Raw genomic sequence first — 71,906 nt, 5'->3', positions numbered from 1 at the left:
GACAGCTTTCAAGATTGATCAATTTCTACACTGAAGGTGAAGAAACGTTAATTATTGCGCGAATTTTTTTCTACTTTTCGGCAACTGCTTATTGATGCCGATAAAATGGAAAAATGCTCCAGTTCACGTATATCTGCTATCCGGAGGCCTGCAATATGGCTCGCCTCAAAGCACACAGTGTAGCAATACAACCTGAAAATCGGTTAAGCAACTAAAAACCGCTGTAAAAGTCGGCGAATAGCGCTGCGAAGCTCTTGACAGGCCTCGTCTTGCCCCCCGCAAGATGGCCGCCGCCGGCTTCACCCGACCCCATAGGCCGGTGTAGGCGACTTCCACTCCAGCAGTTTTTCTTTGACCTCCTTGCCCCTACATCACAGACGTGCTCCCTATGCTAAATATGCGGCGTACAGTGAGAGCGCGTCGACACTGCGCAGGCGCGAAAGAATAGGATGCGTGTCTGTGCATGTGCAATAGCTGCAAGTCCATAGTGGAAGCCCTGACTGGGCCCTAATACACGCGGTCTGCTACGAAAAACCGGAACTCGTACACTCAAATTTCACGCGATTTGAGGCTTGTTCCCTAGCAGTAATCGTCATCTTGCGTGCAGTTCCTTAGTCCAACACACTGCGCTTGCTACTTTCCTGTCAGGAACGCTTTGTCCCGCTGACACGCGGTTGCCTTTTGTTGCGTTAAACTACCGGGAGCGCAGCTAGAGAAAGGAAAGTCACGCAAGGTGGATGCCTATTATTGTTGGGGAACAAGCTAAGCTCCAAAGGGTGCAATTCATTTTTCTTTTTTTCTTTTTTTTTTAGAGTGGACAAAACCTTGTACCTTTGCTATGCACAGAAACATATCTGCGGTAGAACCCGCGTCTTTGCAGCTCGAGCTTCTTGTCCCAATTCGCGCCGTGCTCTTTAACCTTGATATTAAAGCGCGTCCCGCCATCTTCGCGCGCCGAAGCCCAGCGCCAGATAGTTGCGATCGCGCGGGGAATGTGACGAAAGCGACGACCTTTGCAACTAAGCACGCGCGCAGGCTTCAAGCTCGCCCACATATCAACGATGTATGCTTGTGCGATTCCTCAACGCCTGGCTGCGTTTTTCGCAGCGGGGCGTCTTCGTCGGCGCGCGCCGCGTTGGCAGATGGCTGAGCCTCGCTATCGCATCGCGCTGCATCCCCGCGGTGACGCGACATTTTACTCCGAGCGATGGGGCGAGCGTTCCGCTCTCTCCATCTGGATTATTTGGCACGACCGCTCGCAAGGGATAATATATATGTAATAATGACAGCTTGTAAAGGCTGGTGGGCGCGGAGAGGGGTGGGGGGCAGTGTAGCTGCCGCGGACATTGTAGCTGTTTCTCTCAAGGCTGCATTTTCTCTGTCTTTGTAATTGCTGCCCCTCTCAACCGTCGTCCCAAATCGCAGTGGAAGGCACGACGGGACCTTGTGCGACACGTATACAATAAACACGTTAACCATGGCGTGCCTTCAATTAGTTGTCCCGGACTGCACGAGGCGCTCCTTTCAACCAATGAGCGCCAGCGTCTCGGGCATCCCCGGGCAGTCCGAAGCACCGAATCGAATAGACCTAATAGGCAACTTCAAGGCCTGGGCGTCACGTGACACGACGTCATTTCAGTGCAGGTTGGCGTTCCCGCTGCAGAGCATACTCCGCACAAAGAATTGTGCTCCAAACGCGAGGCCGCGCCGTTCTCGTAGTCGCGAAGCTCTCTTCGTATGCAAGTTCGACCTCACGGCTCGAAACGCACAGAAGACGGCGACCCGTGTGGAACGCGCTTCGCACGTGTTTCTTTGTGTGACGTCGCCGGCGCTAGCATTCTACAATGTGCGATGACTGCGTTGTAATTCTGGCAGAAATGTGTTGTATCGTCTTCAGACCCGAAGGCAACTCAGGGACATAATCACGGTTAATGTGAGTGCATATTATGCCGACTTGTTTTACGAAACTTAGAAAATAAATTTTCCGTTGAAACGTATACTTTACCATTGCATCCGGAAGGCTGCGTGCATCTCTCCAAGATACATGGAGAAAGTAACCGTCTTCTCGTGTTGTCGTAAAAGCCGCTATTCTTTGCCCAAATGCGGAGATGAAGGTAAAACATCCTGTGGTATAGGTTAACACTTGGCGCTGCATCCTGGATTTTCAAGTCGATTTGTGTCATATTTCACGAAAGCTGACGACAGCATTATGCTTGAACAGATTCCACGGATGGTTCCTCATGCATCGGGCCTTATATCCAGGAACAACATTTTACGTAATCTCTTTCGAGACTAAGAACGCTGCCTGCTACCGCTGGGTAACGCAAGTGATTTACTTCTCTTGTGCTCATTGCTTTATCTCTTTCTATATTCTCACCCTTTCCCCCGTGCAGAGAGCTACCGCTAGCTATCATTCGTGCCTTTCCACACACCCTTTCCTTCTCTCTTTTCAAAAAATTATTGAAAGCAATGTACGGTATGAAGTAAACAAGTGGCCGCACGAGAATACCCGTGCAAGCGAATGCGCATTTCAGTCATGATAACAGCGTCGTGGTGTGAAATATGCAAGCGGACGCCATGCCGTAAATGCGTTATGTGTTTACACTACGTGTCGGTATAAACATTGGGATGTTACAGACACATCTTGAATAACGCGAAGCGGCAATCGGATGATTTCCGACATTGGCGTTACGCTGCCGAGCACAAGGTCATGGGTTCGTTTCCCAACTGCAGAGTCACTCGTTCATGCAGAATTGGGTAGCTGGTTGATAGCTGTTTAGTCAAAGGTAATCCGGAGTTTTCCTTGACGTCTCATATTAGCTCAGTGCGTTAGTGACGATAAACCTCGACAGCCAACCAGCTATATTGCCGTCGCATTTTTGGCATGCGGGCGCCCTAGCAGCCGTGATCGGCTTGTGGTCCAGTGATAATTAAGGCTGGGACTTTACAAGGTCGTTTTAAATGCGTAAGCGTTTCTATGGTTATCCAACGAGAAAACTGTGCGTCCGTCCCTCCTTCGCGTAAGACGATTGCTTTCAAGATAGAGCCAGCAAGCTGTGGAGGAAGAAGACGACGGTCGCGCGAGCAGTGGCACGAGCGCGTCTCTGTGACCACGTGACGTGTACAGTCAAGTACAGCGGGGCGTGACACTTGCGGAGACGCCGGACGTTTGCGCGCATGCGCGAGTAAGAGCGGTGTACGAGAGAGAAAATGTGGGGGCTTTTGCTCCTTCAATATATGACTCTGCCTAGGTACTACGGAGGAGTTTCTTAGCGCGTGTTCTATGTGTTTGTCCCTAGCCGTGTCGGCACTGCAGAGTGGTGTCGAGTTTGTTTACGCTTGGATGCTAGCTGCCGGCGCGGTCAAACAGGTGATAACATAGCAGGTGTTTCCGTCGGATCAGTAGGGCAACTCGTAGCAAACGACATGAAAGAGGCCGGTACGCATATAGTGAAAATCTAGAAATCTAGCGCCTTAGCAACCGCGGTTCAACGCGAGTGGCTGAAAGGGAACCGTTGACGCTCGACGCGTTTTACGCTAACCTAACCTACGTTAACGGCACCTAAAGGGGCCGAGACAAAAATACAATAATGCTCATGGCGAAACTGTTGTGAGAATACGCCGCGCCACCCTAACGCCTTTTACGCTAACCTAACGTAACCTAAGCTAACGTGAACGTAACCTAAACCTAAGCTAACCTAACGTAACGTGGACGACACGAAAGCCAATAATCCTCACGGCGTGACATCAGGCAATCTCGTTCAACCGTGGTTGCTAAGGCGCTGTGCGTTTATTTCACTCAAAGGGGAACACTCAAAATGCTCCTGAAAAATCCAAGAGAGCAGGCCCGGCCTCTGCTACGGCCCCTATTGCTCCTCCGGCAAAATCAGTGTTTTTCTTCTTTTCTTTCTTTCTCTTAAAGGTAAAGTGTCGGAAGGCGCGATAAAGCTATAATCAGGCATGACTGACTCAGCACCAGCGCCGCACGCGCGAGAAAGTCTGTCCGACGTACCTTTAGACACAGCAATCACCAAATGGGTCGTCAGTGCGCGCTGGTTCACCTGTTTCGCCGCGCCGGCAGCCAGCGTCTGAGCGCAAACAAGCTCCGCCCCATTCCGCAATGCCGGCCCGCTTACGGACAAACGCATACAACACGCGCAAAGGAACTTCTCCACCGTATACTGCCTAGGTAGAGTCAAGTATTCAAGGAGCGAAGGCCCCCATATTTTCTCTCTCACACCCGCTCTTACTCGCGCCTGCGCAGAAACGTGGAGCACCTCGAGAAACGCCCCAATCCGCTGTACCTACTAGCAATTGTAAAAATGCAATCAGGAATGTGGAGCAGCCGTGGCTTCAGCTCGGAACGTCGTCAGCGCACCTAGCGCCACCTGCAGTGCCTGCAGTACTTTGCTTGCCTCATCAGTTCACGTTTCACCGCTTTCCGCAGCAGTTCGCGTCGCCGCAGCGCTTTCGTATTTACCGTAATGGCGCCAAGACGACTGGTGACGCAGGAATGCAGAGTATCAGCGTGAACAGATTACGCCAGAAATAAGTGAACGGCGCTACGCAGAGCGGGGAACTACAGCGACACGCTGCCGAACGCAACAAACAAAAGGAACGACGCCATGCCTATGCCACCCAATACCGACGTTCCAGGGAAAGTTTCATGCATTTCCTTCATTTTTTTTCACGTTCGACGCCTATATAGTTTTGGAAACTCGCAATCGTAACATTCTTATGGGAGCTGATGGCTCTTTGGTGCATAATCTGTATTCATATACTTTTCGCCCAGCGGTGCTCTGTATCAAATGTCAATCAAAGAACAGCCAACGACGCACATGCATCGGAGTCCCGAATTCCACGCACAAGCGTAGCTGGCCAGCTCGTGAAATCATCGGTGTCTGTCTGAAACCGCAAAGCAAGCGAAAGAGGAAGGCGCCAGGGCCTCTATACTGGCTCCGGTTTGCCTGCAAATTTCGTCTGCACATTTAATTAACGCTATGGGCAACCATAACGCATAAATGTGAGGGTAAAAAGCATTAAACGTCCTTCATACTCTTTAATCTAATGCTTTGAACACAAAGTCTGACACCCATATATGCCTTGTAGGTCGTAGGGAGGAACTTGGGAGGAACTACGCGTACGGGTTTTATTAATTTAAAACAAGAGATACATTCGACAGTCTAGCGTGACTCCCAAATGGAGCACGCAAGACGAAGCATACAGCACGCAGCTCCTAGCACACTGCTTCTCGAGCACGAGCACGCCCTAGCAGCCGCACTACAGCTGCTTATAAACACTCTGTCATCCCCAGATTCCTAGCTGAGGGAAAAACGGCAATTCACCGCCGATTCGTAGCGTCCAACATCATCCTAGCCGACCCGCCTTTTGAGGGGGAGGGCTCACACACACACGTACGCACTTTGGATTCCGAGAAACCGAGTTGAGCTGGTCCTCGTAGCTAGGTGGTCACGCTTGCCCCAGCCGGCGCCTCTTAATTCCAGAGCTGACTTTCTCCGGTAGTCGCCTTGAGTGTCAACAGACTGTGACGAATCTTGGGGCCCGAGGAAAACGTCCCACAAAGCACCCTTTTGTTAGAGAAGCTCTTCTTGCTGCAAAGAGACCATGAAGGCCACGACAAATCAAGCAACAATACACGGTCCGCCAAACGTGGCCAACAATGCTGCCGTCGCCGATTCTCATGGTGGATTAACGCTGTCGTGGTCTCCAGTTCTCCGAAAGAAGTTCATGGTTGGTTAGTGCTGTCGTTCTCGCCGGTTCTCTGAAGGGCGCCACCACCGCGGATCGATCGAAGCACCTGCAGCGGGCTGAAATAGCTTTGCAGAACAGTACCCCTGTGTTATATTCAGTTTCGTTATTCATTTCAGTTCTTTATTCCCCAGGGGGCGCTTCTGTTCTTCATTATATATATATATATATATATTGGTTGTATATGTTAAATAAACGGCTTTTTACTTCGGGACGGCTGGAGTCTGACTTCCACCTTCGATCAACGCCACACCCTGCAGGCCGATTGTAATAGCCTGAAATTGCGCTACTGAAATGTTTGCTATTAATGGATAACGAAAAAAAAAATCTTGGTGCTCTTCCACTTTGTGAAGAAGGATGACCAGCGAAGCTGTGATGTGGGCCCCTTAACCCCTACTTCACCTCCGCCGCGGGTCGGCCCGGCATTGCACTATCTTCGGGATCGGCCCACGTATGGGGAGTGCTTCATGCCTGCTTCACCTCCGCTGTAGGTCGGCCCGGCATTGCACTATCTTGAGGATCGGCCCACGTATGGGGAGTGCTTAACGCTTGCTTCACCTTCGCCGCGGGTCGGCCCGGCATGGCACTATCTTCGGGATTGGTCCACGTATGGGGAGTGCTTCACGCCTGCTTCACCTACGCCGCGGGTCGGCCCGGCATTTCACTATCTTCGGGATCGGCCCACGTATGGGGAGTGCTTCACGCCTGCTTCACCTCCGCCGCGGGTCGGCCCGGCATTGCACTATCTTCGGGACGGTACACGTATGGGGAGTTTTTTGCTTACGACACGAAAATTTCCTTGGACGGTAGAGGTATACAGCTTCGCTGTAAAATAAAATTATGAAGAACCAGCCCCGCTGGCTTTTCAAGAATACGTTAAGCATGCATTGGGAAGTAATTATTTGCGGCACTATATTGCACTCTGTTGCGGAGGGAGCTCCTCCTTGCCAACATGCCTTACCCGTACGCAGAACCCAACCGGTACTTCGAGCGCCACTTCCTCAAGCAGCGCATTCGGAACCCCGTGCATCGCCTGCCACCACATCTGATCGCAGACGCAGTGGTCTCGCGTCACAACGACAGCGTCTCAAAGCGCTAGCTGCCACGAAGGAAGAATGCAAGAAGGCTCCCTAAACGCTCCCTTGACCACCGTGCCACCATGCGGTACTGAACGGTACTACCCTGCTAGCGATACCACCACACTGTCCGACGGCGCGGTTTTCACGCGCAAGCGTAACTGGCCAGCTCGTAAAGTCGGCGGTATCTGTCTGAAGCCGCGAAGCAAGCGAACGAGGAAGGCGCCTGGAAGTTAACAGTCTCGCGCAGGGGAAACTATTAAGGAGGGCGCTGAGCGCGAGGCAATGTAATCCCAGCTAGAGGAATGTGTAGGTAACATTGAGCAAATTGGCGATGGAGAAATGAGGCGAAGCATCGCGGAGGGGGAAGGTAGGGGGAGGCGCGCGGGGTTGACCTCCTCTGGCAGTTGCTACAGGTTTTATTTGCTATGCATACGTACCGTGTTCGATTGTCTCGCGAGAACATCGTCCTCGCGTGCCGTACACTTGTATGTGAGTTAAAGCGTGTGACCGTGAGCCGACGATGGCGGCTTAATGGCTCAATCTCGCGTGCGCAAGGGGAGGAAGCGCGCCGTATGCCGTCGCGCGCCTAACACCGGTGGTGGGGAGGGAGAACGGCGTTGTAATTCGGCCGCGCGCGGTCGCGCGGGCTTTATCTTGAAAGCGGTGTGCTTTGGGGGCACAGTTTAGGTGGCCGACGGCTCATAGCTTTGCGTGCGTCGTGTTCTCACCGCTCAGTTTGCGTTGAAGCTACAGACCGTTTTATCAGCGAGGAGGAACGTAGCCTCGAACCAGCCCGCCGCGCCTCTCTCCTCCTCGCACTGGTATGTGCGTATTCCGTTTATCTTCTAGCGGAAGCTTCGAAAGGTAGCGGTTTAATTGCGAATTAGTGCGATTCTAGCGTGCTCTGTCTGGGATTTATGCGATGTCAGATGACTCAAGGTCGACGGGCTACCACTCTGCTGTATTAGGTTGAAAAAAATAACTTTCGGAAGCAAGCCTGAAGTGCATCTTCAATCCGCGGCGACTTCGTGGACACCGCCGCTGTGATAGTAGAGAAGCGTCCGCTTTGTATTGTCAGCATACAAGGACTTGTTGCCATCGCGTGTCTCTTCGGAAGGTTTTGTTCGCAGTGAGCGCTAGGCGACGGACTCGGTACTCGGCACCCATGATCAAACTGGAATATGAAAGAAAGGTGCGCATTCGAGTCGGTCAGCTATTGCGAATGTATGAAGAGAGAGAGAGAGAGTAAACTTTAATGAACACCAGCAGTTCTGTCGGCTGGGCCTAGGCCTCCCATGATGGGACGTCGAGGTCTTGCCTTTTCGCCGCTTCGTAGGCCTGCTGGGTCGCCCAGAGTTGGTCGTCGAAATACAAAATACAGATTACTGGCTGAAATAAAAGAAGAAATAAAGCCGTTCAAAGAAGACTATTCGAGCGGCGTATACGCAAGGTAACCTTTATTGTATAATAATTTATAATTACGTTTTAAAGCAAACAAAGTTACGGTGACGTTTCACTTCGTGAACGCGGGTGACGCGCAAGCGTACGGATGCTATAGTGCACACAACGCTATAGGCCCTCGGTGCGTCTAGACGCCTACACTGTCCGCATCACAGATTGTATTCAAGACAAGGCTCGCGTGGCCGCACCATACGCAGCATCCGCCGGAGTAGAACGCCCCGTTGTAAGCATTCGCTTACTATCTGAATTATCTAGCATGGTGTCAGAGCACAGAGGCAAACAGGAACACTTCACAGTCGATGACCGAGGACCCTCGCTGTCAAAACGCTGGCGTGATGAATCGCGGCAGTAGCAGCGAATGAAGTGACCTTCGTGCTGTCTATAGACAGCGCCGTCTATCGTCCGGCGCCATACTGGTATGTGGGATCGCGCTGAAGCGTGCACTGCGAACGTGCTGTTGACGACGAGCAGCAAGTTTTCGCGCTTTCTCGAGAGGTGTCAACAAGTTCTTTGGATTAAGAAACTTCTTAGCGTGTCATCACTAAGCTTTTAGCTTCGACATAACCGTAATATCGAACGGCGACGGGCCTAGAGGCGTTCCGACAGCTCTGCCCACGATCGATATAGGAGGCGAGTCAAGCCTGAACATTGTCGATACGTAACGTATGCATGTAACGTGTTATTATTGTATGTCTGGCCTTGAACTCTGTTAAAGTATCACTCAGGCGAAAACAATCAGGTGTCTCCATGTCACATGCGGTGTGCCGCACCAGCGTACATCCCAATCCAGGTAACTGCGAAGCTCCGAGGAAACGCGTTTTGCCAGCTTTCGTGCTCCTAAAATTTTAGCGGTACGATTATCTGAACACTGTTTCTGGCATCCGGACATCAAGCTATGCAAAAAAAGAACTTTAAGATAACTCGATGAAAGGGCTGTTAACACGGACAAAATGAGCTTATGATAGTGGCCGCGACTATGCCACGATCAACCAGACACACGCGACGCGTCGAACGATTATGCGCTCATAGGTCTCGAATGGTGCCTGTGCGTGCAAGGGCATCTCGCCTGAGAAAGCTGAAAAACGAACTGCTCTTTGCAACAGCAACTTTATTTTCTGCAGTAATGCAGCGCACGGTGAGCGGGGTCGACAGCTTGCCGGCGAGATTCGGAAGCACAGGGGAGCCCGTGTGAACTAGGGCCGGCCGACACACGGTAGGTATGGTTTTGGTTACAGACTGGAAAAGAACACACCTTCATTTCTTGGCCCGTACTGTTTTCGTAATACGTCCTCGGTCAACTTCCACCAGAACATTGGTTGCCAAGCATGATAATCTTAGAACACGTTTCAGGAGAGTAAGTTTAACGTGCGTGCACGAAAAAAATAGTTAATGCCCTTGCACGCACAGGCACCATTCGAGACCTATGAGCGCATAATCGTTCGACGCGTCGCGTGCGTCTGGTTGATCGTGGCATAGTCGCGGCCACTATCATAAGCTCATTTTGTCCGTGTTAACAGCCCTTTGATCGAGTTATCTTACAGTTCTTTTTTTGCGTAGCTTGATGTCCGGATGCCAGAAACAGTGTTCAGATAATCGTACCGCTAAAATTTTAGGAGCACGAAAGCTGGCAAAACGCGTTTCCTCGGAGCTTCGCAGTTACCTGGATTGGGATGTACGCTGGTGCGGCACACCGCATGTGACATGGAGACACCTGATTGTTTTCGCCTGAGTGATACTTTAACAGAGTTCAAGGCCAGACATACAATAATAACACGTTACATGCATACGTTACGTATCGACAATGTTCAGGCTTGACTCGCCTCCTATATCGATCGTGGGCAGAGCTGTCGGAACGCCTCTAGGCCCATCGCCGTTCGATATTACGGTTATGTCGAAGCTAAAAGCTTAGTGATGACACGCTAAGAAGTTTCTTAATCCAAAGAACTTGTTGACACCTCTCGAGAAAGCGCGAAAACTTGCTGCTCGTCGTCAACAGCACGTTCGCAGTGCACGCTTCAGCGCGATCCCACATACCAGTATGGCGCCGGACGATAGACGGCGCTGTCTATAGACAGCACGAAGGTCACTTCATTCGCTGCTACTGCCGCGATTCATCACGCCAGCGTTTTGACAGCGAGGGTCCTCGGTCATCGACTGTGAAGTGTTGCTGTTTGCCTCTGCGCTCTGACACCATGCTAGATAATTCAGATAGTAAGCGAATGCTTACAACGGGGCGTTCTACTCCGGCGGATGCTGCGTATGGTGCGGCCACGCGAGCCTTGTCTTGAATACAATCTGTGATGCGGACAGTGTAGGCGTCTAGACGCACCGAGGGCCTATAGCGTTGTGTGCACTATAGCATCCGTACGCTTGCGCGTCACCCGCGTTCACGAAGTGAAACGTCACCGTAACTTTGTTTGCTTTAAAACGTAATTATAAATTATTATACAATAAAGGTTACCTTGCGTATACGCCGCTCGAATAGTCTTCTTTGAGCGGCTTTATTTCTTCTTTTATTTCAGCCAGTAATCTGTATTTTGTATTTCGCCGGCTCCGCGTTGGCGGTCAGCTAGACGCTTGCACGCTTGCTGCGGTGAACGATGGCGGCGGGGTCCAGCAAAGCAGCCTGCGTGGGAACGCGAATTAAGAATTAAGCGGCAGTATGACCGTGACGTCGGCGATGAATCATCGCTATGATAACAGCCAGAAAACCGACCCCTATATAGCACTTCCGACATAGGGTGCGAGAACTCGCTTATACGTCTTAGCTGTCGTCTTTGTTCTACCAGTTACTCAGATTGGCATACATGTGCGAAGTTTTATTCCTTCTTATTTTTTTAAATGTCCCGGCAATGCTTACTCTGCTTCCCTATTATCGACTTTTCTCCAACACACTCCACAGGCGCGTCTGGAGAGGCGCTGTGACGCGTGGGTGTATTATTGCGATTGGCATTCTTAGCCTGCTCGCCTTACTACAGATTGCAAATTAAAGGTATATTCAGCAATACCTTTTCAGCCTTTGCTGTGCTTGAAGGCTAATCGCATCAGTCATCGTTAGATGGGCTCTGCCGGAAAATTTTCAAGCATAAGAACTATACTGTTTAGCCTCTGCAGTACATCATCTAAGGTCGCCATTTCCACCATTTAAATGTCATCGGCTGTCTATGTTGGGCACCAAAATCTGTTTTGTACTCATTTACGTCTATTAGTTATGCTTAATAAACTTAAAAGACATATGTTATGAGCAAAATCTCCCATTACTTTCTCGTGGGACACCATCATAACAAAAATTCGGGCAAATGTTCACTCATAACTCTAAAATATTGTGTGGAAACAAGAGATGCTTTGGACAAATGTACTACAGGGAGCGAGCAAGCGCTCAGTGTTTCTTTATAGTATTGCTCGACGTTGTTCAGTACACATATTGTGGTTGATTTGATGTATGCGTTATTTGATCATACGAATTATTTACAAACAAGCTATGCGCATTTCTCTATGCTATACGTTCTAATGCACTGCTCTGTAGCACTTAAAATTTGAGTGCCGGTGACCAAACTCGTTATATAAATATGTAGAGTGAGTTATGCACACGTATTGTTTGCGATTTGATGCATTGAAGCAGAACGGCTGGAACATTATGGCGCCACCCTCAATAGACACTATATAAATAAGATATTGCCACGTACGTGTACTTGTTTCTCTTTATCGGGCGACACCTTTTACCGCCTAACAAATGTCAATCGCACAGCGCAGGACGCGCCTGCATGTATCCGAAGTTTCTGTAATGTTATCGATGCTTCCATCCGCTGTCTGTGACCGAACCTTGTGTAATCTGATCGCATGTGTGCGCGACGCGAATAATGTAGAACTTTGTGGAAGGCACGCGGGTCCCAGCGATTACTCTGGAACATTCGATGACGGATGTATAAAAGCCGACGCGCTTGACCCGCAGATCATATTTTCGACGATCGCCGACTGTGTTCGCCGCTGTCGCCATTCTTTGAGTGTAGCCTGTTTTTGAGGGCTCAAGTTCGCCCAATAAAACGCTAGTTTCGTCTTTCCCAGTTGGGCTGCTTTCTTCACCGTCACTACCACGTGACAATATCCTTGAAGAAGAAATAGCCAGCGTATTGGGTCCTCTATTGTTCGTGACAATGACATTGTTGATGTTGTCAGGCCAAATGTCCACATACGACTATTTGCCGATGATTGTGCTTTGTTTAATGAGATCACCAGTACTAGCTACCAAAATGACCTAGCTGAATGACGCAGCCTGAATAACATCTTTCATTGGTGCAAAAAATGGGGGAGGACCCTAACGAAAACAAAGTGTTTCACTCGCTAGCGTAACTGTCCAGCTCTTAAAACCGGCGTCTGTCTGAAGCCGCGAAGCAAGCGAACGAGGAAAGCGCCTATAGGTGTAAAGAAAATCGCGCGCTGGGGAAAGTACGAAGGAACGCGAGCGCGCGGCATAGTAACGCCACCTAGAGGAAAGTGTAGATGACATTGAGCGAAGGCGGGAAGGACAAACGAAGCCAAGCGTCGCGGAGGACGAAGGTAGGCAGAGGTAGAGTTACTGTATATGCTACCACAGGTAGCATATACAGTAACTCTAGGCAGAGGCGCGCCGGGTTGACCTCTTCTGGCAGTTGCTACAAGTATTGTTTGCGATACAGACGTACCAGGATAAGATCGTCGTCCTCGCGCTCCGTGCGCTGTGTGTGCGAGTGAAAACGTGCGTCCGTGAGCCGACCATGGCGGCTCAATCTCGCGTTCGCAGGGGAGGAAGCGAGCCGTATTACGTCGCGCGCATGACACCAGAGAAGGGCAGAGAGGCAAGCCGTTGTACTTCGGCCGTGCGTGGTCGCACGGGCTTTATCTTAACAGCGACCCGCTTGGCGGGCACAGCCTAGGTGGGCCGATGGCTCGCACCTCTGCGTGGGCTGTGTCTCACCCTCCAGTTTGCGTTTAAGCACCACTTCGCTCGCTGCTGCTGCCGCGATTCCTCACGCTACCGTTTTGACGGCGAGAGTCCTCGGTCATAGGGTGTGAAGTCCTCGTGTTTGCCTGTGTGCGCTGACACCATGCTAGGTAATGCAGATAGTGAGCGAATGCTTACAACGGGGCGTTCTATTCCGGCGGCTGCTGCGTATGGCGCGGCCGCGCGAGCCTTGTCATGAATACGATCTGCGATGCGGACAGTGTAGGCGTCCAGGCGCACCGAGGGCTGTTACGATCGGCCTGCGGGGGTGGCATCCTTCGGAGAAGCGACCTTCGAACCCTTCCCGGATGCTGCGACGAGTGGCTTTGGAGAGCCAACAATGCGCGTCTTCGGAGAACTGGCGACGCCAGCAAAGTTAACCGACCATGCACCGCCTTCGGAGAACTGGAGACCACAGCAAAGTTAATCAGCCATGCGCCTCCTTCGGAGAATCGACGGCACCAGCAAGTCTAGCCACGTTCGGCGGACCGAGTATTGTTACTTGATTCGCTGTCGCTTCATGGACTACTTGCAGCAAGAGAGCTGCTGGAAAAGGGCGTTTGCTTACGACGGGTAGTTCATGTATAATATCGTATTTTTGCATTTCTTCACAGAAACGCTCGGCAGTAACACGAGGACTTAAATAACACTGCAGTTTAGATTCTACAAGCACCACTTGATTCTTTACCTGCTTCTCAAAATTAGGTGGTTCTTCACGTGTTTATATTAAGTGGCGGTAATTTGAAGTAAAGCTAATGAAGCCTTACAGCTATTTGCAGAATACCGAAATGAATGTACCAATATATATTTTCTTTTTCGTGCTACACGTTCAACTCACTTGAGAAATGTACTGGTGCTTGTTGCTTGAGGAATATACATGACGAATCTGTTTAAACCGACACAGGATGCTCGGCCCAAATTTTTTAGTGAAATATGCTTTTGGGACCCGAAGGCTGCAGCCAGAAAGAAGCCGAAACGTCAATCATTAGTAGTATGGGACATATTGAATATATCATAATTCCCCGGTGGAGGGTCAAAAATCAAGTGAAATATGTAAGGCCTATGTGTCTTCCTTATGAAGGTTTGCGAGGTTCTCTTTTATGTGCCGAAGAAGTGAATAGTTCTCCGTTTGTATAATTAAACAACTCTGGATCGAGACATGGTGAGGCAGAAGGTGCTTGAATTTTCCTTTTCTAGGCAACCTAAGCTGCGCTGTAGTACCTCGAGAATGCTTTAGGCATTCCAATCGGCGCTGTAAAAAACTGTTTGATGGTTTCGATTCGAACTTGTAGTGGACTGGTGGGTCTCGCGAACAATGCGTGCCTCGCCATACCGACAGTCGGTTGCTACGGTTGCGTGAGGGGCGTGTCATATTGTCGATAAAGGCTACTGAGGGCCACCATGAAACATTTAATCGTTTGCAATTGATTGGCTGTCGATCTTAACCACGAAACCTTTCTTTCGGGTGATTGCTACTGTGGTATTTGTGAATTAACTATGTAAATACTCTACGTGACGCGCCGTCGTGTAAGCAGCCATGAGCAATTCGTTTTATGGGAGCCTGTTTCAGAAAGCGGTGAAAGTAGCAGCAAACTTTTTCATAAGAAATGCGCGCCTAACTCTTTCTTTTACGCATTAATAAAGCGGCCACATTTCACTAGAACAACTCACCAGAGTAATAAGAATCATGATGACAGCTTCGCCGAGCAATGTCTTTCTAACACGGATAACATGTTGACGCCAATTACCAAGATTGTTCTTCCATGTAAAATGCAATATGTCTCTCATAGCTAAATATTAAGGGAATGTTGTCAAGTGTTTAGCAAAGCATCATACACAACTTCGCGTGTTGAATTTGCAGACATTCTTTTTACGCAAAATTTATGGACAGACACGGCGCATATATGCATTATAAAATTAGTAAAACTCTTCAACGCTACATAGCTTGCGATATCCAAGCCGCAAATTTTCTCGACTCACGCGCTTTTGAAGAAGAATCTGTGGTTCAGGCATATGGCAGCAGAAAGAAGCCGACATACCCTTCAATAAGTACGGCTCGAGCCACTCATGCCCAAGCATACATGAAGGGAACGAGCGCGCGCGGCAGTCGAGCAAGCCGCAGCGAGTGGCGTCCTGGCCGTGACGTCACTCACAAGAGGGCGCCACCCCAAATTCTCGCCTCTAATATTCTTAACCAAAGTTTTGCTCGGCTGGTTCGACCTTGGTTAAGCTGGCTCCCTACGCGTGGGGAATGGGAAATAAAGATAAGAAGGCAGAAGCAGAGTCAGTGTACGCGCATAAGGACATAAATATTCACTCACTTATGTATAGTCACTACTCGCAAGCGCTCGTCTAGTCACAGGGGCGCTATAACATAAAGCTATTCCAAACTTTTCTATTCCAATCCGCCTCTTTAGAGAGTTTTAGAATAGGCGCCCCAAACGTTTTGGGGCCCCAAAGAAATAGCGTCGAAGCCACTGCGCATGCGCGAGACGCAAGCTGCGTTTGGATTTTGCGTTGGGAACGCTATTTTACCGATTTAGCGGGAGCCCAAATAGCGGTCCCAAAAGCTTTGCGTCAACAAACATGGCGGCACCCATCGAAGCGAATGCTCTAACCTATAGCACCAGACTGAGTTTGATTAGCGGTAACGCGTGAAGTTCGCAAGCTAGGAGAAGTGACTGCGGTTATCCCTTTCTCTCAACTAGCGTGTGTTATGAAGATTAATTCATTAGACGCCGCTGATTCCGAATTCGAGTGTGGATTTTATGGCTCGTTACGCCTAACACGGCTAAGCTTGGCTGGTAAGGCACGTAAAGTTGGTTTTGTTGCTCAAAACTAAGCGCAACTAATTGTTTGCTGCTTGAAGAATAACCTCTAAGCTGTAATTAAACGCGAATACACGCAAGTCAAAATTACTATTCCTATCATAAAATGGTATATTTTATTTAATTATTTCTAATAGTTTTTCTTAGACGCTATAGTGGCGCTGTCAGCGCAAGACGCTATCCGCAAACGCAAAGGCCTGTTCTAAATCTCTTCACTCCTGCGTGCCCCAACGCTAACACCCGCAAAGCTCTTTGGGGCCCCAAAATATTGGGGCCCCTATTCTAAAACTCTCTTTTCATGTTCATGTGCTGCCCTCTGACACACGGCGCTGGAAACGTTTTGGAAGGGTGTCGGGGATTTCGCCGGTTGATTTGTGCAGCTGCGCCCATGTTGAGTGTGCGTCGGTTGTGCGGTTCGTGGATCGCGATTAATTATTACTGGTTTCTCCAGGGCAGCACGTCGTTCATCCATCGACTATAGTGGCTGAACAGGCCCGAGAGCGCTGTTGTAACAGCGCGGCCGATAAAGGCACGCTGAGTTCCGTCTGCCGACGCGGCTGCCTTGAGTTCGTTGTCGCTGACGTCTGCCATTGCACATCACTTTTTGTATTCCATTTTACACATTCACTAACCATTTCGCATATTCAAGAAGCCTTCGAGTGCAGCCTTCCACGTGGGATTTGCCGAAGCGGTGCATTTGTTTACATCTACTGCTTCAGATCGCTGTTAGCTCTTCGAATATTGTAGAAACTGCGCATCGCTAATGTGAAAAATTCCCAACATGTAGCAAAACATACAGGCGAGTCAGTATGAGCGGCCGAGTCCCTTAAAAAACTGCTACTGTGATCAAGACACATATATTACGGACTGTTATCACTGATTCTCGGTTTTGTTTAATTTCATCATACTTAACAGTTTGCGCGTGCTATAAAGTATTATTAGAGACAACTGTGCTTGGCATAAGTCCCCACTTATATGCCGTGCAGTTCTCTCGCGAAAAGGTGGATGCCATCGCTGACACCGTTGGCAACTGAGCGAGATTATATGCTACTGTATCGAATGCACTGTCTAATTCTTTCCTGGTTGACGCAGAGGTAAAGAATGCTTCTTTGGAATTAAGAAATGTCAGCACAAGAACACACACAGACCGACCATTTACGGGAATGCGACCGGCAGCGTTCGGGAACGATGACCAAAGTACAAGATGTTGGCACAGCGCTGTGTCGCCGCTTGCCGCTTCCTGTGTACGTGCCATGCGAAATGAAGAGTAGTTATCAAATCGCCGTAGGGCCGCAACCTAACTAAAGAGCGGTTTCCTTCGTCGTGACTGCTTATTTTTTAAGTCCAGCTCCATCAGTAGCGGGTGCACGAACTCGACGGGGTCAGACCTAACCCAAACTTCGCTAAACAGGATCAACATTGACTCAAACTTCATGTGCACGGCTTGAGAGGACTGAAGCTCGTGCATTTCAACTTCGAAGGTATGTCGACGCATTTTGAGCGCGAATAACTAGATGTACAAGTGAATGAGCTGCAGCTATCATCGCGTTGTCGGTTTGACGGCTGATCACATAGGGTTCGGTCAAGCTATTACGGTCGGCACGCTGATTTTGTCGGTGCTGTCGACACGAAAGCCCGTCGCGCTAATAACTCGCACCCATCGGTTGCGTCGTTGTCGGCCTATTATGATCAAATGGTCTCAGTGACACAGTGCTGAATCGTCGGCGTCAGCGTCTTGTCGGTCTCGTATCGACCAAATGTTACCGCGCCTTAAAACAGTACATGAAGTCAGGCACGCGCTCCCACCACCAGCAACAGTGGGCCGACGCTGCAAGAAGACTGCGTCAGCAACGTGTTTTTGAAGTGTCGCTCAAGTGTAACGCAGGGTTTTATCGATAAATTTGACAGCCGTCAATGCAAGGCGGCAACTACGTGTTTCACGGTGCAGTTCGGACCAAGCCCTGGCCCTTTTCTGTTTCAAAGTGGTGTCGCAGTCTTACGCACCTTTTCGGCACCGCACCGACGTCGAGCTACCAATAGAGTTTAAACGCGGTACATGCCACGAGCGTTTGCAACAGCCCGCGTCCAAGCGCTTTTCTTTTTTTCCGGCGGTACTTTCCTCCGATATCTGGCCGCGCGCGCGTCCCTTCCAAAACGTTTCGCGACTAATCCGCTAGGGCAGGGCGCACGCGCCGTCGCGCCGTGAAAGAGGCGGATTCTGCAATCAGCGCTCCGCGATTGGTCAAAAACGTTTTTGGACCACCCCCACTTCGCTTGTCTGTCATGCGACGTCACGAAAACCGCTAAAGCTTCCAATCTGACATGACGTGTACACACTGATTATGCATGATTTTGCTGAACAAAAAAAAAATAATTATTTCTGATTCCACGCCATTTCGCCATCAACCCTCTGCTATTGGTCAAAACGTTTCAGGCTGCACCCACTTCATTTTCCAGTCACTCGACGTCACAAAATTGGGAAAACTCATTGCGTCAAAGTGACGTGTACGCGTTAAAGATGCATTAATATGCTGAACAAAACAGTTGTTGTTTTTTTCTTCTGAATACCCGTTCCCAACGGAATAGAAGATGGCTGCCGCCGATCGCTGAGGCACTGGCTACTCACACCTGCCGGAGAGCATGGGTTTATTTGCGTATACCGAAACTTTTTGCGTGGCCGTGTAACGTCATCGAGCCCTTTCGGCACGTATACGACATCGCTCTGCCAACTCTTCTTTGCCGAGGATCCTTTTCAGCCAACGTTTATAGATATCTATAAACGTTGCTTTCAGCGGCATTTTTAACTCTCCGTTGCACGCCGCCGCGATTTTAGACAAGCCACCGCAAGCAAAGCGAGCAATCGCAGACGCCGGCCCTTCCCTCTTCATCCGGTTATCTATATTCAATGCGCTGGCTCGGCCCCATCGAAACCCTCTCCACTTGAGCGTGCTCCCCTCTTGTGAGCCAATTAGATAAGAGAAACCGCTCAATGTAGGCAACGTTATTCGTTTTGAAAGCAAATAAAGTGACCACCCTATAAACGAGGAAAGAGTTTGTTTGGGCTGTTCAGGCAACGCTGAGGGTCGCCGCCCGATGCTTGCGTCTCCGATTACGTAAATTTGACGTCAGTAGATTGGAATAAAAACATATTAGAATAGTTTTACGTTATAGGGCCGCAGTTCGCTTGAAATAAATTTAAATCCTGAGTTTTTTTTACGTGCCAAAACCACGATCTGATTATGATGCACACCGTAGCCTTGGGGACTCCGGGTGAATTTTGACCACCTAGGGCTGTTTAACGTGCACCTAATCCTAGGTGCAGGGGTATTTTTGTATTCCTCCCCCATCGGAATGCGGCCGCTGCGGCAGTGGTTTGAACTCGCGACCTCGAGCTCAGCAGCGCCACGCCATGGCCACTGCGCTGCCGCGGCGCGCGTCAGTTACGTTCAAGTAGCGTATTAGCGGTTCGCTGATCAGCGGCGGAAGGACAGTGTTCCGCAGAGGACGTAAATAGAATGATGGTTATGATGACGGGACCTTAATTAAAATTGCGATGCGTCGGCGATATAATGCGATAGCACGGGTTTGCATTGACGTCATTGTGCCCGCGCCATGTTCGCCTACTATAGCACATTGAGACGCTGCGTAAACGAGGAACGCAAGAGCACGACAGGACGCGTTCCCAGTGAGACAAAGACATGGCGGGGGGGGGGGGGGGAGGTTGCGGTGCTCTAACCGCGTTCCAGCTGCGCCTCTATTACAATGAAGGCAGGCGCCGCATCTTCCCGCGATTCTTTACAATATCCATTCTTTTTCGCGTTTGCTGATTGTCTCCGGCGCTGCTCGGAGACCGCGTGCCAAGTGGCCGATCTCAGCGATGACGGCGTCCGTGGTTTCCACTGGTCCTGCAAGCGCTTCTGAGGAGAAGACTTCTGGACAGCATGGGCAGAAGAGGATTCCATCACGAACGTGTCCAACAGTTAGTGTGCCCGGAAGGACCGCGGATAGTACTCAAGGAAGTGTTAGGCATTCTTCACACACATTTCTGCGGGAGGCAGGACTGTATACATGTGGTGACACATTTGGCGCAGAAATTTAGAGACGCTCAGGCGGAGCAATTGCCGGCCAGGTCTGCCAGGCTAACTCCGCCTGCAGTGTAGCCACATCACCGCCGCCACCACCACCACCGTGGCCGAGTCAATGAGGAAGCGCGAAAACCCCAGGTGGTTACCCGCGGCAGTGAACATCATTTCAACTATACTTCACTATCGGGGAAGGAAGCAATGGTGGCGAGAGAGAAAAAAGTGTTTAGTCAAGGCTCAACTAGGCTCGTGCACCGATAGTAATCGTGGCCGCCATGTTCGCGTATAGAACGGGGAAAGGCTGCGTCTGTGACATCACGTGAAAGCTATCTTAACTGAACATGACATTTTGCTGCGAATAACTCGTACAACTGAACTCATAGGCGGCGCCACTAATCACACGGGTGCCCGCGTCCATTTGTGGCCTCTGTATGCGCTTTTATGAGGGTCCCCCTAGAGGATACGCTGGATCCACCCCTGACCTGACCGCATAGTATAATCTACAGCTGCAAAAAAAGAAAGAAGAAAAACAGAAGAAGAAGAAGGAGAAGTCGCAGTTCGAGGCATTGATAGCGATAGCAAAGTATTAGACAACTACACGAAGCACGGTTCGTAGATTTAGCGGCCGTTTATATTGCACTAAACATTCGTTTAATAATAAAACTAACAAGCGTGGTGTCACGCGCACACAGACATACATGAGCAAGTCTCTCTCGATGACCGCGAACACTCGCGGTCAGAACTGTGGAGTGATTAAGAGCCGAAGCAGCGGCGAGGCGAATTCTCCTTCACGCTGCCTCTCGCTACAACGCGTCTATGAAACTTCAGATTATGCGACCTCCAACACGAGGCTCGTGAAAAACAACGCACAAGATGCCACCAGTCATGTCTGCTCGCCTGTTTCGCACCTGCCGCAGATTACCAGCAAGATATTCCACGCGCGGCTGCGCCATGCGTGGCCACAGCCGGGCTAGAAACGAGACGTTCATTTGAGCGATCACCAGCTGTTTGTGCGCAGGCGCGAGTAAGAGCGGGCGCGAGAGAGAAAATCTGGGGGCTTTTGCTCCTTGAATATATGAATCTGCCTAGGCACTACGGAGGAGGTTTCTTAGCGCGCGTTGTAATCGTTTGTCCCATGGTTTGTCTCCATACATGCCGGCAATACTGAGTGCATGCGGTCGAGTCGCGGGTCGCTTTTTTTCGTCGCGACGATAGATTGGATTTTTTACAAGCACTGCTCTAGGAGAGCACATGTAACCGGCAAACGGAAGCCTCAGGAGAGCAAAGCGGCGCAGTATCTCCAGGGCACCCAAGGGATGGCGGGAGGATCAAAGCTGAAAGCAGGGCGGCCCGTGGGTTGGGGCCACGGAGGCCGAAGCGTGCTAGGGGGTGTTCGAATAAAAATTTGGCTGTTCGCGACGGCCGATCTTATACACCCGTGGCACGCGCGGTTCTAGCTTTGGTGTCCCCGTTGTCGCTTTGGTGTCAAGGAGGCGCCGCCAATAATACGAAATAATGACACGTTGTTGCAATTATAAAAAAAAAAAACACGGTTGAATAAATATTGTTTCGTCCAGTCACCAACTTGTGACGCTAAGTTCAGCACTACCGCGACTTCTGCAACACCAGTCAGAACTTTGCCTCTGAAGGTACGACGGACAGACTTTCTCGCGCCTGCGGGGCTGGTGCTGAGTCAGTCATGCCTGATTAAACCTTTCTTGCTTCTTACGGTGCTCTACCTTAAAAAAAAAAAAAAAACTGATTTTTCCCGGGCAGCAGTAGGGGCCGTAGTAGAGGCCCAGCGGTCGCCAAATCGGGCGTCAGTGCCCGCTGCTTCATCTGTTGTACCGCGCCGGCAGCCAGCGTCCGCGCGTTAACAAACTCGACCCCACTCCGCAATGCATGCACGCCTAGAGACACGGCTACAAGAAACCTCCTCCCTAGCGCCTAGGCAGAGTCATCTATTCAAGGAGCAAAAGCCCCCAAATTTTCTCTCTCGCGCCTGCTCTTACTCGCGCATGCGCACGAATGACTGGCGATCCCTCAAATGAACGTCTCGTGGGCTAGAAGAGGCACACGCTCTGCCTGCCTCCCTCGCCCTTTGCGCACAGGATCACGATAGCATGCGCTCATCTCCCTCTCCCCCGACCCCTTTCGCGAGTGAGGAAACGGCGCGCATCAAGCCATCATCCTGCTCGGCTCACGCTCGCAAGCTTTCCCTCGCACCCGTAGCGTTTTGGGCCCCAGTAATTTGGGACCCCAAGAGTATTGCGGTTCTTAGCGTTGGGGCACGCAGGAGTGAAGAGATTTGCGTTTTCGGATAGCGTCTTGCGCTTGCAGCGCCACTACGGCGTCAAAAAAATGTTATTTTAAATAATTACATAAAACATACCATTTTACGATAACAAGAGTAACTTTGACTTCCGTGTTGTAGCGTTTCATAATAATTTAGAGGTTATTCTAGAAGCAGCAAGCAATCTGTTGCACTTAGTTTTGGGTAACCAACTTTACGTGCCTTCACCAGCCAAATTAAGCCGTGTTATGCCTACGAGCCATGAAATCGACAATTTAATTCGGAATCAGCGGCTTCGAATAAATCTTCTTCATTACACACGTTGACTGAGATAAAGCGATAACCGCAGTCACTTCTCCTAGCTTAAGCTCAGTTCGGTCCTAGGTTAGCGCCGTCATTTCTATTGGTGCCACCATGTTTGTTGACACAAAACTTTTGGGGCAGCTTTTGGGACTCCAGCTAAATCAGTTAAATAGCGTGGCCGACGCAAAATCCAAACGCAGTTCGCGTCTCGCGCATGCGCACTGGCTTCAACGCTATTTCTTTGGGGCCCTAAAGCGTTTGAAGCCCCTATTCTAAAAATCTCTATTATTGCACTTGGACTTTAAACGGAACCTCAAGGTGACGTCTACGCCAGCGACGACAGCGAAAATTCGTCTGGAGTGTCCATATATAAAACGTGTTCTGCACGCCATCGAATTTCATGGAGTGCATACCGTCCACCCAGCCATCGTCCATTTATTGGCGCTTCCAAAACTTGTTGCCTCTTCTGTCGCCACGCTGTCGTTGGGCGAAAGGACTTTCCAAGCACAAGGCCATTCATGGCAGCGCGCTCATGTGATCAAATATGGCCGTGCATGCCGCAGCGCTGCAAAGCAAAGTGAGCTTCTCCACGCAAAGCCTTTTACTGCGGTGAAGCCTTCTTTGACGACCGCGTTTGAGGAGGCCGCGCACACGCATAGTGTAACTTCGAAACATGGCAAACATTTTGTGACAGTATGCAGTGACGTAGCCAAAAATTTGTTTCGGAAATATATATATATATATATATATATATATATATATATATATATATATATATATATATATATATATATATATATATATGTGTGTGTGTGTGTGTGTGTGGAGGTTGTACACCACGCGAACTCCGAAGACTCGTCGGACAGGAATGCTTTAACAACGAGGATGCACATTTCTGCGTTGCCGAAACAACATTTGCTTAACTTCTGACAAAAGTTTTTCATTGCTAATGCATGAAGCCATTTCGCATCAAATTATGCTATCATCCTTGTGCTGTTTTTAAAAATGCTGATATTAAAAAAAAGAATTCGTTTACATATTGATGCATATATATAATGTATGTTAATGGCCTAGCTTTTACACGACTTGGAAGCGCTAAAGACGGGGCCAAACAAAACCAAGACAGCGCACTATTGTGTGTCTTGTTTGCAGGCCTGACTTGTTGCAGCCCAAGTAACAGCGGAGATAACCGCTGTTTTGCAGCCAGATCTTCTAGTGAGTGGTACGGCCACGACTAAGTACGGAATAGGTCGAGCACTATTTTGCGAGTCGCCTATCACTCAATCGCACTTTCGGCGTTGCGGGCGGGCTATATTATTCAAGATTTAAAAATACAAGAACGAAGTTTTGCGCTAGAACTTCGATAGTATGATATGAAGCAAGTTTCACTCACTTTCAGTGACCTGCTGTCCGACTTGTTTGAAGAGATGTTTGGAAGTTGCGTGATAATGATATTGTATTCATCACGCGACACATGTTGTTATTTGATCACACTCGGGAATTCATTATGCAGACAGTCCGAAGAAGCGCTGCTTCCTATTTAGAAGCCTTTGTGAAAATTACGGCATCCGTTGTTCGCAGTAAAATAAAGGCCAGTAGCTCCGACAGGCTTGAAAGCGTCCTGTATCCTGACGCTTGTATATTTTAGAAACTGCCGAGACGTTTATTTAGCATGGGCTCTGCGCAGCAATTAAGCAGCACGTGTTACGACAGGGTAGAAGAGCCTCAGGTAGCCTATAGGCTATTGACCACGGCCTTCTAGTGTTGAGCGATCGGGCAATGACGAGACGCTCTCCCTATGTCCAAAATTTTCTGTCAACTTCGTTCTTGATGCCTTTTACGCGCCCCTCCCCCCTCCATTCCTCGTCGTATCCATCACCTCTCGCCCATTCTTAGACTTCTTTTCCGTTAGTCACCGTCGCACTTTTCAACATTCACCTGCTTGCTAAATGGCGCGGCAGCCCCTAACATTCTTATATTTCTGTTTCTGCGAGGACTTCGAGGCCATTCACCTATCTGTCCTCCCACCTGTTTGTTCTGGCGGCTTCTTAGCTACCCTGGCTCAGTACTCCCGTCTTTGATATATTTTGCCGTGCCCAAATCAGTGATCTGTAGGTCTTTCTTTATTGTCCCGTTCTTTGCGCTGTTTTCATTCTTAACAGCGTGTACAAGCTAGCCTAACAGCAATCTCTTCTCAAGTTTAGTAACATAATGAAAGTCAGAGACAAGGGAAAGAAAAAAGAAAGAAAAAAAGGGGGGGGGGGTTGCTTATTATGCGTTTCTTAGACAAGCAAGTAGCAATATTTTTGGAATGCTTTTCTTCCGCGCAATGTGGTCGACGATTCACTCAAGTACCAGACACAGGATGTCCTTCTCCAAATTAAATATGAGGTCCTCAGCAACATACCATACTACGGAGAACACGTTTTAATGGCACTAGACATAGAAGGAGCTTTTGACAATGTCAGCCATGTGGCAATCCTGGAAGGCCTTAACAGCGTAGACTGCGGGAAGAAAGTACACGGATACGTCAAAGCCTTCCTCTCCAGTAGAACAGCAACAATATGTTTGGGAGAGATCCGATCGCAAAAATTCTCCACACCAAACAAGGGGACACCCCAAGGTTCCGCAATTTCTCCGATACTCTTTAACATCGCAATGATTTGCCTAGGGCATAAACTAAGCAAAATCGCAGGCATACAACACGCCATGTATACAGATGACATCACCATCTTGGCCACTAATACCCGAGCCCTAAGTGCCCAGCATGCCCGGCCAGAGGTACGACCGAACATCTTCTGTGGAGCTGCTCTGCCTTTGACACGGTCCGAGAAAGGACACTACACTCCCCGGGCGGGAACCGACCTGGCACCCTGCAGGAGTGGCTCGACCCGCCATCGCACATCGGGCTCAAGGACTCAGTCCAACTTCGGAGTGCTTTTTTGGACTTTTTCAGGGACAAGGAAGGGCCTGGCCGCCTCTTTGCAGAGCCGACCTCGGGACCACTCCACCTTGAGGAAGAAGAGAGCACCGCTCCCCCTAACCCTCCTCCATAGAGCACCCCTGTTCTGCCGCAAGGCTTCGCCTATGAAAAACCGAAATAGACGTATTAAAAAAAAAAGGCTTGCTGTGCCAAAAAGAAAGCTATCTGCAAGAAGCAGCCACTTGCGTGGAAGAATATGTCGGGGAAAGAGGCCTTGAGTGCTCAACGGAGAAATCCGAGCTTCTGAGAATTACACGGGGGAAGAAAAGCAAAGAAAGCCTTAACATGCGGCTAAAGGGGCAGCCGATACCGGAAAGCCAACAAATCAGGATCCTTGGAATGTGGGTGCAATCCAACCAGCGCTGCACCCACACGCTGAAAACACCCAAGCAGTCAACAACCCAAATAGCACGCATGATCACGCGGGTGTCACAAAAAGAGATATGGGATGAAAGCTGGTTGGGAACCTGGTGGTCAACAGGGTCGCATACTCACTCCCGTACTTCAACTGCACCAAAAAGGAAATACAAGAAGCAGACACCATTTTACGCAAAGCGTACAAAACAGCACTTCACCTGCCGAACAATACCTCGACAGAGAAACTAATGGCACTTGGTTTAAGCAACACCTTCGAAGAACTAAAAGAAGCCCAACGTATCGCACAGCTCATGAGACTCCAGCAGACCAAAACGGGAAGGGAACTGCTAATAAGGCTAGGCTTTGCGGAATCAATCAAAGAAACCCAAAGAACGGAGGGGATCCCTGATGAATATCGAAAAACATACACTGTTAGCACCCTACCCAAAAACATAGACCCAAACCTCCACACGGCGCGAAGGGACGCAAGGGCGAAATACGTCGAAAAGAACCTGGCCACAAAAAACAGAACAGTATACACAGATGCTGCAGTATACGCCAAGCAAAGAGGCACAAACATAGTAAAGACAGCTGCGATAGTTATAAGCCCGGACTACAAAGAGATCAGCAGCGCGTCAATGAACGACTGCTCGGTAACGGAAGCTGAGGAAATAGCCGTAGCTCTAGCGGCAGTGGAGGGCTACCGATCCGAAAGGTCTTCAACAATACTCACCGACTCGCAAGCTACGTGTCGGAATTACATGAACGGCAGAATAGGACGCAGAGCGCTTCACACCCTCCGCTCATGCAGGGCTAACAACAAAGTCAGGCATACAATTTTCTGGGTACCGGGACACGCTGGAATAGAAGGGAACCTAAGGGCGGACAAGGCAGCTCGAGAACACACAAACCGAGCGGCCACAAGCACCGACCCTGCGGAACCCATACCAGTCAAGACAAGCTACTCAGACATTCTGAATTACTACAAGGGGGTCCGAATCAAATACCCTCCACCCCACAACAGCCTAAATCAGCATGAAGCAACCTCTTGGAGGAGGCTGCGAACAGGAACATGCCCAAATCTAAACACACTAAGCAAGATGTTTCCCACCCAGTATAGAGACATTTGCCCCTGGTGCGGCGCCAAGCCCACCTTATATCACATTACATGGGGATGCGTTCACACTCAACAATTCCTTCAAATAAAAGACCCGAGTGCGGAGCAGTGGGAGAGGGTGCTCTCCAGCAGCGACCCGAAAGTCCAGGATGGACTAGTAAGGCACGCTCACCGAGTAGCCACCCTCAGTGGTGCCCTGGAATAGGGGCGTCAGCCCTGCGCAGATGGGGAAGACCGTGAAGACGGCCAACCACATCTGTCACCGCTAATTTCTAACCAATTAGAGCAAATAAAGTTTTTCCTCCTCCTCCTCTTCGACGATACGAAGGCCTGGCGGTGAGCAACACAATGCCTCCCAAGTTTTATACACGCGCTCGTCCCATCTTTACCTGTGTGTGAAATTTTTAGCGCTTATCCTCCTCAGCAGTTATGGTTAACACGATCCGGAATGAGGTAGAGGCGCGCCATGAGTGGGGCCGCAATGTTCTGTGCGTGGGAGAGGGGATCGCCTACATGAATTCCCCCTCCCCCACCTTTTGGATCGCCACTATCCCTTGCCTTGCTTTCACATTCAAGCTTTCCCTTTTATCTATGTCGCTCCTTCGGAGCTCACTTCCTGAAACTTTCTGTTCCGTGGGAAAGGGGGGCAACGGGTGGGGGGGATTCGTCAGAAAATTTCCAGGGGGGGGGGGGGGGGGGGCGTTCGACCCCCCCCCATGGCTACGCCAATGACAGTATGGATTCTGAATATTGTAGGTAAATCGCCCTGTATGGATCCCCAGTTGTGGCAAGTATCTTGTGAGTTTCCCTTTTCGGCTTTGTTTATTCTTACTCCTCTTATTCTCTTCCATTGATGCCATGTCCGCAAATGCAATGGTGTACAATCTAAAATGTCCATTCTCTCGCGGTGAGCCCTGTCAGGCCTCTTGAACTTTCTTTACGGCAATTTTCTGTGATGTAGTTACGGGGAAATGAACTGTTCAATTGTGATGTTACAAGTGCCTCGCTATATGGTCCGGTGCGTTGTCGGCGGAAAGCTACGTCATATACCAGCGTATGTAACTATTAATACACGCTTAAGTTCGAGAAAAGAATTTTTAATTCGTTTTATGCACTAACAACCAAGCTATCGTTTCTTTTTTCGGAGAAAAAGTACAATCGTGAACAATAGGACAGGGAACATGGAAGTTGTCACTAAACAGCGATTACTCGCGCCGTGTGGATTCAAAACTAACCTTTTAATATGTAACAGTAGGCATCCTTCTTATTGAATATTTAGCCTCACTGAACACACTTACGCGGGCCATGCCTATTTGACCAGTACGGCCTCTTGAAAGCAATTTGGGTATTCGCTTTCACGATTGCTCTAGGAGGTACAGTTAAAGTTCCGAAAGGATGATCTTATCTACTACTAAAAAAAATTAAATTCTATGGTTTACGTGACATAACCACGATGTGATTATGTAGCGCACGCCCATATTGGGGGACTTCGGAATAATTCTGACCACCTGGGTATCTTTAACATGCACCTAAATCTAAGTACAGAAGCGTTCTTTTCTTTTTTTTTGCGTTTTGTCCCCGTCGAATTGCGACCGCCGCGGCCAGGATTGAGCCCGCGACCTTGAGCTAACTTCTCGTAAGTGTCCCTGCAAATGTCGGGCGGATCTTGCTATACTCCACGTTGGGCGGCAGAGTCGGTCGTCAACTGAGGAAGATCAAGTCAGTCTCGATGCACACAGCAGGCCTTGCTATCAAAGTTGAAAAATGATAACAGAAAGAGGAAAAAAAAAAAAAAAAGGCGTGGCGACCTGAGAGCAATTTCCGGAAGCTACACGATCGACATACGCACGCAGCGAACAGCAGTTAAGCTACATGCTCATTGGTCAGTTTAGTAACAATTATCTCACCTTGTGGCCGGTTTACGATCGACTGCCGCAGGCACTGCAGCTCGTACGGCGTGTCGAGAGTTAATTACAGTGCACTCCGAATTTGCTTGCCTTAAAGAAGGCAAGTACCTTCCTTCCTCGTCGACGATATATATTATAATTACAGTGTACTAGATCATTACAACTTACGAAAAGGAACGATCGACACCGTTTCGCCAACTAGGAACTGATTTACCAGTCCGTGTACTCCTCTGCGGGTGCCTCAATTCACGGGCAGTGAGGGGAAATATTGCTCAGCCGTTGAGGAACTTTCTTCTAATTCTCAAGCGTTAGTTAAAAACGGTCCTAATCGTTTCAACCGCGGAATGGGTGGTGAATGAACGTATACCACGGCGCACGCGCAGCCAAGGGCTGTCGCGGAGTCCATTATTCTTTCATACTCGGCAAAGGCTCTGACGCCGTTCTGCATACTTATATTCTGTGGCTTGCGTCACAATAACTCACTTCGATATCTCTTATTCCGTAGATGGCCTGCTTTAGCAGCGGTCACACATAATAAATGCATTAGAAGCGAACGATTATGCGCGCCCTCGCACTGGTGGAGAGCATAGCTGCGTCGACATATGGCAGAGGCGTGCGGAGAGGAGCGAAAAGGCGATCGGCCGAACCGTTTCGCCTCAATGCATCATTCATCATACCACAGCGCCTCGGCGCTCTCAACATTGTGTTCGAAAAGCCGCGTCGTTTTTCGCTATGGACTATCATGGAAAAATAGTTGCACGCATCTGTTGTCAAGTGGCGCCACCTCGAAGCGATTAATCGAACTGCAGAACGGCCTTGCTCGTGCTTCCTTCTACCGCATTCGAGCTCTAGTACGGCCGTAGCAAGAGCCAGTGGCGTAGCCACGGGTGGCACGCCGGGCACGTGCAGCCAGAGCCCCACCCCCCGCACACACATTTCTGCGTAATCCTCTTCCTCCCTCCCCGTTTCCGGTCGAGTGCGTGTCCCCCCTCCCACCCTCCTCAAAAAATGAAAAAAAAAGTGGCTACGTCACTGCCAAGAGCGGTATGCAAGGAAGCGCTATATACATTAGTAAAAATGAATCACGTGCTGCCACCGAAACTCCTTCAGCCGCGTTGTTTTTTTATCCTGAAGCTGCATGACCCTAGCTTTGCAATAGACCCCTCCGTTACTATTACGATAGCCGCCACTTCTATGAAATTTGACCTAACAAAAATTGTAAACGATCCTATCACAAAGATATTTTTTTTCTGAATGTGCTATTGTCGACAAATAATAGGTTTCATAAGTATCCTACATTACTGAAAACTCCAAATATGGAAATTAAATAGTGCTTACATTATTTGAGCGAACATTGTCATTGTTACTAAGGCATCAATCGACTGGTTACCAAGACAAATATTTCAGACAGCTGCACCATGCTCTCATGGGAATCCCAAGATGACGACCTTGAATGGGCAATTCTGCTTTATTGGTTATAATGTCCCTTTCAATTGTCTTCTGCCAGCAACAAGATCATGTGAACTTAGGTGCTGAATGTATGTGGCAATATAGGAGACACTATTTGTGGTCTGGGCATATCATGTCATGAGCAAAAAAATTTTAGAAGTGTCGTCCAAGACCAGAACATATGTAGTCATTTGAGCGGTGGGAGGTATAGCTGACCGGCGATACCCTGGTGGGACAAGCTCTCGTCCAGCAAGTACGTTGAGCAGCCATGGCCAGTGGAGTCCTGGAATGAGGACACCACCCACTCGACCTCAAGAGCAACCACCTCTATGGTCCGAATAAATGTTTTCTCTCTCTCTCTCGGTGTGGAGCACAAGCATTCTGTCTAAATGCTTTCGGCCAATGCTGAATGACAATCAGCAAGCATAATTTGTTGTTTTAGAGCAGGAACACACGACGAGGAGGAATAAGTTTGGTAAAGCATTGCTTTCTTCTGAAAGCACATGTAGAGCAGAGAGACTGATGAAAGATCTCTGGCTGCACTGGTGTCTCTCAGGTGACGTAAAGCATATGTAATGTACACCTGTGGTTCACATGAGATGATAGCCATCTGCAAGTAACTCCAAACGAAACTATAGGTGGCTTGGGGTGAAGCTCACTTCCAGTTTTGTGCCTGGTGTTTCCCACCTATTGCTGAAAAGGCTTTGTTCCTTTGATTATGCTTATTGTTGGAGTGTTTTGCACACTTAAGCTAGAAAATACGCATATTTTTCAGGTATTTATATGTGCCGTCATTACACAGGCAGCTCTCGTTGAAAAGGTCTACAAGCTTGATAAGGAGGTTGTGCTGTTCGGTATCTCTCACTGTACATCCACTTTGTCATCTGGCATGGAATACGAGCATCACTGAAAAGCAATGGGCAGGCTACAAGATGCCAGTACAAAATATATGGCCTTTTTTTAAAGCATGCACCTATGAACATGACTGAATCAATGGGAAGCAGGTACGCAAACTTTATTAGACCACCGTAGGCCTTCGCATATTGCATTCACTGGAGTTCACATTGGTAGAGGAACAGCAACAAACACTAATACGTGTTCAATATATGGCACAAGATAGAGAGATTCGTCACTCAACTGCCAAGGATGAAATTCGTCATATACTAAATCTGTTCCTCTTCCACTGAAATTTGAACAAGGAGACGCACGGCTGTACAGATGAAGAACACATAAATAATGTGACGAGTTTAATAGAGTTGGTCAGCATTAATGTGCTGCAAGCGATGTAGGAGTGAGTGAACAGGTGACAAACTCTGAGTGACTGTCATATTTGCTATAGCACACCTCTCACATCTAACAGGCTATTTTAGAATACTAGTATTTGTTCATGGAGAGTTGAAACTTCGCTTCATCACCTAGGAGGTGAAATTCAAAGCTTCCACACTGCATTCTAGACAATGTTAACAGACCTTGTATAGAATGTAGGGTTGCACATATATATTCCGTTGTTTCTATGTACAGGGGTGCTTTCTAGTGCAAGAAATGCTAGAGAGAAAAAAAAAGCAACTATGATACACACAACATGATAAATACTACACAGAGGCAGAAGACAAACTGTACAATGATCCGACATATGACTTCAGCAAATATATATATATATACATATAAATGTATTGCTTACTTATTCTGTGCAAATGTTTCAAGAGAACATAGTGTGCATGCTTGAAGCGACTGAACATTGTCCATAATTGCACATTTATACATGCCTGGACAAACATATTGCTATACTATTGAGGATTATGGCTTCCAGTCATGGAAATGCTGTCACGTCAAAAGTCTGGCAGAAAAAGGAGCGATGATGTAGGTAAACTGATCGAATACCAAAGGCAGGGTTTAAAGCAGTTTCTGAGAGAAAATAAATTCAGCATTTTTAAGAATTTCCAAGGTTCCAACAAAGCACCTTCTAGAACAACACTACATTGAACAAGCAAAATCCTTTTAACAAATGCACAACAGGGGAAAAAAAAAAGAAAGAAGAAAGGGAGAAGTACTATACACGATAACAGTTTAGTGAGCAAACCAGCAATGCACACCACAATGCCGAAACAGATTAATGGACTGGGCTTCTGAACTGCACTAACAAAAAAAGATCCACTAAGCTCAGCTGAAGATCAAATTTCAGTATTCTTAAGCACTTCGTGAAACTTAAGTGTTCAAGACTTGAAAAATGGAACTTGGGCTGCTACAAACCCTGTCAAGGAGATTTTTTTTACTGTGCAGAGTTCCTTGCCAAAAATCATAATCTCATTCTAAAGTAGTACCAAGGGCAACAATACATGTTTGAAACAACCAAAAACCTTAATTTGTTCCCAGACTTACTTTTGGAGTGCTGCAACAGATTTGTTCCTTCTTCACTTCTGCCTAACTAGACTCACTACCGTAGTCGGGCATCTTTGCTTCGTCCTCCAGTGCACCAAGTGCAGCTGTTGGTTCCAGGTGACAAGAGGCAGTGAAATACTACTGCAAGTTCTTTGTATGATACCAGAACAAGCCTTCTCAACGTAAGCAACACGAGTGAGAAGGTTTAAAAGCTGTCAGGCTATGCCAATGCTTATTAAAATCTGGGTCACACACCAAATGCGGCCTACATACAAATGCCATTAGATCAAAGGAAACACTATACTTATCTAGAAGACGTTGAATGAAAAGACAATCTTTGAAATGCTAGGTTTCTGGTTATTAGCAGACAAATGTCAGCTATTAGCCAGGCTTTCCTGTAGCCAGTAACAAAATTTTTACATGCGCCTACATAGCTTCAGATCAACTCATGCGAGTGCACAGGACGCTTAAATAATACACATTTCGTGCACCTAACTTGCCACAATCAATACCTCACCACAGATGCACTCTGTGCAAAACAATAACGCAAAACAAAAATAAGTACAGATGCAAGGACATTGCCCCAAACAATCCCTTTGGTCACTGCATACACAAGCACACAAAAATAGGTAGCAGAACAAGCCTCCACAAGCAAAATAGCGCGATTCCAAGACTCCAGAGAACGCAATACATAGTGCAGCTCAACATGGCTTAGTTTGTTCACACAGGTCGGAAAAAGTGAAGGCAGTCTCCGACCGATGACGACGATCGCACACAGTCTGTAAAAAGTCAGCATCACAGATACACGTCTTCTTTTTTTTTTTTTCATGAAGCCTACAGACGCACACAGTTTGGCGGTAGTGCTGCTCGTAGAAGTACTTGAGTAGTGCTAGCTGCTCACTCAGTGCTGGTTTCACAAGAAGCTTACTCCTCAATCAGCCAACCAAGCTGGTGCCACGTGCTTCACTGCAGACCCTTGGCAAGGTACGAAAAGAGTTGTCCCAAGAAATGACACAGTGTGCTTCATTCTTGGTGTTTCTTGGAGGCAAGAGGTTCATCAGATGTCTCTCCCTGCAGAAGCAAAGTGCCCCACTCTAAGAACAGCTAAAAGATGTGACAAGAATGCAAAAAGGAGCCATAGGTATTTCAGCTGGTCACTAGGCCAAGTCTCCTGCCATGCTGCTAGCGAAATGCCAGGCCAGCAACTTCACATGCAGCGGTATTGATAAACTGATGAATTGATCGTTTCATGGGGTTTAAGTCTCAAGGCAAATCTGGGGTTATTACAGATGCCATAGCTGAAGGTTTCAAATTAATTTTGAGCACTTAGGGTTCTCTAATGTAGGCCTAAATCAAAGTACCCAAGATTTCTGGACATCACCCCTATCAAATTGTGGCCGTGGCAGCTGGGCAACAAACCTGTCATCTCTCGCTTAGCTGCAGAACACAATAACAATTGAGCCACCATAGCGTCTGCATTCATTATTTGATGTAGGTACTAGTGCAAGTGCCAATATCCTTGTATATTCATCTTGATACACAACTATATTGCTAATGATGAACTCTACAGTAATATAAAAGGCAGAGATGTATATAAAGTGACAGAAGTAAAGCCGACTGACACAGCTCTTCTGAAATTAAACTCTGAACGCAATGATAATGGCAGTCATCCTACTGTAGCCAAATGTATTTAATTGCCGGAGCAACTTTTGCGGTGACTGTAACCATAGTTGCAAATGACATAAAAATGTGCAATACTGATGATTTCTGAAATTTTTGCAAAGTCTAAAATGGACTTTTATACAAGGAACTTGCATTCATTGCTTGTAAACTGCGTAGGTAATATGCTCCGGAATGGTGTACAAAGTAGCAACACTAAAATATGAAATCTAGGTTCTCTGCACTGTATGGCCAACTATCACAAATTAAGTGTTATCATTTCCATGAAAGTACGTTTAAGTCGTTTAGTAGCACCCATAAGTGCCAGACTTCTTGAATTCAAGAATGTAAGCAAATATAACAAAGAAAATGACATCCTGCATTCTTGGCACGTAAAGTTTCAGCTTTGCTTTCAGGGCTGATGTACAGTTCTGTGCCCTGTTCTCAATGTAACCAACTTGAATACTTTAAGGTAGAAGTATCAGCAGGAAAACTAAATATGGTCAGTGCGACACTAGGAATTAAATTTCACTTTATCTGCGGCACAATTACAAAATGTGAACAAAAATGAAACCACTCAAGTGAAAATCAGGAACAGTGAAGTGAATCAGTGAAGAACAGGAAGCTAACTAGCACAGCTCACTCTTGTAGGCATTTCCCACACCTATGCAGACGTTTTTGTTCTGTCTAAAAATTTAAGCAAGCCCAGTGTCCTTACCAGTGCAAGCAGCCGCCCAATGTTCCCGACTGTAATGCCTCCCGAGAAGAACACACAAGGAAGCCAGGATCTTACGAAAGCCAGGTCTTTCTCAGAACACCTTAAAAAATGAGAAGAGGAAAAAACACACACAATATTTCAAGCTTGATAGCGTCTTTCATAATTTTACTAAGCAAATTGTAGTACTTTTTTTTTGCTCTTTGATCGTAATGCCCAAAATATGATAAGTGCTGCGTGTTTATGCAACCGTATGTTGTGAGAACAGTGGCCCCAAAGGTAATTTGAACCAGCTAACTTCGTTCACTGCCCGACTAGGCAACCAGCTGACCATGCCTGGTCAACCGCATGGACTGTGGTCGTCACATGAAACATGCAGCCTGTGATCAGCGAAAGCCAGCTTTCCACTTCCAGGCAGTTTCCAAGTCAGGCAATGAGCAAAGTTAGTTCCTTAAAACCACTTTTGGGACCACTGCTGTCACTGTGCGTTGGCTCCTAATTGTGCAACACTTTTCACTATTTCGCATGCTACGAGTAAAGCGTGCAAAAAATTACGCCGGACATCGTGCTGTGAAAACAGCTGAATGGGATATTTTAGGATGCAATAACAGCTTTCCATGAAAGCTGTTTCCAACATCAGCACATCTTCCCAATCAATAGCACCAGTATTGTGGACCCTATAACCTTCAGAACAGCTGCATTATTCGCTTAGTGCCTTATTTTTTATCTGTTGGCACTTCCAGCAGGATAAAATTATTGAATAAATTAAAATAACTGAATTATAATTATTTTCCTGCGCTTAGACATGTTTCACTTGCAACTCTCTCTGTCGGAATGTTGTAAATATTGCAAATGCATCAGAACGGCAAGTTGGGCCAGTTGGTTGGATTCATGGTAAGCGCTGTGTCGTCGTTTTATTCCTTCTGTTGTCCTTGTCTTGGGTGTGCTGTTACAACCCTTACCATGAATATTGCAAATGTTGCACTGCTATACGCTGGTGTCACCTAGTAACACTGTCACATAGCAATCTTCCAGCCACAGTGCCAGAAGTCATCATATTTTTACACCACCAAACACTAATGCATGCACTCTCCCTTCTCTTCAGAATTTTTTCTGTGTGGCACTACCTATGGCAAATTTGGCTGGTCACTGTCGAACACTCTTAAACAGTGTAGACATGTTCAGATGGCCAAAATTGAGTTCTACAAGTATGTTCAAATGGGTCTTTCAAAGCACTCCAAATGACTTCTAAGTGAGAATGCAAGCAAGATCTAGACGAGAGAGGGTCATGCAACACCAGCAGCCGCACCTGGCAAGGTGGCGTGAACCACCCCGGTCGCACCAAGGCCTGACCAGTGGCACAGCCAGACTGGAGTATGTACATGGCACGCATATGTATTCCAGCCCACTCATGCCAGCAGTTTGTTGTAGCATTGTTTTGACAGATTTGACACTGTGAGCTGCTTATGTACTGCGAAGGTGGCATGGTGTCATCATGTGTCAAAACGAAGCCAGGGCTATGATTTGTGGCAATGCTTTTTCCCAATGCTAATGCATTTTGGCACTTTTTGCATTCGTGAGTGGTCAAGTGACAATCCGCCCTGGGTGGAGCGTCAAACACAGCCATCCACGAATGTGAAATATGAAAAAGGCATCGCTACAAAATACTGGCCCAGCTGTTGACAGCAGGGGAACTCTGGGCTGCTGCTATGCCTCGGAGTTCATGTCAAGAGAAGCAGCTCCGATGACGACTGTCACGCTTATGCTAGCAGGTTTGTCAAAGGGATTTCGCTGTGCACCGATGCATCAAAGCTGGACGTTGCCACCTGTTAAAGCCTGGTTTGAATGTTCATAGTGGTGCCACAGGTGCACACTGCTCCAAGATTGAAATGAGTAAAGCATTTGGCTGGGGAGTAGTGTCCCTCGCTTGGATTGCATACACCCTATGCATATAACCAAGTGACCAACCAAACACACTTTTAGTTTTCTGCACGCTGCTGGCAGGCACAAATGCCATGTTTCTCCATCTATCTGTCTACTCCTGCTCTGTAGTATGGAGCATGCAAGGAACACCAAAAAAAGCCTACCTTCCAATCCTGTAGTACACAAGAAAGTGGGCCACCAAGGTGGCCACAAGTGCTGTGAGGATGCTGAGGCCAAAGCCGCCTTGTGTGCGGTCGCACAGCCACCAGAGGCTCACCGACAGCAGCACCAGAGAAAGTGCAGGTTGCCAGTCACTCTGCAGCTCAATTTTCTGTGGACAGCTCAGTCAAGGACGAACAGCTGCGGCTCAAGGCTTGGCTCAGCAACAATACTTCTTTACTAAGTTGCAAGCTAAAAAGCTGTGCTCATACATTATTGTTTTCAGCCACTGCATTTCACCAGCCTTTAAATATTTTTTCTGTATGAATGACTCAGTTTGCCCTAGTTGTGGCTTCCAAAGTATACACCAACTATCCTACAAAAAGTTTGTTTTAAACTCATTTATTTGGCCACAACATTAACTGTAGCCAAGAAGCACAACTATAGTGGGCAACCTTATTGCAGCAGCTGGTGGGCTAGTTCAAAGAGCTGGCATGCCTTAGGAGGAGTCTTCTTTATCACATCTGTGCTAATTCCTGTGACAATATGAAAGCACAGTGATGCCTCATAGCAGCAAGGGGCATTGACATAGTATGTTTTTCGGCTCATTTACACAACGCACTCATTTATGCAAAAATAATGTCGGTGGCAGGTGTACCAGCCAACGAATCATTGTCCACTGCATTTTTTCACATGATGAAAATTATACCACCAAGAATGACTATTCTGAAATAAGGCCACTGGCGGTTCACATCAACTGAAAAAGGCTTTTGTAAAACGTGCCAAGAAGTCTGCCAGCTGGTGTATAAAAAATGGCTTTGCATATTACAATGTGCCAATTAAATTAAAGCATAGCTTGACCTCAATGGCAATAAAAGTGATTTGGATATTAGCTTTGTTTCTGTGAAGATTCCACCTGGTCAATAGGTAAAGTTACAATATGTCAAGGTATCGCACTTGTCCTGCTTTAGCTGTTGGCAATGATGGACTACTAAATCACGAATTTCGGTAGCTATATATGCCATTTACTCAGGCTTGCCAAGATGTATGCAGATAAGAGCACATGCTGCACAGCTGAACACTTCTAACAAGCTAACAATATAGCCCAGTCAAATGGCAAGCAAACGCATGCACAAACATTTCTTTAAGGATACAGCACTGGCTTGATTGATCCCCACGAATAGCGCGACGCACTTCATGACATCAGACCAGTGGTGGGGAATAGTTTCCTCGCCAAGCTTGTGGTCCAGGCATGGATAGAGCAAGCCCACTGAGACTGGAAGCAGAGTTCATAACACGTAAAAGTCTGTAAACACTGCAAAGTTTCTGAGTTCATATAACAGGCGCTGTAATACGCGCAGGCACAAAATAGCGGCTGCGCAAATTGAAATCAAGTGGTCACAGTTGTGCATATTCTTTGCTAAGGCTCTCCAAGCATGGCAATTTCGAACAAAATTGGAATAGGAGCTTGTTCGTAGAATACGCAATTACTGGGCCATCTGTGCACCAAGAATAGAAAAACTATTTTTGCCACCATTTATTTGCGGTAAAGCATACGCGCAGGATGTGATCATAATAATAATTAGTCCAAATAGTTGACCACATATTGCGCTGCCGATATAGGTAACTAGGTTAAGCAACGCAGGGCCTTCGAATTAAAATATAAAAATAAAACGGGAGATTGGCTTACCAGCAGCTGTGCCACATATGGCGGGGACCCACCACGGCGAAGACATGAACACAGATCCGATGAGATTGCGCTCGAACGCCGAGAGGCGGTACTGTATTTGAAAGAAGTCCAGCATCATGCTGAAGAAAACCCCGACGCAGAAGAGAAACGAAACCCTCCACAGGAGACTTCTCGTAGCCGTCATCGTTGTTCGAAGAACGTTCGCAGCCGTTCACACACCACCAAGACAGAGACACTCCTGCGCGCTTCCAACGATATGTGGCATCCCACTGCTGCGCGAGACAAGTCCTTCGGAGCCGGATCTCGGTGACGTAACAGATCTGAGCGTTCACCTCTGTCGAGTGGCGCGATTGACAAGTCACACGCCTGACAATGGGTCAGCAGGCTGCCGAGTCCCGACGCGCGAGATGCACCGAGCGTTCAGAGGCCGCGCGGATGATGCCCCTTCGTCGTCGGCCGCGGGTTCGTAGTATATCAGTTACCTTTGGCCGGGAAACTCCGCACGCGCGATCTCGGGTGCAACTCTACGTCGTCTTTATCGCGCAGGCGACGCCTCGACGAGCACGTTTCTCAGGCCGTATCGTTGTTTATGTTTCACTTTTACCCTCTGGTGACGAAGGGAACGCAAAAACAGACGATAGACTGCGCCCAATCAGCGCTTAGGGCTATGCTCGTGCGATGCCGCGTCCAATGGGAGCGCGGTCATCCAACACATGACCGACTTCGGTGTCGCACCATCAGCGCCGGTTCCGTTTTCCGGCCTTGCTCCGCTGGCCCGTTCGTCCACCTGCGACTATTTTTTTTTTCTTTTATTCATGCGGAGCATTGGCATCGAGTGCTGAGTTGTCATATACGAAGTACTTGCCCTTTGGGTGTTTCGACTGTACGCCTTTGTCTTGGAACTACTCACAAGCTGAAGGCCGAGTTTCTTCACCGACTCTTTTGTCAATCTGTGGCGCCCTCAACGACAAATATCATTGTTATCGATACGAAGCGATGTTGGCGCCCTGAGGGGCGTTTGCATTGGCCGGGAGATTTGCGACTCGGACCAGTTGATCCATGTTTATAAAATCTAGATCGTTATTATAATAAAATAAAATCTCCTACGCCCTGTTCATCCGTTGCACACCATGGATTCTGCACTCGTGAAGGTAACCAGAGCTTGATGCTTAGTCGAAATAATTCTGTCAATAATTTCGTTTTGGTTAACCTAATCACTTCATGTGGTTAGTTTGCAGTGGCTTGCTATTCTTTGTTCCAATATGTTTAACATTGATGTGCTTGCAAATAAAGCAAATGCACCAAACGATTGCCTTCGTCGTTATTTTGGTTCTTGTTCAATGCAGACTCAAGGCGATCAAAACGACAAGATGCAAGAAATTAGCGAGCTGCTTGTTGCGGCCGGTTACTTTCGTGCTCGAATTAAAGGAATATCGTCTTTCGATAAGGTAATAAACTGTTCTTCATTCAAGCGCCCGTTGTTGTGTTTTTCCAACCGTACTGCCCTTCAGCTACTCATTCACTGCGTGTCTGTAGATTGTCGGTGGCATGGCATGGGCCATAGAAGTCTGCGCTGTGGACATCGATGTCGACCTTCCATTTAATGAGAACCTCAGCATCGGTCAAAAGATGTAGGTGAAGCTCTTTTAATAGTTTGGTAACATGATGATTCTCGACTCCTGTCATAGGTACACTTTGTCTTTGACAGATCACTGACCGAGAAGATTGTGCGAGTGCTGCTTCGGATGAAATGTCCGCATAGGATCGAACCCCATCAGATACAGGGCTCGGACTTCGATCATATATTTCCCGTGATTCAAGTGAGTTGTTGTAATATGATAAACTTGTGTGCTTTTCATTGCTATATGTAGCAGCGAGAGCTGTAGGCACAAGTCGCCGGGAAGATGGGATATGACGGCTGTTCATATTGCAACCAGCCATCACAGCTAGATTAATCTAGTGTGCCCGGCCAATCGCCAAATATCAGCTGCACAAAATTCACCCGTTTGCATTTCAGCATTATGTAGCGACGATCGCGCACACTGCATGCACATCACCTGTCGTGCACACAGGGAAAAAGTGAGAAGTATGCAATGTAGAGCAATTAAAAAGTTTCTCAAACTGAACGCGTGTGGTACAAAAATACAAACACATTGCTAAACAATCAGTCATTGAGAGTCTTCATTTTCATTGAAATTGTAGTCCTGGGAGGTACACTGCCAAGCTGTTTATAGTGGGAAAATATAATTGGACATGCATATTAACCATAGAACTCCCTCTTTTTCTTGCTATGTTAATTTGAGCCGTGCACATCTGACCCACTTATGAAACCACTTATGTATATGCTGCACTTGTGGTTTGAGACGCATCCTAAGTATGTAAATTGAAAACTAGGGAGTACCATGCACATATTTCATTCAGCTCGTACGACATGCATACCCATATATCATCTTGCCCCGTAAGTTAATTTATCATCATTGAGTGCCTGCTGCACTGGCACATTGCTTTGAATAAACCACTCAGCAACTCGCAGCACATTAACCATTGCAAAGCTTCAAAATTTCAGTGCCTTCACTGGTCTCTGCAAAATGTAATGCAAATCACTAATAGTGGTAAAGGATTTCGGTATGTGAGAGGATGCAAGAAAAATGAACTTTTTGCAGCATCAGTGGAATGGGAAAGCACACACACACACACATATATACACTGCATTGCCTACCTGCATGAACTCAGGCTGTGACTTAGAATTCCAAGCTACATGCTCCGGCTTTGAAGGAAATTGGATTTTTTAATGTCACCTGCATGCCATGAGCTTTTGCAGAAAGTACTACACATCTGCGAAAGAAGCCACACAAAATGATGCTGTTAACAACTTTCCTCGTCTTCCGTACACAAGTGTGCATTCTTGTAATCTGAAATATGCACCTTCTCTTCCTCCATTTCTCTGCCTTTAGTGGCTTGTGAAAAAGGCCATTGAAACAAAGGCAGAAACTGAGGACATTCACCGCGAGTATGCTGTCTACCTGTTCAATAAGACTCATGGCTCTGTCGTAAGTACATTGCTCCTCCTGCCTATCAAAACTTGTGGTGGTGGTCTTGGGTTGCAGCAGCAGGCTCAGGTTTGGCCTGGTGATTGAAGCTGGCAAATGTACTGTCTCTCACAGTGCCACTAGGGCACACTAGGGCATGTTGCCACAAGTAGATTAGTACTAGCTAAAGTAATAAAGGGTCGTATTATGTGATCGATTTGTGTCAGTTTCCATTATTTTTACTCTGTCACTAGACACTGTCATGCAGCCATTAATTAACACAAGATCAGCCAATTCATGTGACATATTAGAAGAAGAAAGGAAAGGAAAATGGAATGGGAATTGATACAAAGTGTAGTCTTGGTTACCTTGATTCTTGTGGGATATATTGTGCATGTTCATAGGCTGCTGTCTCAGAGGTGCTCTTGTTTGCAAAATGCTGCATTGTAGCTTTGCGCTGGTCATACAAGTATGCTTGCTTTGCTTTATTTTGACCTGTTCATGTTTCAATTTGTGCTGATGGAACATCTGTCTGTAACTGCTAGCCTATATTTCTCCACTACATCATACCTCCTGCCATCCTGTCTTGGTGTCGGGAAAATCTGCTTGCTTTGCTATTGTCCCACATATTCATGTGAGGCCTAATAGCTTCATTCTTTTTTTTTTTTTCTGCAAGGATACATCTGGCAAGGATACATCTGGCAGGGTGCAGTCTGCCGCGGCCTTTTCGAATGCATATGGTATTCTACAGGTAAGTTTGTGCTCTCAGCTGCAGGGTGTCTAATCAGCTGATTGCGCCTGCACGAAAACTTGTTTGAGGAACTTTGCACTTTCTTTTTTCTGTGAAAGCAGTGGTGGATAGCAATGGTTGTGTTCTTCGAGAAGAAGCCAAACTACCTATTTTGTTCACGTCTTCATAACATCTTGTAAAGGTTTTGGGCCATATTGCACAGCGCATCTGATGCAGGGTAATGCAATAATTTGTCCTTGTTACTTACTGTTTTTTGAAATATTGTTTTAAAGGAGCGGTACCGCCCACGACGTCGCTACCGCCACCATGCTCGGCACACACTGAAGACAGAAGCTGCCCAGGTTCAGGCCACTTTACTTGAGTACGGCTCTGTTGCGCATCGAATGAAAGGGCCTGAGGGCGACCAGTCCCAGCAGGTGTGTATGAAATATACCATGACACATTTATTCTTTTTTTTGCTTGGTGACAAGTAGTGCGGTTTCACCACTGCAGGTGGATTACTTGAAAAGGGAGGCGTAAATTGTTAAGAAAAAATAGCATTGTCCAGTTAAAGGGGCCCTGAACCACCTGTCGGGCATGGTGAAATAACATAGTCCGTCGGCAGCATACGCTGCTGTAAACATCTCAGCCAAGTTTTGCTGTTGCACGTGGTGCATGGAGCTTGCAAGCGGATCTTGAAGTCACCTTTCTCTCAAATGCTCTCTTTTAAAAAGAAGGCCCTGTCCTCACTTTCTTCTAGGCACACTATTTCATCATCCGACGCACTATTTCGTCATTTCCTTAGATGGCTATTATTGGCCGATAGCCGACATCAAGTTGCGGTCAGGTCGGCTACACGGCATAGATACCACAGCTGCTGCGGGGTGCCACCACGAGTCTACTGGCTAAGCGCACTGCGGCCCGCTGAGAACAACCGTGTTTGGCTTACGTTTAGCACACCGTAGGCACCAAAGGCGGAAGTCGTGGCATCTACGTTAACATCCAAAATGAAATTTCAGCTGTGCACCACAGTGACATTTAGAAGGCGGAGCATTGTGGGCACGCCCCACTACGCCGTAGCCTTCGCAGTGCAAGGCATTGAAAAAGGAATGGTAGCATAGTGGAGGCCGTGTTTGATTGCCAATAAATCCACTTTTGCTGAATGCATTGAAGTACTTTTTGCAACAGAATATTTCTGAAATAGCGTATTTTCACTTCAAATGCCTTTCTCCACTTCGATAAAAAGTAGTTCAGGGCCCTTTTAAGTGAGTGAGTGAGTGAGTGAGTGAGTGAGTGAAGAAACTTTGTTGTGAACGCCTGCAGAACGGTTAGCCTTCCCCTGTTAGGGAGGCGTTACCGTGACGCGGCCATGACGTCTTCGCGGCGTGTGGCGCCTCTACTTCGGCCGCGGCCGCACTATTCCCTTTGGTTGACTGCACCTGCCCCTCTTTTAGGGTGGCAGCCTCCCTCCCTCTCAAGTAAACAAAATTTCACTGTATTTTTAATTATTTACATAAAGAGATATGTAGCAATCATGGAATTGAAACAAGGCAATAATGTAGTCATGTTCATTTAGCTGAAGTCCCAATGATAACGCTCGTTGCAAGGTATTCATCCCCAAAACTCATTACATTACACTTTGTCTGATATTTGCATAATTACACATCCAGCCTTGCTTGCACATCTAGCCTTGCGTTATTTTCTAATTCAAACAAATAATGAGACAAAAATAAAATTAACATACCCTTCAAGCTCAATATTGATATGACCACTTTCTGAAACAGCAGTCCATGTCCACCAAGAGCAAATAAACCCTTGCATGCTTTAAGATGTCAAAGCATGCGTTCTTCATTAGTAAAGGCCAGAAAAAATTTTTGACAGCGGTCTTGTTTCTCTTTGCTATAGACAACCAAAAGGCAGGAGTGAACTTGTGTGAATTTCAGTATGTTTAACGTGTTCGTTTATAAAACTCAATCATTATGGTTTTGCAGGAATCGGAGGTGATTCTGAGCAACATGGCTCCTCTTGCTTCTGCAGAGGTGAGTGCTCGTCAGGCATGCAAATGTCTGTAATGTCCCAATGCCTTAGTGGCCTTAGCAATCTGCTGCTGACCATGAGGTCGTGGGTGCGATTCCTTGTTGTACCCACCATCACCTTAGTGGCTTAGCGGCTGTGGTGTTGCGCTGTGAAGCATGAGATTGTGGGATCGAATTCCGGGCGCGGTGGCCACATTTCAATGGTGGTGAAATGCAAAAATGCCCATGTGCCGTGCATTGGGGGCACGTTAAAGAACCCCGGGTGGTCAAAATTAATCCGTAGCCTCCCCACAAGGCGCGTTTTATAATCAGATTGTTCTTTTGACACTTAACACCTCAGAATTTAATTTAAATTTTTTAATTCGTTGTCATGGCAGATGCTTTCCTATAGGGGCAGAATGCAAAAGTGCCTGTGTACCGCACCTTGGCTGCACATTAACACGTTCCCTGTGACGTAGATCATGGCGGATCACAGCAGTTATACCCTCCGTGCGACTCTGCCAGGCTCTCTTGCAGTGTGCAAGCAACACCTTTGTTGGAAATCAGTGGAAAGGAAAAATTCTTGTTGCTTTTAATCTAATGTGTAGTGGCACCATCTCTCTGCGCCTTGAGAGGCTTTTAAAGGAGCACAACTTCCGGGTGTCTCATCAATTGGTCATGACACACCAGAGGAATATGACAAGTGACCCACTGCTGGGCATCAAGAACATTATATGAAACTTCTAAAAGTGCTGCCGCAGTGAAGGTGTTACAGTGAAACCTTGTTAAACGGTAGTTGGCCGGAGCTCGGCAAAAATACGTACTAAACGGTAGTACTCCTTAACAGAAATAGCATGAGATCACCCACTTACCTGTCAAAAACGGAACTCGGAGAGAGTGTGATGAAAGGGGAAAAAACATGCAGTATTTATTTACTTCGCGCGGCAAACGTGTTATTTTCATTTGATGCTGCGGCGGCCTAGCAGCGACAACAGTGGGCTCAAACTTGCTGAAGCTGTAAGCCAGCTTTTCAGCCAGCGCCCTCTTCTTGGCAAACACTCGCATGGCAGATTCCTCGTTGGCATTGAATAATCTCCATGCACAGGCGCAGTAGCGTTGCAGAAGTTGTGGGGCACCTCTTCATTGCAGGGTGCTGTTCTCGTCGCGACGATTGCATTCATGAGGCTAACGTAACGCGCAGCTTCTGCCACTGTCAAGGCTGAATCGCCCGTGCTGTCGCTTCCCGTATCGTCCTTATCACTGTCACTAGGCGACACTTTGGCTATAACAGAGGCAACAATGGCAAAAAGTCAGACCTCGTAGGCGACATCTCTTCGCAGTCGCAGCAGTGCTGCCGAGCAACTTCTTCGCGTTTTAAATGCCACACACCGTAGTCAACAGTAGACCCATGTTGCGTGACAGCGCTGACTTTTTGCTTCATGTTCGATAGCACGAGTGATGTATCATTCTTCTTCTATGCTAAGTACCCGGCGTCTTTTTTATCCGAGTTTCGGCATGATGCGAGCTCCCGCTTGCACAACGCCTCAACGCTCTCTGGCACAGCGCCGAAATTATGTTGATGTGGCTTCACACGTAAATGCACAGGGCGCTTGGAGGCCATTGTGCTGACCTCTGAGTCTTATTGCTTTGCCGGGCCACCTGATGGAGACGACGCACAGCCGTGTTTGCACGACAAAATGTGGAAACATTACGTGTTAACCGATACGTACGCAATAAGCTGGTACGGTTTATGCGGTGTTGTAATCGCACCGCTGGCACGAGCTGTTGGAATCTCAATGCTGACGCCCGTTATTGCAAATGGGTCGCAAGCCCCGAGGGTAGCGTTGGCCTGGCGGCCTGGGGCACAACTGGAAGCATCCGAAGGTCCCGGCAAAGCATGAGTCGACTGGTAACAGAACAACTTGTTTATTCTAACATCGCAAAAGAGCGGGCGGTCAGGTCGACCAAAGTGAGAGACGGGAGAGCACGTAACTCGACAGAAGAAATCGGAGCCTCTCTTGGCGTCCGGGGGCAGCTGCTCTTATACTTTCGCAGTTGAGGGCAAGAAGGAAGGCCTCGTGACGAGACCACGTGACGGCGGGTACGGACAGACTGAGAGACACGTTGAGACGAGTGTAGTGACGCATCGCCAAGCTGGCGCCTGTCAGACCTCCTCGCTTCACACTTGGGGAGCTCCTCTCCCCGGCTGCCGCGCTTTGACAAGCGTGGGCACACACACACACACACACACACGAAGACACGTGGCACTGAAACACGCCTGGACGCGCTTGGCGGGGAGACTGCGGGAGCTCCGAACGGGCCAAAATGTCCGCCGCTTTGAACGAAGCTCCGGCGTCCGTTGCATCCGCGCCGGCTATACCGCGCGTTGTAGGCGAAACGTAACAGACCGCCCCGCCGGGGGAAGGAGATCCCGATGGTCAGGGGACTGCATCCGCTGTCCGGAGGGATGTCGCTCGATGATGCTCATAACCGAAGTCGGGCGTCCTTCGGCGTTTCTTGAGCGCAGCGCACAGAGAAGGCCTCGTTCTCTCGTTCAGGTTCACCCAGGACACTGCAAAGTGACTTCGGGAGAGTTGACATTTTTGTTCTCGTTCCCGGCAAGCGTTAGAACTACGCCGAAACTCAACCGCTCAGTCAGCAAGCACGGCACAACCCTCACTAAGCCCTGCCAGGCTCTTTCCCCTTTTATACTACTGCCTAGTTCCTTACAGTAGTTTAGCAGCACTCAGAACGCGTCCACAAATCGGAAAATTGCACTAGAAAGCACATCATCACTTTGAAACACTACACAAAAGCAATATGTTAAAAATCCTGCCTCAGGAAGAAAAACATCAGTAACAAACAATTTTGAGGCTGATTCCCACGTTAGGGGCTTCGACTTAAGCCATCGGCGTTACCGTTGAGACTCCCCTTTTTGTAACGCACCTCAAAGGAATGTTGTTGCAAAGCGAGGCTCCAGCGCAGGAGGCGGCCATTTGTGGAAGAGATAGTCTGCAGCCTTTGGAGAGGGCAGTGATCCGTCTCGAAGCATGCGAAGCGGAGATCGCAGCGAGCGACCGTACACTAGCTCTGCTGGCGAAAACCCCGTAGCCGCATGCGGCGCGGTCTTTAATGCCAACGTCACCCCAGGCAGACACAGCTCCCAGTCAGTTTGTTGTTCAAACCACAATGCTCTCAACACGCGCTTCATGACGGAGTGGAGCTTCTCAACGGAATTCGACTGTGGGTGGTACACCGAGCTGTGTAACAGCTTTACCCCACACCTTTCGAGAAAAGTCGTCGTCATAGCGCTAGTAAACACTGTGCCCTGATCTGATTGGATTTCTGCAGGAAAACCAACTCGCGCAAATATGGACAGTAGTGCATTGACTATCTCAACTGAGCTGAGTTCCTTAAGCGGTACTGCTTCAGGGAACTTTGTCGCTGGGCAGATCACAGTCAAAATGTGTCTGTACCCCGTGGTTGTTACTGGCAGAGGTCCCACTGTATCAATAACGAGCAGTCTAAAAGGCTCCGTAATGATAGGTACCAACTTCAACGGCGCCCTCGATTTGTCCCCTGGTTTGCCCACCCGCTGACAGGTGTCACAGGTCTTCACAAAGTGGTCTGCGTCCCGAAAACACCCTGGCCAATAGTACTCTTGCAAGAGACGGTCCTTAGTTTTCTTAACTCCTAGGTGTCCAGACCACGAACCCCCATGCGACAAGCGCAACAGATCCTGACGATAGCATTGAGGCACGATCAGCTGATCGAACTCCACTCCTCTGCGGTCTAGATACTTCCGGTACAGGACCCCACCTCTTTCCACAAAGCGAGCATTTTTCTTGGCGATACCTTCCTTGACAATGCAGCGTATGTTTTCTAGGCTGCCATCCTTCTTTTGCTCGGCGATCAAAGCCGGCCGGCTGACTTTTAGCAACCTATTAAGTCCGTCTGACGTAGGCGCGATGAGCAAATCTGCAGATAGCTCTTCTAACTTTCCAGTGTCGGGCATTTCCTCTCCAGTATCTGGTGCCTTTAACGCTACAGCCTCAATTTTATTCAGTTCGGGCGTGCTCTGAATATCAGCTTGCTGCTCCTCTGACCCTTTCTCATCGTTCGACAACGTCGGCCCCGCAACTACCGCCTTTGCAGCGAGCTCCCGAACCTTCGATCTGGTTAAGGCCTGAACGCTAGCCTCACCAAACAAAAGCCCCTTCTCGCGCAGGAGGTGATCGGACCTGTTCGAAAATAGGTACGGGTACTGGGGGGGCAGCATAGATGACACTGCGGCCTCCGTCTCAAGCGCTCCGAAAGGTCCTTCAATAAGCACTTTTGCTACGGGCAGACACACGCTATGAGCTTCCACGGCTTGCTTGATCCATGCGCACTCGCCCGTGAACATATCGGGTTCTACGTAAGAGGGGTGAACTACATCCATCGTAGCTGCGGAATCGCGAAGCACTCGGCACTCTTTCCCGTTTACGAGGAGGTCTCGCATGTAAGGCTCGAGAAGCTTCATGTTCTCGTCAGTGCTGCATAACGACAAAAACACGACTTTTGTTTTTGTTTCTGGACACTGCGCCGAAAAGTGACCCGGCTTCTGACACGTATAACACACGCGCGCTTGCCTCGCCTCGAACCGCTTTCTGCGTTCGGCTTCGGCTGCCGCCGTCTCCTTACGTTCGGTCGGACTGCTTTCACTCGCATCCGCACTACGTCTGTCCCCCTTTTCTCTCATGGGCGTGAACTTCGGCCTCTCAAACTTGGAGCCAAATTCACCCTTTTGACCGTCCTTAGCTCCGCGAGCCCGACGCGTCACAAACTCTTCGGCTAGCTCAGCGGCTCTAGCCACCGTACTAACGTCTGGCCTATCCAAGACCCAGTACCGCACGTTCTCAGGTAACCGACTATAAAACTGTTCCAGCCCGAAACACTGCAGAACTTTCTCGTGATCACCCAACGCTTTCTCTTCTTTGAGCCACTCCTGCATGTTTGACATAAGCCTGTAGGCAAACTCTGTATATGACTCACTTTTACCTTTCTCATTTTCCCGAAACTTCCGACGGAACGCCTCCGCTGACAGCCTGTACTTTTTTAGCAGACTCGATTTCACTTTGTCGAAATCCTCTGCCTCTTCTCTATTCAAGCGAGCGACTACGTCGGCCGCCTCGCCGGGTAACAAAGTGAGCAAGCGCTGTGGCCACGTTTCCCGAGAGAACCCCTGCTTCTCGCACGTTCGCTCAAAGTTAACCAGGAACAAACCAATGTCCTCTCCAAGCTTAAACGGCCGCATCAGGTCAGTCATTTTGAACAATACTCGTTCTCCTGCACCGTGTGCCTGACTTCCATTACGAGCGCGTTCCATCTCTACCTCGAGACGCTTCATTTCCAAAGCGTGTTGACGGTCGCGCTCTTCTTTTTCTTTCTCTTTTTGTTCTTTTCGTTCGCGCTCATCTTTCTCTTTCTGTTCTGTACGTTCGCGCTCCTGTCTTTTTGCCGTCTCCCTCTCCTCAATGGTCTCAAGGCATTCCGACAGCTCGTCATCCTCAGCTTCTAACTCAAGAATAGCCCTTAGCAGTTCTGGTTTTCTGAGTTTGTCTGAGACATCCAGACCCAACTCTCTTGCAAGCTCCAGCAATTTCGGTTTGCGCAACGACTTCAAATCCATGGCTGCTCTGAATGCTGCTTTCTCTACTGCCTACTATTGTCTTGCCGCAAACTAACCCGGCAGCAACGACAACCACAATTTCCAGCTCTGTTTCTGACACTAACAAAAGCCTGGCAAAACTCAGAAGAAGAAAGTCCCGCACTCACCAAACCTCGCAGCCAAGAATTCAGCGCAGTCGTTCCGCTGCAGGCAACCAGTCATCACACAGGGCTCGTTGCACTGCTCCCGGATGGTCGTTGTGCTGCTCAGCATACAGTCAACCGCATATCTTCGCTGCTGGCCTCCGTTGTCGCGATCTCACCGCTACCAGCCAGTTGTTGTAATCGCACCGCTGGCACGAGCTGTTGGAATCTCAATGCTGACGCCCGTTATTGCAAATGGGTCGCAAGCCCCGAGGGTAGCGTTGGCCTGGCGGCCTGGGGCACAACTGGAAGCATCCGAAGGTCCCGGCAAAGCATGAGTCGACTGGTAACAGAACAACTTGTTTATTCTAACATCGCAAAAGAGCGGGCGGTCAGGTCGACCGAAGTGAGAGACGGGAGAGCACGTAACTCGACAGAAGAAATCGGAGCCTCTCTTGGCGTCCGGGGGCAGCTGCTTTTATACTTTCGCAGTTGAGGGCAAGAAGGAAGGCCTCGTGACGAGACCACGTGAAGGCGGGTACGGACAGACTGAGAGACACGTTGAGACGAGTGTAGTGACGCATCGCCAAGCTGGCGCCTGTCAGACCTCCTCGCTTCACACTTGGGGAGCTCCTCTCCCCGGCTGCCGCGCTTTGACAAGCGTGGGCACACACACACACACGCACACACGAAGACACGTGGCACTGAAACACGCCTGGACGCACTTGGCGGGGAGACTGCGGGAGCTCCGAACGGGCCAAAATGTCCGCCGCTTTGAACGAAGCTCCGGCGTCCGTTGCATCCGCGCCGGCTATACCGCGCGTTGTAGGCGAAACGTAACAGCGGATACAAAACTCGATTATGTTCAATGGCCGCTGAGTCGGGGATTTGACTTTACTACTTTTAAAACGAAAATACTGTTTAAGCGGGTACGGTTTAATGAGGTTTTACTGTAAAAGAACTTGTCTTGCTCAAAATTAATTCAGAGTCCACAGCTATAAGCATCTGCATTGCTCTTAGTTGTTAAACCCCGTCAATCAATCACCCGTACTTCCAACATCATTATGGGGAAATTTTCATATAAAACGTATTTGGTATTCAATCATCCAGTCAGTATAGGGTAAATTCCTCTGCATCGAAGCTACATTTTGACACAACAGTCATGTGAAACATTGCCCACTCGTACTACTGTTGGATCTCGACATGATGAACAAGGATATAATGAATTATCGGATATAAATATAAAGAATCAAAATATTTTCTCACCAGTGTCAGTGTGTAATGAATTCATGCGTATAATGAATATTGGATATAAAGCAGGTATTTTCATGTTGAATAAGTCTTCGTTACAATGAGGATGAACTTAGTTGTCTTGAGTATTGTTACCTTTCTTTAGTGTTCAATACAGCTGGTGCAATAGAGTCCATCTTTGTTTGTTTGTTTGTTTGTTTGTTTATTGGTTTCTTTCCAATACAAGGAAAAAGCGAAGGGAGAGCTAAAGGCTACTAGCCTGACGAGGCCCTCCCTCCGCATACAGTTTCGACAATATTACAAAAGAGATTTGAGAAAAACAGCACACACATTTGTAGTTACACTCTACACAGTTCTATGTCATAGAGGATCTAGTTCATATCACTGCACACAAATATATAAAACAGATTTCTTGTCATAGATGTGACAGAACGGGAAAAAAAAAAAAAAAAAAAACATATGAACGCAAATGCAAAATGTCAATCATCGTAGCGAACATATGAAAAAAGAGAAAAAAGGCGACATCCAACACACAGTAAAAGAGCACTGTTTTACAGACAAACGCTACATATGGTTTTAAATGAGATGTCACTGGTAGCGAATTTCTTTCTCGATAACCATTGTTTTGAATGTTTTTTTCTTAATCGATTTGTTGAGGTCGACATCATCTGGAAGTTTATTTAGAAGCACCGGAATTTGGTAATTTAAATGTTGTTTTCCATAATTCGTGCGTGTTCGAGGCTTTCTGCGCTCTTGCCTTCGAAGGGCGAGCGTGTGTGTTTCAGCGGGATTGCTAAATGCGTGTAGTTTATGTTTTTGTACATACTGCAATAACTTGAAGCAATAAATTTCATCAGCTCTTAGCAGAGAATACTTTACAAACAGTGGACCTGTTGGCAAGTCTTGTGGGTGTCCTGCATATCTTTCGAGTAGGCGAAGTACACGCTTCTGAAACTTTAGTATTCGGAGGTAGTTTCTACTAGAGGTTGTACCCCAAACCAAAATACAGTAGGAAAGTCTGGAATAAAAGAGAGTATAATAAAGAGAAACTTTAAGCCACAAAGGTATAAGTGAGCTTATTCTATACAAGCAGCCGAGCGATCTACTGAGCTCCAAAGCAAGATTATCAATGTGGGTGTTCCAAGACAAATTTTCTTGGAACCATACTCCCAGAAATTTTTGCTTAACCTCTTGTTTTAACGGAGTGCCCCGAAAGGTAATATGAATATCATTCTTCATTGGTTTGTTAATCGGAGCGAATATAATATATTTGGTTTTATTAGTATTCAACTGTAACCTGTTGGCATGTAGCCAGTCAGAAAGTGACTCCATATACTTATTAACAATCTCCTGAAGCTCTGTAAGGGTACGTGCAGTGAAGAAAATATTCGTGTCATCTGCGTACATTATTAGTTTAGGGGAATTATAGATGCTACAGAGATCATTAATATAGACTAAGAATAATAGCGGTCCAAGAATAGAGCCTTGAGGAACACCTTGTTTAATTACTATTTTTGTAGTCGTTCCTTGGTGGACACTTACATATTGAAGCCTATTGCTTAAGTAACTCTCTATCAGTTTAAGGACGACGCCGCGAACACCGTATCTTTTTAGTTTAATTAATAGCACATCATGACACACTGAGTCAAAAGCTTTTCGTAGGTCTACAAACAGTCCTAGCGTGTAAAGCCTGTGCTCAAAGTTATGTATAATATCATGCTTGATACTGAGAAGTGCGTCCTCGGTAGATTTTCCTTTTTGAAATCCGAACTGCATGTCACTTATTACCCCATATTTCGCAAAGAATTTTTCTAGTCTTATATTTATGGCCCCTTCAAATACTTTCGATAGAACAGGCAGGACCGAGATTGGCCTATAGTTGCTTATGTCTCCTTCAGCACCACCCTTGTGAATAGGACAGATGCGGGCTATCTTGAGCGAGTCAGGGAAGATTCCAGTCTCAAACATTTTATTTATTATGTCTGCTAGGATGGGGGATAGGATTTCAGACACATGTTTAATTGGCATTGCTTTAATTTCATCAGAACCAGAAGCAACATCATTTCTAATCCCATTGATAAGTTTGTTGATTTCGTGAGGAGTTACTGGTGCGAGAACCATAGAGTTCACTATCGTAACGCTGTTATCAACCAAGTTATGCTCTTCATCATTTTCCTGCTCGTACACTGCGCTCGTGGCAAAATAGGCGTTAAGGGCGGTGGCCGCTTCAAGACCGGTTAGTGTGCCTGTAGGTGTGACTATTTTTAGTACGGTACATTGTTCTTTCTTCCCAGTTAGATTTTTTACTTCATTCCATATTTTCCTAGGATCCTTACCTATTTTGGCAAAAACCTGTTCATAATATTCTACCTTAGCATTTTTAATTTCACTGCTCAGTTTATTTCTATACTGTTTGAAAGTGATTAGGGCATCTTCTCCTCGCGTTTTTAAAAATATATGGAACAAACGGTTCTTTTTTGTTATTTTCTTTAATAAGGAGTTGTTAATCCAGGGCTTCCGTATTCTTTTACATCTTGGCCTACTCAGTTCCGTTGGAAATGCTTGATTGTAGCATGCAATAAGTTTATCAAGAAAAATATCGTACGCCTTACTAGGGTCGTCTTCTTTTAATACGCATGCCCAATCAACGGTAGCAACCAGAACGTAAAAGAGTTTCAATGACTGATCATTTATCCTGCGGATGATCTTCTTTGGTACATGACTACGTTTACCACACAAAGAGGGGATAAGACAAAAAACTGGAAGGTGATCACTAATTCCTAGCGTCAGCAATCCAGCAGCACAATTCGGTGGGTGTATGTTCGTAATACATACATCAAGCAAAGTTGCAATATTGGGTGTCACTCTTGTTGCTTCGACGATAGTGTTTACACATGCGTAAGATGTGACTAATTCTGTCAGTTGTCTTGAAGGGGCATCATGCGATAGCATATCTATATTGACGTCACCCATTATCACGAAAGACAGACCAGTACAAGTAAGGTGTCGCAGTAGATTGTCTAGGAACTCGAAGAAATTTGTTTTGTTACCTGCGGGTGGCCTATAGATAACGGCAGCTACATTGTTTTCCACATGTATGGTAAGGCACTCAACATCATTGTTAACGACCGAAAAATCACGCAAAACTTCATGAGACATAGGTCGTTTGATGTACGCGGCTACGCCACCGCCCCTTCCATGCGACCTAACAGCACCTTGATAAGCATAGTTTTGAAAGAATGGGGGTTGTTCTTCAACTCTTAACCACGTTTCTGTGAATAACATCAAATTAAATTCAACGGTCAATGAAGTGAAGAAGTCGCGTAATTCTTCTTGTTTGTTTCTTATACTGCGCACGTTCAAGTGGAACACTCGCAATTGGTTCTGAGTAGTCTCTGCCAAAGAATTGAAGGCGTTTATAGTATAGTAGTGAGAAGAGTTTAAAGCTGCCATATTCTTGCTTGTTGCTATTTCTGGCATGTGGTTAATCACTTCACTTAGTTTCGCGGGACATTTTTTCCAGGTCACTCGTAGCGTTTATCCGCAAAGTTGCAGACTGTTCGTCCCTTCGAGCAAAGATTTTGCCACCGTTTGTCCACACAAACTTCCAGCCTACTTCACGCTTTTTCTTTGTCGCCGCACCGAGAAGCTGCTTACCATGACGGGTAAGATCTAAACATCAATGTCTGGGCGAAGAATAGGCTGACCTGCACAGAGCTTACAGACACAGTTACAGCTACAAAGGGGCAACAATGTTCCAATAAGTGCAGTCAGAGTCACAGCCCATGGAGCACTTGGCATAAAGACCTGATCTTGGTGCACAAGTCCACTCCTGAAAGGCCACTTGCTCTCGCGTGTGCAGGGGCGACTCTCTGCCAAGTCTGTGGGCAACATTGTACAGAAGCAAGCTGCTGAAGCTCGCGAAATTGCTGAAGACTTGGAGCGAAGGGTGAGCTACCTTCCTTTTGGGCTACTTGCATGCAGCGAGGTCACATTACTCTCTGTGGGTTGCCTAATGGGTTTTTTTGTGCACTACATTGTGCTTGCAGCCAATGATCCAGATGCCTGGTGTTGCCCGGCATGCAAGGCTGCTCAGCTCTGTCCAAAAGCAGCTAGAAGCCAAAAAAGAGCTTTTGCAAAAGGTGGGTGTTTGCTGTTTTTTCTAAGCTCATACACGTAGTGGATATATTGCGTTGTGCCATCAAAATGTGGAGTATGCTCCTAAAGATGAACAAATTAACTTGGTATATAAGCATTCAGACAGAGCTGCATAAACAAGCTTGTCGGCCATCACAATTTAGCTAACAGGACTTAAAAGAAACGCTCAATAGTGTCTGTATCTTCGTTTGTTCTTCAACAGCGCAATGTTTTAAATGCCTAAAACAGAAAATTGCATTCCACTTGACCACACTTTTCCTCATAGGCAGACCACAATAATTTACCAGTAGCTTCAGCGAATCCTTATGTGGAGTCTGTGTGCAAGAAGATATAAAAAGGACTAAAATTATTGAAAATACTGTGAAATCTGTGTCATCATAATGATGCCATTCTTCGCTGGGTGCGAGTACGGAATTCAAGAAATTGAAGTTACGCCTTTGTTTCTTTTGTTCCCAATCAATACCTTCTCATTTAAGAAGTTCAAGCAGTGTTTTTGAGTAGTAATCCACAGGCCTAAACTATTTTTGTGTTTTCACTCTGATGTCCCTTCAAGCTCCATATATTTGTTAAGCATACCTCCTAACCTTAGGCCCACTTGCATTGTGCTGCAAAGGAAGGCATAGCTCATATATATATGGCGTTGATAATGTATATGGAAAGTTCTACTAGTCGTTTTGCAGGAGTGACCTGAATGCTTGAGCACACTCTCGGATCAGGCTAGGTTATTGCATATCCAAATCTGCCAGGATCTGTGTTAGATTGTGATGAAAGTTGTTGCATGCACAGCTAGCAGCTAGAAACATTACATGCTGAAGACCTTCCATTTGAACATATGCTGTTGAGCAAGAGATAGCGTTCCAGCATGGAGTGAATTGATCTTGGTAACTCGAGGAAAACCTGAACCTGCTCTGAATGCACCAGTGCAAAATATATTCTTCACTGCAGAGCACTGAAACATGTTTCAGTTCAACCAGCGGTATTTATATGTAGCCTTTTTGTATATTGTTTGTGGGCAGGGTCAGGACCAGCTTGAGAAGCTGCGTGAGGAGTATGAGCTGCTACAGAAGGAAGACAAAGAGGTGGGTTCCTTTCTGTCTATGTGTGAGCCCATTTACAGTTTCACATGTCTTCTTTCTGCCAGAGATAATGATACTTTGATGCAAGACTTCAAGGGCAAAAAGTTAGAAGAATAAATAAAAGTTACTTCTGAAGGTACTTCTATAGTACCTCTATAAAAAGGTACTTCTGAAGAAATGTATTTACCATGTTGGTGTCGTAATAACTCAGTGTGTTGTTTACTGGTCAGTGGTAGCTACCACCTTCTCTACAGTTGTGTTGCACATTGCCAACCTTACTATATTTCACTTGTTATGTGTATGCTCTAACGTACTGTGAGCATCATCATCAAATTATAGAACGGATCTTATTACTTACTTCTTATTATAGAGACCAGGCCGCTTACTCTTGGAGCCAATTCATTACTTGACAGCCAAATCCGTTACTGAACTGAGTTAATTACGATTTGTATATTGAGTTGAATAACTGACTTGAATAACAAGACGATTGACTGGGTTAATAAAGCATAAAATGTGATAAGGTTATGGCTCTGCTGTTATTATGGCTTTACTGCTGCTTATTTACGATTACTTGCAATATATTAATCTAGTTTCTCAAATTTGCATCAAGTCTGCTGTGCCACAGTACCGCATAGGTGATACCATCAGTGTTGCTATTTTTGGCTAACAAAACACATGTTCACTTGTTCATTCAGTAAGTCACAGTTGACTTGCTCTTTGATTGGTTTACTACGTGGTTGATTGATTGATCAACTATTTTTAGTTCACATTTGCATGCACATTGCTTTGTCCTGCAGGCCGAGGCTCAGCTTGAAGAAGTGCGTGTGGCTGCTAAGCGCATTGCTGAGGGTGTTGGAAGCCAGGAGCCACAGCTGGCGAAATTGTGCACGCTGCTGCGCATAAATGCTGAGTTGGCTGACCAGGAGGCTCGCTTCAGAGCCAGCTGCCGGCAAGAGATGCAGCGGCTGCAGGAGCTCGTGGCTTCTCCAGAGCCAGAGCAGGCAGCTGGCAACAATGCCGAGGACAGCCAAGTCGAGGCCCAGTGTCAGCAGGAAAGAGAGAGACTGCAACGCATGCGACTGCTGCTGGTGAGCAACCCAGAAAAAAAAATGCCTTTTAGTCTGTAAGTAGTTTGACAACAGAGGTTCGTTCAGATTCCATGAGAATGTAATGGGGAATACAGGCTCCACATGAGCATTTGTTGATTACTACAAGTTCAGTTCTTAGGTTCTGGGTGTTCTAGGTTCACTTTGCGGCTATTTTTCTTGTAGCTTGGCTGTTTCATGCTATTGCCATGAGGTTGTACATAATATTACGTGTTTATGTTTTACCAATCTTGTAAAGCTTTGGTGGTGCCACCACTAGTGGAGACTACTATTCAATGAGTGGGCACTCCCGGCTCGTGGTGCTCTACAGAATAAGCAGTGTTACTGGTGATGATTATTGCATAGAAAGTGTAATACAGTAAAAGCTTGTTAATTCACAACTCATTAATTGGAAATGTTGAATAATTCGAAGTAGCCGCCGCGGTCTGTCCAACAATGTATTGAAAGCAACATGTAACACATCCTGTTAATTCGCAGTTAAATCTGCACCGCCACCGATAATTCGGACTCCAGGCAATCGTGGATGGGGAGAGTGCTAGTGCAAGGGAGCACGTTAGCGTCGCCATGTGGGTCGCACAGCTTTGCTTTTTCCCTCAGCGGAAAGGACGATGACACCATCACTACGCGCCGTGTTCTTTGTGTATGAGCAAAAGCGTGCGAGAGTGAGCCAGCAAATGCGGCTCAATGTCACGTGCGCGAGCGAGGATGGCGGGGTGGAACGCATCCTCTCCTGTCGCACGCAAGGCATGGGGGTGAAGCGAGGGAGGGACTGGGGGACGTTCTTCTCCGGCGGCTGCTGCTTACGGTGCGGTCATGCGGGCGTCGTATCTTGAAAGCGATCTGCGACGTGGGCAAAGAGCGCGCTCACGTGGGCCTCATCTTCAAAGTGTTCTGCAATGTTTGCAGAGCGCGGGCAGTGCCAGTAGCTTCATATGCGATGTGCTTTCAACGTTTCGTTTGCGTTGAAGCGAGAGCTGTACGAACGTTTCCTCACTCCAGCGTTTTCCAGCGAGTTCCCGTGGTCATTAAGCGAGATGTGTTCATGCTTACCTGTGCATGCATGACACTGTGCTTGTTAATTTAGTTGGTAAGTGAATGTTTACAAGTTTATACGGCCGATAAAACTACTATCCTTACTTCATATAGCTATTTGCTAATTTGCTGTCGCAATTGATGCTTCGATATTCGGGCGAAACTGCGAAATTTTTTTTTCTCCGTGCCAGTCAGCGCAACGAACGCACAGATGGAGCAAGAGCCATCTCAACATCGGGCATGTCGGACCACGTTGGTCGCGTCCGGTTACGTTGGCCGCGCCAGTGCTTTGGAGTATCGATGTTGTTCACGGCAATGTGACGTAACGTGTGTGCGCACGCCACATCGGACTTAACCGAGCGATTTCTTTCTCTGACTTTCATTAGTTCGAATTTTGTGTAATTAGAATTTTCATAGCATCCTCGCAGAATCCAAATTAACAAGCTTTTACTGTATGCAATGTGTTAAATATGTAAATGTGGCTCTTTTGTTGCCACAAGGACCACTTAATAAATAAGGAATAAAGGCCCATAATCGCATCGCACACAAAGCTGCCAATCCAACTGAGCTTTTGCTTGGCCAACTGTTTTGTAGCGAAGCTTTTTTCAGTGCTAATGCCATTTCACACTTTTGGAAATCGTGAGTGGTCAGAGTGATGCTTCACCCCTGGGTGGATCATCGAATGTGACCAGTCACAAATGTGAAAAGAGTGAGAAGGCATTAGCATATTAAGAGGCATCACTACTAAATAGTGGCCTTGCACTTCTCTATTTTCTTTTTTCTGGTCAAAGTGCTTCTAAATAAACAAATAGATACCCTTGCAAAATTATTTCCTAAGGGAAGCATTAGAAATCATCTAAATCATATAAATAGCTACATTATGGGTTAGTCTACTTGACTGTGCCCTCAGCTTTACATTGATCCAAATCATGTACTCGTTCAACTGGTTTCATAGAAGTTAGAAGAGTGTAAAAGTAAGAAAAAAAAATCGAGATCTCCATGCAGTCTTGGTGGGCAACATTCTATTTTGAAGTCGGGTACCTCTGTCCCTCGTCACACGATTACCTTGTGACATAAGGTGTATATTTTGTAGTGTCTTTGTTGGAAAACTTTTCGAAACAGCTGCATGCGAGTTGAATGTGACATTTTGAAATTGTCATGTGTTCACTGGTTGCAACTAATCGCAAGACATGGTGCAATGCCCATGTTCTTGTTGTAATGAGAAGAAAGGGGGTTAACGAGGGGCCTGATCTTTATTAATCATATCACGAGAAGCCAACAAACAAAGATACCAAGGACAACATAAGGGAAATTACCTCTGCTTACAAACTGAATTAAAGAAATTGTTAATTAATGGCAATGAAAGGGGATGAAAAAACAACTTGCCGCAGATAAGGAATGATCTCACGTTTTCACATTATGCATGCGAAGGCAGGCGTGGGATCATTCCCCACCGGCGACAAGTTGTTTTTTCATCCACTTTCATTGCCATTAATTTATCATATATTTAATTCATTTAGTAAGCAGAAGTAATTTGCCCTATGTTGTCCTTTTTTTTTTTGTTGTTGTTGTTGTTGACTTCTTATGATATGTTCTTGTTGTACGGCACAGTCTACTCTGACTCACACTCATGAAACAACAAAATTCTATCATATTAGCATGCAGTTGTTTTACAGAGCTTAATGCTTGCATTTTTCTCAAACCTCCTGCTCTTGTAGTTGCTCTGCTTGGATTGTGCGACATAACCACAGCTCAGTTGGGCCAGTCTTATTTATGAGTGTAAAATATATAAGTGTGCTTTTTGGAATATGCAGTACCTTTCACCTCTAAGTGTTGTACACCTTGGTGCCTTGCATGATTTTTCTTTGGTTGAAGGTCAAGAAAGCAGTGCTTTAGAAACTGTTTCTCTTGCCTGGATGTGCAGGCTAAGAAGAACAGGGAGATTGCAGCCATTCAAAGGAAGATTGATGAAGTGCCATCCCGTGCAGAGTTGAATCAGTATCAACGTCGTTTCGTTGAACTGTACGGCCAAGGTGAGTGTATGGGATGTCACTGAGGCCTTGCAAGGATTTGTATTGAGATCCTCACTAGTGATTTATAGTAGCCATCCTGCCGAACTTTAGGGAATTACATTAACAGGCAGAGACGCTAGCAAGAATTCATTTGAGACGCTCGCATGAATAACATTCACCAAAAATTCAGATATACCAAGTACAGTTAAACCTCGATATAACGAAGTATTTAACTTTGCATAACCTCTTGTTGATAGAACACCATGCATTTAGAACCTCAATACATGTATATTGAAATTTCACTGCGGCTGCAAAGGTATGCTGAGACAATCATTTACGCGGACGCAAATGGTTAAATGATTTAATTACAAGTGGTTGTTGGCAAATGCACCTCTCAAATTGCGTGCCGCGCGACGAGAGCAACCGCCAAACTGAAGCCGCATCATGTTCCGTATGAAGTTCAAGTACGATAAGATCTGATCTTGCCCCGCACATTGCATGCTTTAGGTGCGAGTGAAAGTGTGCGAAAGTGAGAGAAAGAGGATGGTGGCTTCACGAGTGCCGCCTTCCTGCGTGAGCAAAGGGAAAGAGAGGCAGGGGAGTGAGTTGTGGTAATGCATTCAAGCGCGCGCAAGGGGGCGCAGAGTGGGGGTGGGATAAGTTGGTGCGCATCTCAGTTGTGGCTGCACATGGCTGTAAGCATGGCTGAGCGCATACGCAACCGCGCACCCTGCTTTAGAGGTAATCTTCCGCGTATGCAAAGAGTGGGCATGCCGAAAGGGCGTGGAACCATTTAAGCTGTCTTACCGTGCATTTGGTATTGGAGGTTGAGTAACCTCGAGGTTTGGTGACCTGTTGGAGCGAGAGGCTGACAAAGCATTCGCTTCCCGCTGCCGGTGCTTTTTCTAACAGCGTCAACCCAGTGTGAGCGACGCTATCAGCCGCAAGGTGCATTGTGCACGTGAAAGCATGGCTGGCTTCGCTTAATTCGTACTGCTGAGAAGATACAAAGAGGTTAAAGAAAAACTGCTGGAGTGGAAACTATGTCCAAAGGTGAAGCCACAGAGGAGGGGCACGATACAACTATAAATAAACGATAAAAATGATGAAGAAGTGCTTTTCGCAGACTTCCCACAAGTTAATCAACCTCCTTGGTTAATCATGACTTATTTTACCAGACAGATATTATCTACGTGTATCTCTGTATTACTGGTTTTAGAGTGAAATCTGAATAACTTGGCATACTGTATTGGGGAGAACGTCATCAATATTCAGAAGAAATTACTATTTTCGTTGGGAACAACCAGCTTTTATTTTCTAATTTGCCTGGCATTACAATAACAGAGCCAAATCACTTAATCTGTAAGCGGACACCACCCGACAAGGCTCTATTTCAGGTGAAGGAGGGCAAGCATTGGCTTCAGCTTTTCTGGTAAGAAGCTATGGGAGCGTCCAGTCCAGCAGCTTTTCTTTAATCTCCTTGAGAAGATATAGTCAACATACGTGGCATGAAACAATATCATTTGTCGCCGACCCCTGAATTTATCCAACTGAATTGTTTTCTCATTCAAATTTGCTTTTTCGATTGCCCAATAACTCGGAAAATGCTGCGGCTCCTTTCTGTGTAAGAAAAATGTATCAGCAGCTGTATTTATGTGCAGAAAAGTTTGAATTTCAAGTCAACAAAATTTTGGGATAACGAAGCAAATTGCCGATTTTACCGACTTCGTTATATAGAGGTTTAACTGTGTTACTTGCCTTCAGATTCGGCTTCACGGCATTGCAAGTGTGCTGCTGTGAAGCCAAATTTTGCAAGCGAAGTTTCCATCCAAGTGCGCTTCTCATTGCTGTGAAGTTGCACTGCAGGAGCTTGAGTTGGGTGTTTCATATGTTGATTCAACATATGAAACAAAAATTTCCTGGAGATTCGCATTGCACTCAAAGCTCTGTCAAGTTGCCTTTCAAAAAGTTTGAATGTTGAAGGCAATAATTTTGATAGGTTATACTCTCACATCAAAAAAAAAAAAAATAAGAAGAAGAAGAAAAGAAAGGAAAAGTTAGGGTTTTGTCTGGGGTAATGGGGTTATAAGATCCTTATCATTATTATGAAACTTTCTACATTTGACAGCAGCGTCGGAACGCCCAACCTAGTGATCAGAGGAAGCGAAATTGGAAAGACACAGCTTACATTTGCGATTATACTTCAGATCGCTTTCCCTAAGGCAAGGGTGGATTTTATTTCAGATTGCTTACCAGAAAACAAAGGTGCCCAATATATGCAAATGGTAAATAAACTGTGCTAACCATGGTACAATGATTCGGCAGGGTTGCACTTAACCATGGCAGCATGAACATGCCCAGGATTGGGCTTCGGGCTGGGCAAATCTCAGTAGGTAACACTCAGGCTAGCGATGAAGCACAGGTGCACCTTTTCACATTTTGAATGTTGTTTCATTTCCTCCATAGCCTTAGCAGCTGGTCCCAGCGAAAGTGGTGTGATCATTGAAGAAAGTCGCAGCACCATCTGGCTGTTGCTGTGTGTTTAGATACAGTGGTAGGCCGTACATGTGGAAATATGATATCGGTGCTTCAAAATTATAGAAATTCGGCCTATGATAGGAATTTGGCCTAAGAGTCTTGAATCTTAGATGGTGTTAACAGAGGAAGATATATAGAGCAGAGAAGTACCAGACGCAGTTTTTCACGCTTTATCATAATGTTATCCCTTTATTACGATCTTTATAGCTGCTAATAACTTGTGCTTTTAGTTTTCTCATTTCTGTCTGGTGTATATGATCATCTTCGTTAATCTGCCTTCCATGCATGTATCTTGTCCATCACTCACGCCTCTTTGTAATACCAAACGGCCCTGAGAGTAAATAAATGAAATGAAGTAAAATGATAGACTGAAAAATAAACGCCGAGTCAGAAATGTATTGAGCACATTACATAGCACATATTGAACAGGAACTGAACTGTTTTCTGTCTTCACTCCCTGACAGTGGCAGCTACACACCGAGAAACAAAGCAGTTCTTCACACTCTACAACACCTTGGATGATATTCGCATGTACTTAGACAAAGAGGTATGTGTTGGGGCTTGGGCCTTGGGTAATTCATTATAAAATTTCTAGTAATGCAAAAAATGAACGAAGACGGCAAAGCATACCAACACAGTGCTGTTTGTCACTTGCTTTTGTTCAATTTTGGCCTATTAGTATGTCTATAAATCAAAAGGTACACACTCAACATGTCTGTCTATGTTGCAGGCAGCTTGTTGCATAGTGCTGCCAAACTTCTTTAAAAACATTTCTTAATGCTGTTTCCTAATATTATACATCCATGTATGATGTACATTGTGTAGCAGTATTTGTTTCTCTAGTACCACATTTATGTGTGCTAAAAATAAAATCTGTTACAGTTTTTATGAAAAGTAACTATGCCTCAATTTGGCTTAGCTGAACCTATACATGGAGTTTGCCTATATGTTAAGTTTGCCGGTCCATGGCATCCATGCTGTGTGGAATAACCCTCATTGTGTTTGGCTGTTAAGCATTGTCTCGTATTCGGAGTTGGAGTTACACGCCTAAATTCATGATATTTGGTTTAGAGACATTGGTGAGTAGCACAGTTAGCTATTTATTGATACCTTTGTATTGTCTGCTGCTGTTTCAGATTGGCCTACTTAACTCAGTGCTGGAAAACTTCACAGAGTAAGTTTAGTATGCAGTAAGCTTGCACATTGTTCAAATATCAGCTAAAGATTGACGTTAATCCATACGAATCTGCATCTCTCAGTGCTCAGTGTACACTTGTCAATTTATTTTGGCCTTAAATACTGTCTCTACACCTCTGCTTGCAAGTGTCAAGAATGCTATATGGACATATGCAGTCTATCCTCTGGTTCGTTCGGAAAAATTCATCGCTCAGTACAGTCTGATTAGGCAAGATCCTTTCACTAAAGAATCGGCGATAACATACAGGAATCTTCCAATACATGTAGGCACGTCCTGTGCCGAGCAATAACCTTGTGAGAGTGATTAGCCGGCGAAAAAAAGATCACAAGAAAAAGAATAATAATGTACGTGTGTCAGCATAACAGAAGTGAACAGCTGTAACTGAACAGACTGCTGCAGTGATTATGCATGCCATTTACATTTCATTACCTATGAAGTTGTTAAATTCTTCAACCAAAAAGTGGGGTTTAGAGTGTTGAAGTACCCATTATCTGCAGAAGATTGCAAACAAGTGTGATATTCACATTTGACAGGAATTATGCATTTGAAAATGCACAAGCTATGTGAAAAGAACGCAAGACAGAATATGCTTTGATAACATCTGGCCAGACCTTGGGTATCTCTGGCAGATTAGTTCCACTGTTTCTTGTGACATATCTTCATTATTATTTATAATGCATTTTATTATCTTGCTATTCAAAAATATAGCACTCTAAACTTGTTGGCGGTTTTGAATAAAGTTTTGTTTTAATAAACACTGAAAATTAGACGATACAATGAGTAATCATTGCGTACACCTGTAATCTGTTTTTAGTGCATATGTGTTAAGAGCTTCAATAATATCTCTGTTTGTTACCTTAAAGGGCTCCTGAAACGATTCGGACAAATTTTGTAGACGCGTAGGGTACAGCTTAATTAGAACATTCGCACCACAATTTAAGCGAAGCGTTGTATATTAATGGAGCTACAAGCGATTACAAGTTACCTTCCTTCCTAGCCATGCTTTTCCTCCTCAACTCGTTCGCCGAGCGATCGAGGCTAAGCTCTGCCTTCACTGGTGCTGCGTCACGATGCGACGTCACATCGTCCACTTCCGGTTGTTTTGGAGCCCGCCCCTGCCTGCGCGAGACGTCTCCGCTAGCAGCTTGGCCGTCAACCCTAAGCGAGAGCTATTGAAGCAGCATGCGTTGCGAGCATTCTGTCGTAGCGCTGAACGTGTCTGGTATTCCGGTAATCAAACACTAGCAGAACGTTTCGATGGAACGGTGAAGGCATAAACTCAAGCTAATGAAGGAACTTTAGCGTAGACGTACGTGAGCTGCCTGATCGGTCTCCACGGTCCAGCCACGCGTTGACGCAGAGCTTAACCAGCCAAATAAAGAGCTAATATTGCTCTAACCAAGTGAAAAACATTTTAAACATTTACAAAAACAACGTGTTAACGATTACACTCTTGTGAAAAATTTACACCAGCAGCAAAGAAGAATACATTTTGTTACTGCTACTGTGTGTGGTTGAGGTCTATGCCACCAGGTGGTTGCACCGTGCAGACCATTCACATTTGCGCTTCTGTTCATTCCCTGAACCGACACGCAAGGGGACACGGCCAGGCCCTGTCCCCTTGCGCTTGTGTTTACCCTAATACTGGACTTGCGAAACGCTATTGTGTTTGTAATCTTCCGGTGTAAAGTGACAACCGCAATCACACAAATCCTGGCGCCCATCGGATAGCGGCTGTCCAATGCGCTGCAGCCAGTCCGCTTGTCTACTGGCTTGCAGAAGGACACGATGTCGCAGCTTGACATATTGCCAGTCGCTACGGTTGCAGTCCACAACGCAACAAAGTCGAATCATAGCGCTCGCGAAAAGACAGACCGACACTGACGGCGGAGCTCTCATCAAAGACGGCGCACGTTGTAACACAAGCAGACGACACTTGCTGTGTGCCGGAAGTGCTTAAGTGTACTGAAATATTGTTCTTGTGCATTCTCTTTATGTTACTTTGTTTTTATAAAAACAAATTAACTAGCATTCCAACTATTACAAACATAATTGGTTCACCATAAAGTTGGAAAAATTATCGATCACGCGCCCTGGTCAGCCAATCGGATAGCCCGCCCCACTGACGTCATATGGGCGATTTCCGTCATATGGTTGGGGCGGCTTAAGATTCTGCCGAGCAGTGTGCTGCGATCGGCAGCGATGTGCATTTTTAAAACCTTATAATCAATTACACGCTTTACGTGGAGCACTTAGATGTGTCAATGACCAGAAGGACCTACTCTAACAACTCAGTACGTTTGTAGAAAATCGTCAAAATCGTTTCAGGGTCCCTTTAAAAGGTGTGTTGGCTCTAAGGTCTTGCATAGAAAGCCACGTATGCGACCACTTAGTATGAGCCACTTGCATTGCTCTCACTAGTGATATTGAAGCCACAGGTACACAATTACTGAAGGAAATAATTTTTTACAGCATGATGTCTGTTCTCAGAATTGTGGAATATGGTACAATTGCACAATATGTCAGTACAGACATGAAATTCAAATCTTGAACAGTCCTAGTGTAAATACAATAATGAAAAGTGCCATTGTATGCAAAATGTAAAAAAAAAATAAGGCAAGGGAAGGGAGTGACAGTGTGTGCCTAGAGCTATCTCACAACTACCGCAACGTTTATCGAAGGCAGTGACATTTCTGTGACGCTTGTCCCTGCAAAGAGTGAGTGTGTTCTTTGTGCTTGCAGAGCCATGTCAAACCCTGCAGCGAAAGACCAGTTCCTGGCACAGTTTGAGCAGATTGTTGAAGGTGTGAAGCAGAACCGGCTAAAGGTATGTCCTAGTTACTGGGCCTCTTCGATTTTTGGAGTTCTGACAGCCTACTGCCCGCTAGTTCTGGTCGTTATAGGAAGTCACATGGGCTGGGATCCATAGACAACCCAAAGCTGCCCTAAGTTTGCAAAATGAAATGCTGGGACAGCTGGCCGTGAGATAGGCATAAACATGCTACCAACATGGCAGCGGCTGGCGTGCGCTTAGCGTAGCCAGCCCATTTATGCGTTTCCAGCTGGCAAATATGTAGTTGTATTCATGAATATGATCACTTTTGCTAGATTTCACACTAGTCGACAAAGGACACGCACTGGGCATGTCACTTTTCACAGTGCAACAAACGGCCACCCATGCCAGGACTCAAAATCGCACGTAAGTGGTCGCGAGAGTGATCGCTCGAAGGTACCTCCTTGCAGTGATCCCGTCAGCTACTTGTGACATTGATGAGTTGGCGTTTTGTCGTCATTTGACAAGACACGTAAAAGCAGGATATTGGGTACGTCTTATATGCGTAAAATTTCATGCCGACATGCTTGAATATTATTTCAGAAAGCTTGTTTCAGCTAACGGTGCTTCTCTTCTGCCCCTGTGCTGAAGGAGCTGGGGCTGCGGTTAGCATATGAGAATGTACGCCACCTGTGACCAGCACAAGAAGTGTTATATGAAAAATAGTATTGGTGGATCGTGAGAGCAGTAAGCTAGTAAGTGTGGCCATCACTCAGCCAGTGCATTCCTTTAACATCAACGGTCTATAGTTAAAACACATTGTTTTCGAGCTGCCACCGAAGCATACGATGGAGAGACGGTGTGAACATGGGCTAGCTGCAACACCTTTGCTAACTGCAGAAAAAGGAAATATTCGCGCATACACGTGAGAGATGTGAAAAGGGATACCACCAGAGAAAGATGAACTGAAAGGCACTGTAATGTGTGGAAAAGAGCGTCTACAACTTCGCAGACTACAACTTGCGTGGAACACAATGCAGATAGCATGCACAAATGATGAAGAGCACGGAGTGCTGTTCGCGGCTGGGAAAAAGCCTTCATGACACACACAATCAAAAGAAAGCTTCAAATAGTTCACCGCTGCTCATATGGCATCGCCTCGCAAGGTGGTATGATGTGTTAGAACCTTAGAAAGATAAACGCTACAAGTAATGCAATCCGAAGGTGACTAGCCAGCTCGCTGAGCGAGGTAAGAGTCCTCAAGCGCCCGCGTTACAATCCGTCAAGCCCCTACAAAGATGGAGGTGAGAGCGCATCGCCTTTTCTTGTCATCTGCTGGCCAGAGAACTTCCAGAGAGGAGCCAGACCAAAATCATCCTGGCTGGTTCTGGCAGCCTGCGGGTAGCCAGAACTGTCCAGCCCGAGTAAAACGGCCGTGCAGCGAAAGTGCGTCGCGCGGTGGGCGGAACAAATTGAGAAAAGTGAAGGCACTCTGGCTGACTCTGGCAGGTGGTGGGCAGCCAGAAGTGGAAAATCAGAGAGGCCCATTGTTATCTCAACTCCACCCACTATGCTATACTATCGTAGACATCAGAAATACAAACGAGTTAGGGCAAATTATATTACCATCCTTTTCTGTTTTCACCAATACCTGTAATATTGGCATGATTTCAGCCTGTACACTTAGTGTGAAGTCGTATGTCATCTCTGGCGCCTAAATATGTGGCAGTTTGAGATCATGCTCTTTAGTTATTAATTGTGAAAGATGTTCTACCTTGTGATTTCTTCGCATCTCATTTGCCCATATGGTACATTTACCAAAATAGTGCTCACAGGCTTATACACTTGGCTGGTATGTGCTTGGTCACCCTGGGTAAGATTACTTTTCCACCTTGCTGATTTCACCATTATAGTGTTAATGAGCCATTTGCTGCAGTTGTAGTGCGTGTGATCTGGGGGAGAGCTGTGTTCTTAGTAAACCATGGGAAATTATGAATGCAGTCAAAATTAACAATGAACAATTTGGGCAATTTCAACTTATTCTTTGAGGGTACCAGGTGCACAATAACTTAGCATGTGTCATTATTGGCGTTAAAATTGTTTCTCTTGCGGGCCTCTACAAACAAGTTGATGTTGGGGTACACCTATTCAGGCATAAGTAAGCATCCCATCCACAATGTTCCTGTTGCTGCCACAGGTGGAGAAGAAAAGGCAGGAGGCCAAGATGTCACGTGACAGACTGCATGATAGCCTCCTCGAGTTGGTGGACAAGCAGAGGCTCTACTTCCGCACAGTCAAAGAATTCAAGGAGGTACACCGTCTTCACTGCGCTGCTCACTTGTGTTGCTTTTCTGTTGTACTTTTCTGCAACGATTGCTGTTGTTGGCTCGTAACATGCTAGGGTACTTTCAGAGTTTGCTCTGGCAATGTCTGTCATAATATGTTCCGTGGTTTTGTTTAAAATATGGTCATGCTTATTAAATGGAATTCAGATAGTCCCTTGAATGCTAACTGCATGGAAGCTGTGTAGTGCTTGCACAGAAAAGATTCATTCAAAGTACCATGCCTTGCACAGTGAATGTGTGTTATGAAGCTTTGAGTTGTTATAATTTTTTTGCTCACTTCTTCTCTTGTATAGGAATGCCGGAAGAATGAAGTCCTTGTTGGGAAACTGAAAGAATCATCAGGGAAGCAGCGATGATGGTTTATACCTTCCTTGAACTTGCTGCGATGTCTGCAAGAATGTCGCACATTCCATAGGCCCTTTTTTTTTTTCTTGCATCTTCTAGGTATAATAAAGGATGATATATGCATACAGCATAAATAAGCATGTAGCTGAATCTATGTGTACCTTACACATAGATGCAAAATGTGTATGCATGTGTATATAGCAAGCTGAAGCATTCTTGTTACACCTGTTAGCTAATGGTTACAAAATAGTTAACCGGTTCTGAGACCTAGTACCATCGCAGCAAAAAGCAGTAGCCAATTGATATATTAAAAGGCATGGACAGACAGCAACATACCATTTTGAGAGTCTGTTCTCTGATAAAAAAATTTTGTAGATCTGTGCTGTCAGAATTGGTGGGTGCAAATCTTTTTGACAACTTCCATCACACTCTCAGTTCTGGGATGCTTTTGGTGTCATGGTGCAGGTAAAATTGCGAGTACAGGTGCATGTACTATATGAAACGTAATGCTAGACATTTAACACATCTACACCCCTTGTAAAGACATGATCAATTGCACCTCCCAATCAAGGTAATGCTAAATGTTCTTTGGGGTTGGACTGAAATATATCTATACCTTTCAGGACATACAAACCAGAGGCACTATGCAAGTATGCTACCTCTAAAAACTCTTGCATGCTAATATCAAATCTGTTCTTCATGCCTCAGCAGTTTGAGAGACCTCTTGCTATGTCTGATGAGTGAGACACTGACACGAAACCTAGAGAAGAAACTAGGGCCATCTGCTAGGTCTGTGATGCAATAATATTATATTAGGACCCACCCATTGCATTGACTGCACTGCCTCTAAAATAGACCCACATTACAAACCATATTAAAACCCTTGCTAGGACATACATTGTGCATTGTTGTCAGGATCAGCCTACCAAGTCACCACCTTCGATGACAGTCTGCAGGTGGGGTGCTGTTTACTTGACAAGAAACCCAGCCAAGTCAAACCTCATGGAGGTAGGCAAAGGAAGCTTTGCTTTAATATACATGTGTTATGGTAGATCTGTAGAAACATTCAAAGATTGGGACACTAGAGGTCTGTGGGAATGCTTGGGGATCACAACACTGGAGTAAAATTAATGTAAGAAGGCAGTGGTTTTAAAACAGTTACCTTCTGGCTGCAGAAGTGTATTGAGTGTATAAGTCTTCGAGTTGAAAGCTGCAATGCTGCATTCATCATTTCTTGTTCATTAAATAGTTGGCTAATGCTATTATCCAGAAAGCTGGATAATAATGTTAGTTCACACTCCTAGTTCATCACTGAGGCTTTCAGTGAACAGAGTTAGGCTGAAATAGCTATGCATTATTATGATGTTCACA

General features: G+C 46.5%; 2 protein-coding genes across 2 annotated transcripts; one reads left to right on the top strand and one right to left on the bottom strand.

The window, feature by feature from the left end:
* Positions 1-31,607: 31,607 nt before the first annotated feature.
* On the bottom strand, positions 31,608-39,755 carry LOC126541707 (insulin-induced gene 1 protein-like). Its single transcript, XM_050188599.3, has 5 exons — positions 39,135-39,755; positions 38,599-38,720; positions 37,450-37,616; positions 35,366-35,465; positions 31,608-34,059 (listed from the first exon to the last, which is right to left on the bottom strand). The coding sequence occupies exons 1-5, from the start codon at positions 39,316-39,318 to the stop codon at positions 34,012-34,014; spliced, it is 621 nt and encodes a 206-aa protein (XP_050044556.1). The 5' UTR covers positions 39,319-39,755; the 3' UTR covers positions 31,608-34,011.
* Positions 39,756-40,150: 395 nt separating this feature from the next.
* On the top strand, positions 40,151-70,672 carry LOC126541702 (coiled-coil domain-containing protein 93-like). The gene is made up of 18 exons (XM_050188591.3): positions 40,151-40,285; positions 40,481-40,582; positions 40,671-40,765; positions 40,843-40,954; positions 42,089-42,184; positions 42,840-42,914; positions 43,187-43,330; positions 44,885-44,932; positions 55,815-55,901; positions 56,002-56,094; positions 57,127-57,189; positions 57,984-58,274; positions 61,249-61,357; positions 64,339-64,421; positions 65,011-65,048; positions 67,815-67,899; positions 70,043-70,156; positions 70,484-70,672. Exons 1-18 carry the CDS (start codon positions 40,265-40,267, stop codon positions 70,544-70,546), a joined length of 1,719 nt encoding a protein of 572 aa, XP_050044548.1. The 5' UTR covers positions 40,151-40,264; the 3' UTR covers positions 70,547-70,672.
* The last annotated feature ends 1,234 nt before the right edge of the window (positions 70,673-71,906 follow it).

This window comes from Dermacentor andersoni, chromosome 2 (genome assembly GCF_023375885.2).
Source record: "Dermacentor andersoni chromosome 2, qqDerAnde1_hic_scaffold, whole genome shotgun sequence".
NCBI classification, from domain to species: Eukaryota; Metazoa; Arthropoda; class Arachnida; order Ixodida; family Ixodidae; genus Dermacentor; species Dermacentor andersoni.
The sequence above is the reverse complement of the archived record's forward strand: the minus strand, read 5'-3'. Positions and strand labels throughout refer to the sequence as shown.

Bases quoted from the DNA above. Each gene is read 5' to 3' on its own strand.
- LOC126541707 (XM_050188599.3), bottom strand. From the start codon at position 39,318: ATGACGGCTACGAGAAGTCTCCTGTGGAGGGTTTCGTTTCTCTTCTGC. The intron at 38,721-39,134 runs GTAAGCCAATCT...CTCTGCTTCCAG, and splicing joins CATATGTGGCACAGCTGCTG to TCTCAGTGGGCTTGCTCTAT. The intron at 37,617-38,598 runs GTATCCTTAAAG...AGCTGTCCACAG, and splicing joins GGATCAATCAAGCCAGTGCT to AAAATTGAGCTGCAGAGTGA.
- LOC126541702 (XM_050188591.3), top strand. From the start codon at position 40,265: ATGGATTCTGCACTCGTGAAG. The intron at 42,915-43,186 runs GTAAGTTTGTGC...ATTGTTTTAAAG, and splicing joins ATGCATATGGTATTCTACAG to GAGCGGTACCGCCCACGACG. The intron at 61,358-64,338 runs GTGAGTGTATGG...ACTCCCTGACAG, and splicing joins CGTTGAACTGTACGGCCAAG to TGGCAGCTACACACCGAGAA.